At 36.2% G+C, this 72,089-nt stretch overlaps 4 protein-coding genes across 7 annotated transcripts; all 4 read left to right on the top strand.

Moving 5' to 3' along the window:
• The first annotated feature begins 12,053 nt into the window (after nucleotides 1–12,053).
• On the top strand, nucleotides 12,054–39,315 carry LOC101893610 (uncharacterized). Of its 2 annotated transcripts, none has more exons than XM_005190168.3 (3): nucleotides 12,054–12,302; nucleotides 28,349–28,973; nucleotides 37,768–39,315. In XM_005190168.3, the coding sequence occupies exons 1-3, from the start codon at nucleotides 12,191–12,193 to the stop codon at nucleotides 39,110–39,112; spliced, it is 2,082 nt and encodes a 693-aa protein (XP_005190225.2). In that variant the 5' UTR covers nucleotides 12,054–12,190; the 3' UTR covers nucleotides 39,113–39,315. The 2 variants fall into 2 exon arrangements, with proteins under 2 accessions (XP_005190225.2, XP_058988251.1); XM_059132268.1 differs by lacking the exon at nucleotides 12,054–12,302 and adding an exon at nucleotides 12,538–12,630.
• A 2,102-nt stretch (nucleotides 39,316–41,417) lies between these two features.
• LOC105262297 (uncharacterized) lies at nucleotides 41,418–46,082 on the top strand. The gene is made up of 2 exons (XM_011296926.3): nucleotides 41,418–44,021; nucleotides 45,962–46,082. The coding sequence occupies exons 1-2, from the start codon at nucleotides 42,323–42,325 to the stop codon at nucleotides 46,063–46,065; spliced, it is 1,803 nt and encodes a 600-aa protein (XP_011295228.1). The 5' UTR covers nucleotides 41,418–42,322; the 3' UTR covers nucleotides 46,066–46,082.
• A 4,911-nt stretch (nucleotides 46,083–50,993) lies between these two features.
• On the top strand, nucleotides 50,994–56,140 carry LOC131807200 (uncharacterized). The gene is made up of 2 exons (XM_059132270.1): nucleotides 50,994–54,039; nucleotides 56,008–56,140. Exons 1-2 carry the CDS (start codon nucleotides 52,350–52,352, stop codon nucleotides 56,109–56,111), a joined length of 1,794 nt encoding a protein of 597 aa, XP_058988253.1. The 5' UTR covers nucleotides 50,994–52,349; the 3' UTR covers nucleotides 56,112–56,140.
• Nucleotides 56,141–58,539: 2,399 nt separating this feature from the next.
• LOC105262298 (uncharacterized) lies at nucleotides 58,540–70,447 on the top strand. Of its 3 annotated transcripts, none has more exons than XM_059132269.1 (2): nucleotides 58,540–60,331; nucleotides 70,097–70,447. In XM_059132269.1, exons 1-2 carry the CDS (start codon nucleotides 58,630–58,632, stop codon nucleotides 70,198–70,200), a joined length of 1,806 nt encoding a protein of 601 aa, XP_058988252.1. In that variant the 5' UTR covers nucleotides 58,540–58,629; the 3' UTR covers nucleotides 70,201–70,447. The 3 variants fall into 3 exon arrangements, with proteins under 3 accessions (XP_058988252.1, XP_011295229.1, XP_011295227.1); XM_011296927.3 differs by lacking the exon at nucleotides 70,097–70,447 and adding an exon at nucleotides 63,104–63,236; XM_011296925.3 differs by lacking the exon at nucleotides 58,540–60,331 and adding an exon at nucleotides 65,944–67,919.
• The last annotated feature ends 1,642 nt before the right edge of the window (nucleotides 70,448–72,089 follow it).

Raw genomic sequence — 72,089 nt, 5'->3', positions numbered from 1 at the left:
GGAATAGTGATTTTGTTTTGCCTTCTTATGCTAGCAGGCTAAAATTAATTAGATTGCCTTCACTTAAAAGCAGACGTATTATATTGAACTCCATGTTTGTACTAAAAATATTAAATGGTAATATACCTTCAGATTTCCTAATCTCATCTATTAGAATAAATGTTCCGTTTAGATCTAGTAGATAGTACCAATTATTATATACTGATTTTCACCGCACGAATTATTCAATGGGCGAACCTCTTAGTAAAATGTGTGTTGACTTTAATTCTGTGTATTGTAATGTAGATTTTTGTATGAGTTTAGAAGTTATTAAATCTCGATTAATTTTATTTTTAAACAATTAACATACATGTTTTATTATTTGACAAACTAGCTGATGAATTAGATTCTGTAGCTGGTTTTCAATTTCCTTCTGAATTCCCATTATGATGCGGATCATGATGTGTACGCGATCCCTCCGTAAAGGGAGGTCGCCCCCTCGGTCGGCAGGGGTGGGAATGTGAGGCGTGGGAACGTTCGATAAAAAAAAATATATATATTTGTGATAACTTTTTTATATAATTGCATATTTTAAAATGGCCATAACTCCTTAAATATTGAGTTTTCGGCGTTTTTAGCTATTATTTGCGATCACTTTTGTAGACACGAATTAATGCATATTTTACAATGGCCATAACTTCTTAAATATTGAATTTTCGGCGTTTTTAGCTATTATTGTGATTACTTTTTTGGTATTTGTTGGTCATAATTGGTTCCAGCTTCGGTGGCGAAACATTGCATGCATGGGTCCATGATTTGATATAGCACCCATATAAAGGTACCTCCCGATATTCGGTATTTTGATGGTTTTCGCCACATTTTTTCACTGATTTGTCTAAAAATTGGTATTTGTGGGCCATAATGGGTCCTAGTTCGTGTGGCGAAACATTGTAATTATAGGTCCACGTATTGGTGTAGCCCCCATATTACGGTACCTCCCCATAATCGGCATTTTAATGGTTTTTGCCACATTTCTTCTAATGTTTATTTTACCCTAAGGTGGAGGGTATTAAAAGTTTGGCCCGGCCGAACTTAATGGTTTTTTACTTGTTTGTGATCACTTTTTAGGCACGAATTAATGCATATTTTAAAATGACCATAACTTCTTAAATATTGAATTTTCGGCGTTTTAGCTATTATTTGTGATCACTTCTTTAGGCATGAATTAATGCATATTTTACAATGGCCATAACTTCTTAAATATTGCATTTTCGGCGTTTTTAGTTATTATTTGTGATCACGTGATCAGCATGAATAATTGCATATTTTAAAATGGCCATAACTCCTTAAATATTGAGTTTTCGGCGGTTTTAGCTATTATTTGCGATCACTTTTATAAGCATGAATAATTGCATATTTTAAAATGGCCATTACTCCTTAAATATTGAGTTTTCGGCGTTTTTAGCTATTATTTGTGATCACTTTTTTTAGGGATGAATAATTGCATGATTTAAAATGTCCATTACTACTTAAACATAGAGTTTTCGGCGTTTTTAACTATTATTTGTGATCACTTTTTTAGGCATGAATAATTGCATATTTTAAAATGGCCATAACTCCTTAAATATTGAGTTTTCGGCGTTTTTAGCTATTATTTGTGATCACTTTTTTAGGCATAAATAATTGCATATTTTAAAATGGTCATAACTCCATAAATATTGAGTTTTCGGCGTTATTAACTATTATTTGTGATCACTTTTTTAGACACGAATTAATGCATATTTTAAAATGGCCATAACTCCTTACATATTGATTTTCGGCGTTTTTAGCTATTATTTGTGATCACTTTTTTAGGCATGAATAATTGCATATTTTTAACTTTTTAAATATTGAGTTTCCGGCGTTTTTACCTATTATTTGTGATCACTTTTTTAGGCATGAATAAATGCATATTTTAAAATAGCCATAACTCCTTAAATATTGAGTTTTCGGCGTTTTTAGCTATTATTTGTGAATAATTTCATATTTAAAATGGCCATAACTTCTTAAATATTGAGGTTTCGGCGTTTTTAGCTATTACTTGTGATCACTTTTTTAGGCATGAATAATTGCATATTTTAAAATGGCCATAACTCGTTAAATATTGAGTTTAAGGCGTTTTAAGCTATTATTTGTAATCACTTTTTTAGGTATGATTTAATGCATATTTTAAAATGGCCATAACTCCTTAATTATTGAATTTTCAGCGTTTTTAGCTATTATTTGTGATCACTTTTTAGGCATGAATGATTGCATATTTTAAAATGGCCATTACTCCTTAAATATTGAGTTTTCGGCGTTTTTTAGCTATTATTTGTGATCACTTTTTTTAGGGATGAATAATTGCATGATTTAAAGTGTCCATTACTACTTAAACACTGAGTTTTCGGCGTTTTTAACTATTATTTGTGATCACTTTTTTAGGCATGAATAATTGCATATTTTAAAATGGCCATAACTCCTCAAATATTGAGTTTTCGGCGTTTTTAGCTATTATTTGTGATCACTTCTTTAGGCATGAATTAATGCATATTTTAAAATGGCCATAACTTCTTAAATATTGAGGTTTCGGCGTTTTTAGCTATTACTTGTGATCACTTTTTTAGGCATGAATAATTGCATATTTTAAAATGGCCATAACTCGTTAAATATTGAGTTTAAGGCGTTTTAAGCTATTATTTGTGATCACTTTTTTAGGCACGATTTAATGCATATTTTAAAATGGCCATAACTCCTTAAATATTGAGTTTTCAGCGTTTTTAGCTATTATTTGTTATCACTTCTTTAGGCATGAATTAATGCATATTTTACAATGGCCATAACTCCTTAAATATTGAGTTTTCGGCGTTTTTAGCTATTATTTGTGATCATTTTTTAGGCATGAATGATTGCATATTTTAAAATGGCCATAACTTCTTAAATATTGAGGTTTCGGCGTTTTTAGCTATTATTTGTGATCACTCTTTTTAGGGATGAATAATTGCATGTTTTAAAATGGCCATAACTTATTAAATATTGAGGTTTCGGCGTTTTTAAAAATAGCCATAACTCCTTAAATATTGAGTTTTCGGCGTTTTTAGCTATTATTTGTGAATAATTTCATATTTTAAATTTGCCATAACTTCTTAAATATTGAGGTTTCGGCGTTTTTAGCTATTACTTGTGATCACTTTTTTAGGCATGAATAATTGCATATTTTAAAATGGCCATAACTCGTTAAATATTGAGTTTAAGGCGTTTTAAGCTATTATTTGTGATCACTTTTTTAGGCAAGATTTAATGCATATTTTAAAATGGCCATAACTCCTTAAATATTGAGTTTTCAGCGTTTTTAGCTATTATTTGTGATCACTTCTTTAGGCATGAATTAATGCATATTTTACAATGGCCATAACTCCTTAAATATTGAGTTTTCGGCGTTTTTAGCTATTATTTGTGATCATTTTTTAGGCATGAATGATTGCATATTTTAAAATGGCCATAACTCCTTAAATATTGAGGTTTCGGCGTTTTTAGCTATTATTTGTGATCGCTCTTTTAGGCATGAATAATTGCATATTTTAAAATGGCCATAACTCCTTAAATATTGAGGTTTCGGCGTTTTTAGCTATTACTTGTGATTGCATATTTTAAAATGGTCATAACTCCATAAATATTGAGTTTTCGGCGTTTTAAGCTATTATTTCTGATCACTTTTTTAGGCACGAAAAATTGCATATTTTAAATTGGTCATAACTCCTAAAATATTGAGTTTACGGCATTTTTAGCTATTATTTGTGATCACTTTTTTAAACATGAATAATTGCATATTTTAAAATGACCATAACTCCTTAAATGTTGAGTTTTCGGCGTTTTTAGCTATTATTTGTGAGCACTTTTTTTTGGCATGAATAATTGCATACTTAAAAATGGCCATAACTTCTTAAATATTGAGTTTTCAACGTTTTTAGCTATTATTTGTGATCATTTTTTTAGGCATTTATATTTGTATATTTTAAAATGGCCATAACTCCTTAAATGTTGAGTTTTCGGCGTTTTTAGCTATTATTTGTGATCACATTTTTAGGCATTTATAATTGCATATTTTAAAATGGCCATAACTCCTTAAATGCTGAGTTTTCGGCGTTTTTAGCTATTATTTGTGATCACTTTTTTAGACATGAATTAATGCATATTTTAAAATGGCCGTAACTCCTTAAATGTTGAGTTTTCGTCGTTTTTAGCTATTATTTGTGATCACTTTTTTTGGCATAAATAATTGCATATTTTAAAGGGGCCATAACTCCTTAAATATTGAGTTTTCAGCGTTTTTAGCTATTATTTATGATCACGTTTTTAGGCATGAATAATTTACAAATGACGAATATCTGTCCAAAATATCTGTAAAGTTTGACTAAAAGAATGAGAAATGACACTGCACCGAACGCATTTCTTAATCTCGAATAGATCAACTCGATTTATCTTGGCTGAGCCAGTCTGGCCCATGGTACCAAAGAGGGCTAGAAGCTAACTCTGCAGGGATTACACCTCGACTTCACCACTTGAATACTACCGACCCTATTGGCAACAAATGTAAATGCACGAACACATTTTGAACTGGCACTTCAACTCGAATATACACTATTTTAGGCATCAGAAAACACTTGTAGTTCCGCCGAACATTGGGGTGTATATTGGATCCAACGAGGAATTTGTATTCGATTGACTTCATGGTATGATTCAACAAATTTACGCCATTCCGAATAAGTAGTTTCTTCGAGGGGGTCGTCCCAAGCGATTTGATCTAACCAGACCTTTTGGCTAATAATTTTTGCCGTGAAAATAACTGGCCCTAACCAGCCGACAGATCAAACAACTTCGCTATTGCCGAAAGAACTTCACTCTTTGTATAACTCAATTTTTTCTCCATAGGCTTGACATCAAAATAAAACGAAAAGGTTTAGAACTACTAACTTCCACAAATGACAACAATTGGGCATCTACCAAATGTTCTGGGGGGAAACAGTTCAAAATATTTTTGTCAGTTGCTGTTCAAACTTCGCCGAGGAAAGTGCCAAAATAAGTAGGTCCCTAGCAGTCACCGCAGTCTCAAGTTCATGAGCTTCTGCCAATACATCATCCACATAGCAGATCGTACGTAATTTTAACCTCTGGTTTTTTCAAAAGAAATGCTTCATTCCGAATGAACTGCTTAAGGACTACGGGGCTATACGAAGACCTGGACCTGCATAGACATTTTTCTGTCACAGACTGTAGTTCCCATTACGAACTCTAAATACGTAATTTGAAACAATTCCGGTGAATAATGGCGCTAAAATTATCAAAATACCGAATTTTGGGAGGCACCGTTATATGGGGGCTATACGAAGACGTGGACCTGCATAGACATTTTTCTGTCATAGGCTGTAGTATCTTTTTCGAACTTCCCATACCAAAGTTGAAACAATTCCGGTGAATAATGTCGCTAAAATCATCAAAATACCGAATATCGGGCGGTGCCGTTATATGGGGGCTACATGGTCCATTATGCCGTTATATGGGGGCTACATGGCCCATTTATGAACTTAACCTGCCTACTGGAAAAATAAACACGTGTGCAATTATTTTAGCCTTCTATCTCAATTCGTTCGAAAGATAGCGTGATAACAACAGACAGACGGACATGGCTAAATCGACTTAGAAATTTACGCTGATCAAGAATATATATACTTTTGTTGGGTCTGACATGAGTATTTCGAGGAGTTACAAACGGAATGACAAAGTTAATATACCCTCCATAGTATGGTGGAGGGTATAAAAATATATGGCCTATGCGACTTTCAGGAGATGTTGTAGTATACTTGGAAATTTTCAGAAAAATTTGTGCAGCGGCTTTCGATTTCATAAATTACAAACATACAAACATTTTCCGCTTTTATAGATATCGACAAGTTAATTTTCTTATTTTGGCCATAACAATTTTATTTAGAAGTTTTCGCATTGTTAAGGTGTTTTTGAATCTTCGTTTTCTATAGATGACTAGTTAATTTAGTTACTAAGTTCTTCGATCCTGTTTTGTTTGATATTCATGTAATATTCGAAGATATTATTTGGGGTATGCTGCTGGTTATTTGAAATATTCGTTTTTATTTCCGAGGCATTTTTTTATATTCGAAGCACTCACGTGCGATGTGCGACACAGACTATATTTTATTCTCCACTGTAGTCACATATCGGCGGCCATGAATTACAAGCGACACGCAGCACGACTCCATATAGTCTTGTGGTTTTGTGCTTGTGTTCGTGTTTGCGAAATCAGGCAATCGAATTATGGTCACTGACATTTCATTCATTTGTTCATACACACGAATAAATGGATTAACCCTCGCATGGATGTGTATATAATACATATTTACACATATACATGATGAGAATCTTTTTAACTCCATTTGAATTCGAAAATTCCTAATTAATACAAATTGGGTTTTTCTTACTAAATCAACAATTAACATTTTTATTTAATTACCATAATTCAAGGCTAATTTTCCGTTACATTTTTATTTATTTATTTAATTTTTTTTGATCTATTGAATCTTAGAATTTGCTGGCGAAAAGGATTCTCCTTTAATTTCATGACTTCATCAATTCTATGTCGTAGATTTAGCTAAAATGCAAATTTTATACTGAGAATATATTGTTGTTTGTGTTGGTATTTAATAATCGTTATTATAATATGACTAAAAGTTAATCCTGAAAACGAAAAAGTTTTGCATAGTTGTTGTTTTGCTAAGCTCGTGGTTAGCATGTCGGTAAACTTTAAATGCCAAGTGAACACCTTGCTGTTGCACACGAAACTATTTGAATGGGAATTTCATCAAAATATCCTCTCCACCCCACACTCATATCAGTACAGCGTTACATACAATTGGATATTGTGTGTAATGGTGTGTCTATCTCGTTGGTATATTTATTTGATATGCAATAATTACACACAACAAAATTGTGTGCAGTTGGCCAATATTCGTAAGTTAAAGCATATAAGAGATTTGATCAATGAAAATATGTGAAAATGAGAACCTTTATAGATTACAATCTGTCATCGAAAAAAAGCAAACGTGGGCCTATCTAGACAATTCTCTGCAATTGGGACTGGTATATCGAGTTCCAGATTATTCATTAAAAAGTCTTACTGAAATCACTAAAATATCGGAGGATGTCCCGTTATATCGTAAACATACAAAACCAGCAAAGAAAGGCCCAAAGACGGGCGGGCCGACTTTATAATACACTATGAAGTGTGACACTTTTAAAGGGGTAACCATGAAAATAATTGATAGCAATAAGATGAAGTTGCCAACCATTATTAGAAAGCAGCTGATCATTCCAATTACCTAAATGTCAACAAGGGGAAAATTTAAAAAGAAAATGGAAAAATTAAATCAAGAAAATGACAACCAGAATTTCCTGTCGAAAATTATCAGAAAAATCTTTCTTTTTACTTTATCAGTGAAGAAGATTGGACCGAGAAAAATGTACAGTTTTTGGTGATGTACTTGTAGGCTACCAGGCTTCAGTTAGCTCCTCGATTTAATGTGGTATCGACGTACCTTCTTTTGTTTGCCCTTATCTGAAATTCAAAATGAAAAAATTATTATTAATGTTCTGACCCTGGAATATAATTAACAAGTAAAAACAAGTAAGCAAAGGCTACAGTCGAGCGGGGCCGACCGTTGAATACCCTACAACACTATAATAAACCATACAGTTTATATAGGCGAGATATTCGAATGAATTCCACAAGATATTGTGACAAATAATAAAAGAAAACCATCAGGTTTCGTTCTCTAATTTTCGAATAATAGCAACTTAAACTAATTTGCTCATTTCCATCTTATTGGTAGATGTTGCACTTAAATGGTCTTCCTAGATCTGGAACCAATATTTCCCAAAGAGCTATAATCTCCCAGAAGTGGCAAAAGATTAACATTTATTATTGGTTTTTTACTAAAACGCATCTATATGAGATACAGACATTTGACTATATTCTTCAACGAAATCAGAAGTGCGTCTTTCCTGTATTTGTAAATTCTCCAAAAAGTCACTGGAATGGATATTTTCGTATTTTGTCTACAAAAGTTGGCAAACTATTTCACACATTGAATATTTTTGGATGGCCATCCAAAGCTATTTGGTTTTTGCAATGTCCGGTAACCTCCATTCAAATGCGCGTGAGGATCGGGTGATAATTACGACTTGCTGACAATTTTGCAGTTTTTTTGTCCATTTCAGCCCCTAATTATATGGCGATTATCTCCAAAAAGAGTAGGCTTCTATTCTGAACCTCATGTTATCCCTATGCAAAATTTCATAAGGATCGGGCCATAAATGCGATCTGTATATGATATCCTGGTATCCTAACTACTTAGTTTTGTCAGCTGTAGAAATATTACCAAATGTTTAATTCAAAATGAAAATATGCCAAAAATATAAAAAAATTTAAAAAATATGAGAAAATGTTACAAAATCAATATTTTCATCTTTAGAGAGATATTTTTATGCGATTTTTTTAGACGTTTTTTGTTTCCTAACAATAGGCCATTCTGAATTAATGAGAACTGTCGAAATCAGTTCAGCCGTTCTCGACATATAAGAGATCTTTCAAGCATATCTTCTTTGATAGACATATATATCGCACCTATTTTGCTATATATCCGATTTGTTGAATTAACATCAATGTAAAGGTCAGAAGTAATCTTGTCATGGCTTCGTGATTTCGCCGGGATTTAAAATATTCATTTAATTAATTCATTTAATGAAAAATGTTGAATTTTTTCAACACAAAATATATGGTCTATTTTACACGCTAAATATTATCCTATGACCACCCTAATTGGTAGGCTTATTCCCCGCCCTAAACTCTAGCTACATACGAAATTCCGCGTCGATTGGTCTATAATTGCGACCTGTATAGCTACTGCAAAATCCGATATTTTTTCAGTATTTGGTCCATTTCGACCCCTAAATATTACGCGATCATCTCCAAAAGAAATAGGGTTCTATTCTGACCCTAGCCCCACCTCCATTTTAAATTTCGTGAAGATCGGGCCATAATTGCGACCTGTAGAGTGATTACAAATTAACATGGACGGACGGACATACATAGATAGATCGACTCAGCTCGGCGAGCTAGGAAGATCCATATATACTTTCCTATATGGGAAACCAATATTTCGAGGTGTTAAATAAATTCTGGCCCAATCAAACTTATAATACCCCCAACACATAGTGTTGTAGGGTATAAACATTAAGTTCGGATGAACCGAAATTTTAATACCCTACACCTTAGGGTAAAATAAACATTTTTATATAAAAGTACCTGAATTCAAGCGTGTTTCACTTTAAACTTCATATTCCAGTAAGACCGTTTGGATAATGTATTATCAAACCAGTAAAGAAACTCCTAAAGTCGTGCGGGGCCGACTTTATGATACCCTACACCACTTTTTATGGGAGAATTTAATCATACACGCTATGATTATAATTAGTATTTAAATTTCAAAGTACGAAATATGCCGACGCATTTGTATCTTTTAAAGTCAGACTGGTATTGCCCGTTTGGTGCAAAATTAATTCGAAATCAGATAAAGATATATATGGGAGCTATATCCAAATCTGAAAAGATCTCGATAAAATTTGGCAAAGATATTTCTGAGCTGTATTTGATATATTTCTCTGAATATCGTTGTTAGGGAGTGCATATTACGGCTGTGGGTAACGAATACAACAAATCGTATGAACAATATATATAGGAGCTGTAGCTATATCTGAACTGATATTCACCATACCAGCTTCTAGACTATATTCGGTCGCATGTGCCAAATTCCATCCCATTTGGACAAATATTAGACGTTTGGTGTACAATAAAAGGTAAATCGGACGAAGATATATATGGGATCTATATCCAAATCTGAACCGATCTCGATAAAATTTAGCAAATGTATTTCTGATATATTCCCCCAAATATTGTCATTAGAGAGTGCATATTACGACGGACTGACATGCATAAATCAACTCAGAAAGTGATTTTATGGAGATCCACAAAAGTAACTATGGGTCTATCTCGCTTCCTTCGCCATGTTACAAACAAATGCACAAAGACATAATACCCTTACCACTATGTGGTGTAGGGTATAAAAATCATAAAGTGAGTCAGGCCGTTATTGTAAATGAGACTAGAATTATCAAAATACCGAATGTCGGTGGGTATCGTTATATGCGCGCTATAGGAAACGTTGAACTAAATATTCAATATTCTGCCAACGGGCTAGAACCCATTATGAACAACAAATACCAATTTTTAGAAAAATCCGTGAAAAATGTGAAAAAAACATCAAAGTATCGAATATCGGGAGGTACCGTTATACATATATACAATGTTACCCGACACGAGCTAGAACCCATTATGACCTCCAAATATCAATTTTTAGACAAATACGTGAAAAAATGTTTCGAAAATCCTCAAAATACCGAATATTGGGAAGTACCGTTATATGGGGGCTATTCCAAAACGTTAACCGATTTACAATACCAACCATCCTAGAAACAATACAAATCGTTCTGCCAAATTGAATATATATACTTTATGGGGTCTACGACGAATATTTAGGGATGTTACAAACGGAATGACAAATTTAATATACCCTCCTTTCGAAGGTGGAGGGTATAAAAAGCTAAAACACTAAATATACGTACATACTTACGTCTTGGGAATAATATATTTGGGAGCTTTATCCAAATCTGAACAGATCTTGATACAATTTGGCAAAAGTATTTCTCAGTTGCATTTTATTTATTTATCCGATTATCGTTTTTACGGAGTGTATATATGCTGCTAAGAATAACAAGTAAAAAAGCTGTAAGTTCGGCCGCGCCGAACTTTGAATACCCTCCACGATTTGTACCAAATTTGGCACCAAAATACCTAATGTAGCCATATATTAGGGTCTATACGACGACGTACAATATTAAAATGCGAAACTTGAAAAAAATCTGTTTATGATGAAGCTAAAATCATCAAAATACCGAATATAGGGAGGTACCAGGGGGGTTATAAAAAGTGGACCTGCACAGACAATTTTCTGGCATACGCTGTAGTATTCATTGCGAACTTCAAATTTGAAATAGTTCCGGTAAATAATGTCGCTAAAATCATAAAAATAGGCCACCAGTTAACGGTGCCCCCCGATATTCGGTATTTTAATTATTTTTTCCACATTTATCCACGGATTTGTCTACAAAATTGTTTTTGTAGTTTGTAATGGGTGACAGAACAATATATAACGGTGTTCACCGATATTCGAATTTTTTATAATCCCAGTCACATGTACCAACGGAATTGTTTCTTATTTGTTTTTTTGTTATATAAAATTATCTATATAGGTTCTCGTTTTGGCATGGCCCCACTTTCCCCACGTCTGTATTTTGCCAGTAAGCAGGTTCATATAATAATGTTATAGGGTATAAAAATTTCAAAACAATCAACACTTGAACTGCAATACATTTTCAGTGTACTGTAGTATAAATGTGTGTGTATGTGTGTGCGTGTATTTTGAATATGTCCTGTTTGGTTTCTATGTAACGTCCATTTGTGTTTGACTTTATTATAGTATCGAGCAAACAAATCGTCATGGGTCAGTTTTGTTTGGAAAACTATAGAACTACACACGAAGGGACTGGGCGAGCGAGCGAGCGTTGGCTTTGTTGGTTGGTTGGTTGTTCGGTCGGTCAGTCATTTGATTAGTTAAAATATGTGAATGTATGCTGATGTAGGAATAATGGTCGATGGATGGAAATTAGCCGTATGTATGTATGCATGCATGTAAGTGGTGACCGCTACAAATGGTCAAAGGTAGAATGAAACGCGTTTTGTGAATTTAGTTGTTAAGCAGCTGCGTACTTCAACACGTCTTACATAAAACGCTAATAAAAGAATTCGAGTAACAGGGAAAAAAAATAATTTTTCATATACAATACGGATACGGAATACAACAAAAATTTTTTACAAAAACAAGGAATATATCATAGAAATAAAAGTGTTTTTTTAAGTTTCGGTACCGCAATATTAGATCAAACTTAAAAATACAAAAAAAAAAAAGGAAATTAGTATTTTCTATTTATACATTAACAATCTACCATGGGCTGTGCCAGCAGTACGCCTATGGTACAGACAGCTGGCAGTGAAATACTTAAGGCAGCCACACATGTTGCAGAAGACGCCACAAAAACAGCCGAAGAGGCAGTGCAAGGTAAAGCGAAAGCAACTGCAATAAAATTGCATCTAGTATATCGCTATCAAGTGTGTATTGTTCGCATGTGTGTCGCAGTGTGCACATATGGAACCTGTGTGATTTCAACAGTGGGAAATTGGATTAAGACATTATCGTCGGTACATTATTAATAAATAATGAATAATTTGTAGGAATATTAACTAGGTTAGTTGGAATTTTCAAACCAACACATATTTGTGAAGTTTTGCCCGAAGTGGTTCAGATTGGTTTTTTCCTCGTCAAAATTCGAAAAACTTTAGAATAGTTAGAGATATTTTTATGAATTATTGGATAAGTGCACATACAGGTAAAACAATAAAAATTAAACCAAAACGGAAAAGTTAAAAGTCGGGGGTTGCCAACTACATGATACCCTACACCACAATACGTATCTAGTAGAGCTCCCGTAGTAAAAGAATTTATATTGGGAATTTATTTGAAGCAGATCTTACCACCTATTTATCTTTGGCTTTTGAGCAGTTATAATTAGGATTCAGAAGGAACTAATATATAGGAGGCACATCCAATTTTGAATCGATTTTCATCAAATTTGACGGAGACATTTGTATCATTCATACCAAATAAAATCGCTATAAAGTGCTTGACATCACAGGATAATATTAGAAAAATATTGTATATCGGTCCCGATTTCCACCAAATGGAAACGTACATCCCAAAATGCACCCATTTCGGTGCAAAAAAATGCACCCATTGGGATGTCACATAATTTCCATTATGTGCACAATAAACTTGAAATCGGATTAAGGATATACAGGTTGAGATGAAAAACTGCAACCAACTTCAGACTGCTGTCATTTCCAAGCTACACGTCCGACAGCTGTTAAAATTATTCCAGCTCATTATATTGCTTATAAGCGTACAAAAGCATTTGGTGAAAAATCACAAGTGGCTATCGTTAGAGCACTCCAGCATTTAAATGTGAATAAATCTTTTGTATCTCGTAACATCGCTCGTTACCGTGATGCTGGTCAAGGAAGTAGACGGAAGAAAACAGCAACATCAGTAGAAAGGTTCGAAAAGTAAAGAAGCGACTTGATCGAAACACGCGTCGTCGCGACCGAAAAATGGCTCGTGAGCTGAACATATTGCAATATTCCATTCGGCAAATATTGAAAAATTAGCTCGGGGTAAAGCCATTGAAATTCCAAAAAATGCAAGAACTTACACCGCAACAGAAAGAAAATAGACTCAAAAGAGCGAAAGATTTTCTTCGATTGACCAATAGTGGTGAAGTGCCGAATTTGGTTTTTTCTGATGAAAAAGCATTCGTTGTCCAGCAGTTTGTAAACAAACAAAATGATCGTATTTACTTGCCAAAGAGGTCAGCTGAAAATGTGCACCTTCGGTTGGCCACCAGAACTCAAGCGCCGGCCATGGTGATGGTGTGGGCCGCCATAACAGCCGATGGTCGCTCTCCGCTCGTATTAATTGACCGTGGCATCAGAATAAATGCCGAATATTATAGTGAAAATTTTCTCTAGGGTGTATTCAAGCCTTGGACACGCAAACTTTTTCCCCGCAGACCTTGGACATTCCCAAGAATGGTTACAAAATGAGGTTCCTCGCTTCATTTCCAGCGCATAATGACCACCAAAATCTCCGGATACCAATCCGTTGGACTATTGTGTCTGGAGTTTTTTGGAAAGCAAGGTTGGCACTAAAAAATACCAAAGTGACGATCACCGGAAGTTCGGAAGAAGTGTTTCAATATTGTCCATTTCGTATCTGACCTAAGCCTGATATATTCATATCGACTAATTTTTTCACATTTTATGAGATTTGTGTTGATTTTTGGAACTTTGTGAGGGAGGTACCAGAAGAGGTGGGCCGATATATAACATCTATTGGCCAAGATGCATATGTTCTAAAAACGTTATTTCGATGTAGTATTTTGAAACATATTTTTTTTATATTTTTATACCCTACACCACATAGTGATAAGGGTATTATGTCTTTGTGCATTTGTTTGTAACATGGAGAAGGAAGAGAGATAGACCCATAGCTACTTTTGAGGATGTCAATAGAATCACTTTCTGAGTTGATTTATGCTTATCAGTCCGTCTGTCCGTCCGTCCGCCCGTCCGTCTGTCCATGTATTCTTGTGAACAAAATGCAGGTCGCATTTATTATCCGATTGAGATGAAATTTTCCAAACAACATTTGTTTGGCCCAAGGAAGAACCCTATAATTGGAGATAATCGGTCAAAATTTAGATATAGCTCCCATATATATCTTCGTCGGATTTGCCTTGTATTGTGCACAAAACGTGTAATATCAGCCAGAACAGGATGGAATTTTGCACATACAACCAAATTAGGCCTGAAAATAAGTATGCCAAATTGGATCGAAATCGGTTCAGATATAGCTATAGCTTCCATATATATTGTTCATCCAATATTTTATTTTAGTCCTCCGCAGCCGTAATATTCACTCTGTAACAACAATATTTGGGGAAATCTATCAAATACAGCTCAGAAATAACTCTACTAAATTTTATCGAGATCGGTTCAGATTTGGATATAGCTCCCATATAAAACTTCGTCCGATTTACCCTTTATTGTGCCCCAACGTCTAATATTTGCCCAAATGGGATGGATTTGGCGCATACGACCGAATTGAGTCTAGAAGGTAGTATGCCAAATTTGGTGAAGATCGGTTCAGATATAGCTGTAGCTCCCATATATATTGTTCATCCGATTTGTTGTATTTGATACCCACAGCCGTAATATTCACTCTGTAACAACAATATTTGGGGAAATCTATCAAATGCAGCTCAGAAATAACTCTACTAAATTTTATCGAGATCGGTTCAGATTTGGATATAGCTCCCATATAAAACTTCGTCCGATTTACCCTTTATTGTGCCCCAACGTTTAATATTTGCCCAAATGGGATGGATTTGGCGCATACGACCGAATTGAGTCTAGAAGGTAGTATGCCAAATTTGGTGAAGATCGGTTCATATATAGCTGTAGCTCCCATATATATTGTTCATCCGATTTGTTGTATTTGATACCCACAGCCGTAATATGCACTCTGTAACAACGATTTTCAGGGAAATATATCAAATACAGCTCAGAAATATCTTTGCCAAATTTTATCGAGATCGGTTCCGTTTTGGATATAGCTCCCATATATATTTTTAACCGATTTCATATTAATTGTGCACCAAATGATCAATACAAGTCCGAATTTAAAATATAGAAATGCTTCGGCATATTTAGTCCTTTGAACTTTAAATTATAATTATAATCATAGCGTGTGTGATTGAATTCTCCAATACAAATTTTAATTGTTATGTGGAGCTCTACTAAATTAGCATAGTGGTGTAGGGTATCATAAAGTCGGCGCCGCCCGACTTTAGGACTTTCTTTACTGGTTTCATTTTGACTTATAATATTGAAGTGTATATTTTGTAATATTTCTTCACCTTACAACACAGGTTGGTATTATTATATACAGATTTCAATTATCGTCCGATCCTCAGGAAAATTTTCACAAGGGTAGGGTTAGGCTCAGAAGGGCTAGACCTATTTTTTTCAAAGATGTCCGCGATATATTTAGGGGTTGAAATGGACCAACAACTAAAAATTTGCCTGAAGTTATAGTGTAGGACGGCGGGTAGAATGAACCACAACTTTTGTGTAAAAAAATACCTGCATTATTTACAGGCGATATCCGAAATACACAAAAGGCGAACTTCTGGCTTTTTATGCTGATTTCATTGATGAATATAGCCAAATATCGTAGAGAAGCAAATCATATAGACGAGTCTCAAGATTGGAGATGGTCGCAAAATATTTAGGGGTTCAAATGAACCAAAAACAGAAAAAATTTCCTGATCACACAATTGAAGCCAATTGACACGCCTGGGAAGAGAGCTAGGGATAGGGAAGAATTCTAGCCTTTTGAATAACCATTCAATGGTTTTTAGCTTTAAAATGGACCACAACAACTAACAGCCCGACGAAGTGCGTAAATTATGGGCAGATATCCCTGGTCTAAATATCTGCACAATACTCCGCCAATCTTCCAATATAGATTTGGACATAAGAGGGCTTCTAACATATTATAGCGTTGTAGGGTAAAACATAGTCGGTCCCGCACGACTATAGTCTTTGCTTACTTGATTTATTTATTTTTGGTTCTCACATAATTCAAAATTTCACCCTCTTCTTTGTACAAACACCCACACCAAACGGTTTGACCTGTCTTATGAATGTACTTCATCATTGAAGAGAATGGTTGTCAGCTGTTTTGATATGTGACAGTTTGCAGCTGTCATCTTGTTCTCCTCACAGAGAGAAGTACACTTGTTGCGGAAGATGGGTGGCCAAAAGTGGGAAAATTTTGTTGTTGGTTTACCATTAGTAAAGCCACAGAAATTTCCATTCGAAAAAAAATAATTTTTGTTATTTAAAAATAAACTTTCATATATGGCATTTAAGTGTCTAGTCGCTTGTGTGCGTGTGTGTGTAGAGTTGAACTATAAAAGATGACAAACTTTTGGTTTTGTTTTTTACAAAACTTATTTTTGTTGACTGCCCTTAAATGTTGTTGTAAACCTTTGTTGGCTGGCATCTGTTGACAGGACCGGCCTGTGCTGTGCCACTGAAACCTATTGTGTGGCTTTGTGTGTCGGCCACAAAATAAAGTGGCCAATTTTCTTTATTGGTTAGTTAATGGGCAAGTTGCCTCGGAGGGGTGGGTAGGGACGCCCGATTATTGTTGTGGACAAAAAGCTTTTGGTTATTTATACCGGAAGTGTTGTAATTTCACCTATAGGCCATTACAATAATTGGCTTAAATTTGTTGCGGCTTTAAATGAAAATCAAAGTGAAATGTTAATGAATGCCTTTAAATGCTGGCTACCGATGGCGAAAGGGCAAATACAAAATAGTTATGGCCGGTGGGTAAGCGAAAAAAATAAGATGTGGTATTTTCGGTAGGCAAATTATAGGATGAGCAACATATAATGCTAAAGCTTAAACTAAATAAATAAAATCAACATTTGGACCAATGTTACATATTTCTGCGTTGTCGACGAATATTTAAATTATTTGGAAATTCGTGCTTTAGTACACATCAATGTTCATTGTTGTGGTAATTTTTCCGATGTTGATGTTGTTCTTTTCCCACGCGTAAGACACATCAATACTGCCACGCTGATTGTGTATTGGTCAGTAATAGCACAGAGCTCGCTTTGTGTTCTTGTTGTGTTCTTGGGATTGGTTGCACTAATTTCGTACATCCCACTTTTGGAATCCAGAACTTGAAAGAGTCAAAAATAAGAATGCCGAAGAATAGTATATAACTTTTTTATAAACAAAATTTTTTTTCGAAAATTTTAAGAACTCTGTAGATTATCAAAGTAATGCTAAACAAGTAAGCAAAGGATATAGCCGTGCGGGGCCGACTATGTGTTGTGACACTACAATATGTTAGAAGCCCCTCATGTCCAAATCCATTTTGGAAGATTTCGCTTTTGAAATTATGTCACGGAGCACTGACCAGATATTACCCTTAGCATTTTGACATTTTTCCAATATTTATGCACTCCGTCGTGCTGTTAGTTTTTGTGGTCCATTTTACGGCTAAATATAATCCAATGGTCATCCAAAATGCTAGAATTCTTCACTGTGCTTAACTATCTTCTAAGGCGTGTCGATTGGCTTCAATTGTGTGATCATGATTTGTTTCTTCTGTTTTTGGTTCATTTGAACCCATAAATATTTTGCGATCATCTCCAAAAGCAATTTGGCTATATTCGTCAACGAAATCAGCATAAAAAAGCCAGAAGTTCGCCTTTTTTGTAGTTCGGATATCGCCTGTAAGTAATGTTAGTATTTTTTCCACACAAAAGTAGTGGTCCATTCTAACCGCTGTCTTAAATTCTAACTTCATGCAAGATTTCATGTCCTTTGGTTTCTATGTGTGACCTTTATAACGGTTGCAAAATCAGGAACATTTTGAGTTGCTGGTCCATTTCAACCCCTAAATATATTGCGGACATCTTTGAAAACAATAGGCTTAGCTCTTCTGAGCCTAACCCTACCTTTGTCAAAAATTTCGTGAGGATCGAATGATAATTGCAATCTGTGTATAAATAATAACCCCGACCTGTGTTGTAAGGTGACAAAATATTACAAAATATTCACTTCAATATCATAAGTCAAAATGAAAAAATCGCATGCGATAAAAAATATGAAAAAATAAAAAAAATTCACAAAATACTACAAAATCTATATTAACATCATTATTGATATCTTTTTATGCGATTTTTTTAGATTTTATACTTATATGCCAAAAGGGCATTCTAAATTTACAATTTGTCAAAATCGCTCCAGCCATTCTGGAGTTATAAGCATTCTAGCTAACATCCCCTTCCTTTGTACATATACATTGTATATATTTCGCTATATATATCCGATATTTTTACTATCGGCATCTACGTAACGGTCAAAATTGACCTGTTCGTCTATTTGTGATTTCGCCGGCATTAAAAATATTCGCGGTTTAATGGAAAATTTTACTTTTATTTATCACAAATGTTATGGTCTATTTCAACCACTAAATATAAACAGCCCAAAGCTCTAGCCCCATGCTAGCTTTCGCTTCGATTGGTCTATAATTGTGACCTGTAGAGCAACTTCAAAATCAGGATTTTTTCAGTTTTTGGTTCATTTCCACCCCTTAATATTGTGCGATCATCTCCAAAAGAAATAGGGTTCTATTCTGACCATAACCCCACCTACATTTTCAATTTCGTGAAGATCGGGCCATAATTGCGACGGACGGACATACATAGCTAGATCGACTCAGCTCGGCGAGATAGGAAGATCCATATATACTTTCCTATGTGGGAAATCAATATTTCGTGGTGTTTTGGCCCAATCAAACTTATAAAACCCCAACACAAAGTGTTGTAGGGTATAAAAAGAAGACAGTATTTTGCCATTTCACATCGAAAATAACCAAATGGAGGGGACATTTTTGGATAAATATTCCTTTGAATATAAGTGTCGAAAGATTTAATCGTCAAGCGAGTCATCAAATTGGCTTTTTAAGTCCCTCGAAAAATTTTAACAACTTCATTCCACATTTCAAAATATTCCAAAAAAATATTTGTCCGAAAATTCAACTATAGGTTCAAGAATTCATCAAAACTCCAAATCTTACCTAAACGCCAAGTACAAGGTGGCACAAAAGTAAAGTTCCGATGTTTTTTGGCTGTAAAGAAAAAAACTTTGATTCTTCTTGTGTATTATTTTTATTTGGTCTTTTAGTTTTTTACACCATGTTGAGAATATGATGTCAAATTGTCATTTGAGGTCTTTTTATCACATTTTCTATCATCTGATATTGTCTTTATAAGCTGAAAGAGTCTCTGGCTTGTTGACATAAGCCCGCGACTTCAAAAAGCCCCACAAAAGAAGTCTGGAGCAGGCGATCTTGCTGGCCAGTGCAAATTGCCAAAACAGGAGTTTAGGCGTCCGGGAAATGCATCCTTCAGCATATCGATTATGGCACGTGCAGTGTGTGCCGTGTGTGTTTTCCAATCCCAACTCATTAAGTTGCGGCAAAAAGAAGCCGTTGACCATGCTTTATAGCGCTCAACATTCACAGTAACCATTTGGCCCGTGACATCTTTGAAGAAAAAAGTCCAATGACTCCTCCAGCGATTTTGCCTCTTTGTGCGTAAATTATTTACGTACCCGCAAAGATAGGAATGTGTCTCATCACCAAAATTCGCTGTAAAAAACGTCTACTGATACCGATTTGCGTGGCACGTCGTCTGGTCGATGTCGACTGCGCATCCATGAAATATCCGGCTGCAGCGGCAATATTCTCTGGAGAGTGGATACTCCGGTGCCTACCACGCCTGGCAGCAACTCTTCGAGGTGAGCGGCTAAACGTCGCTGTGTTTCACCAGAAGGCGTTGGACGGCAACAGGATGTCAAGCATAGGCTTTAATTGCTCAAATAAATGGTCAACAATGTTCCGCGTTCTGGAGCAGTGTAACGTAACATTGTTTATTAACTTGTATTTCGCAGGTGTTTAATACAAAAATGTAAAAACAGAACTGACATTATTAGGATTATTTTTGCGCCACCTTGTTTATATTTACCCCAGTAGATTGGGAATTTTTTTTTCAGATAAATACTCTTTGGGTAACGAAGGGGGTAAGGCTGGGAATACCTTGGTTTTGGAAAGAGCCACCAATCTCCATCAGTTCCCTTGTTCTTTGTCTGGGATATTATCCCCAGAAGTTATTTTAAAACAAGTAAGCAAAGGTTATAGACGTGCGTGGCCGACCATGTGATACTCTACAACACTACAACATGTTAGAAGCCCTCTTATGTCCAAATCCATTTTGGAAGATATCGCTTTTGAAATTATGTCACGGTGCACTGTCCAGATATTACCCTTAGCATTTTGACCAGGGACATGTCCCCAATATTTACGCACACCGTCGTGCTGTTAGTTGTTGTGGTCAATTTTAGAGCTAAATAAAATCCAATGGTCATCCAAAATACTAGTATTCTTCCCTGTCCTTAACGCTCTTCTCAGGCGTGTCGAATGGCTTCAATTGTGTGATCAGGAAATTTTTTTCTGTTTTTGGTTAATTTGAACCGCTAATATTTTGCGATCATCTCCAAAAGCAAGAGGCCACTCTGTATCTCCAAATTTAGACTCATATATATGATTTTCTTGTCATGGATATCGCCTGTAAGTAATGTTGGTATTTTTCAGACAGAAATAGTGGTTCATTCTATTTAAGACCTTTATAACGTCTGCAAAATCAGGAACATTTTTAGTTGTTTGTCCATTTCAATCCCTAAATATATTGAGGGTATCTTTGAAAACAATAGACCTAGCCCTTATAAGTCAAATTGAAACAAGTAAGCAAAGGCTATAGACGTGCTGGGCCGACCTACAACACTACAATATGTTGGAAGCCCCCTTATATCCAAATCCATTTTGGAAGATTTTGCTTTTGAAATTATGACACGGAGCACTGCCCAGATATTACCCTTAGCATTTTGACCAGGGACATTTGCCCTATATTTACACACTCCGTCGTATTTTGCGATCATCTCAAAAAGCAAGAGGCGCCTCTGTATCTCCAAATTTAGACTCTTCTATACGATCTTCTTGTCTACGATATTTGGCTATATTCGTCAACGAAATCAGCAAAAAGAGGCAGAAGTTCGCATTTTGTGTATTTCGGCTATCGCCTGTAAGTGATGTTGTAGTGGTTCATTCTACCCGCTGTCCTAAACTCTAACTTCAAGCGAAATTTCGTGTCCATTAGTTTCTAATTGTGGCCTTTATAACGGCTGCAAAATCAGGAACATTTTTAGTTGTTAGTCCATTTCAAGCCCTAAATATATTGCGGACATCTTTGAAAACAATAGGTCTAGACCTTCTGAGCCTAACCCTACCCTCATGAACATTTTCGTGAGGATCGGACGATAATTGCAATTTGCATATACTATCCCCCACCTGTGCTGTAAGGTGCAAAAATATTACAAAATATACACTTCAATATTATAAGTCAAATTGAAAAAATCGCATGCGATAAAAAATATGAAAATATAAAAATATGTCACAAAATACTAAAAAATCTATGTCAACATCATCATAGGCGTATTTTTATGCAATTTTCTTTAGTTTTTATACTTTTATGCCAAGAGGGCATTCTGCATTGACAACATTTGTCAAAATTGGTCCAGACATTCTTGAGATATAAGCATTCTAGCTAACATCCCCTCCTTTTGTATATACACATTGTATATATTTCGCTATATACATCCGATATATTTACTATTGGTAACTACGTAACGGTCAGAATTGACCTTTTCGTCTATTAGTGATTTCGCCAAGATTGAAAGTGTTCGCGGTTTAATGAAAAATTTGACTTTTATTTAACACAAATGTAATGTTCTATTTTACCCACTAAATATTATCCGATGACCATCAAAATTGGAAGGCTTCTGCCCAGACCCAAGCCCTAGCGCCGTGCTAACTCCCGTTTCGATTGGTCTATAATTGCGACCTGTAGAGCACCTGCAAAATCAGGAAAATTTTCATTTCAATTTTCATTTTGGTCCATTTTAACCCCTAAATATTATGCGATCATCTCCAAAAACAATAGGGTTCTATTCTGGCCCTAACCCCACCTACATTTTCAATTTTGTGAGGATTGGGCCATAATTGCGACCTGTAGAGTGATTACAAATTAACATGTACAGACGGACGGACGGACATACATAGCTAGATCGACTCAGCTCGGCGAGATAGGAAGATCCATACATACTTTCCTATGTGGGAAACCAATATTTCGAGGTGTTACATAATTTTTGGCTCTATCAAACTTATAGTGTGTTGTAGGGTATAAAAATCCATTTTAGGGTTTATACAAAACTCCCCCACGTTAAAGACAAACATATTCTTTTTAGACCCTACAAAGTATATATATTCGAGATAAGCGTAAACTTCTTATACAATTTATCGATATCTGTCTGTCTGTCTATTGTAATCACGCTTGCTTTCGAACGAATTGAGATAGAAGGCTACAATTTTGCACACGTGTGTATTTTGCCAGCAAGCAGGTTCAGTATCTAAGTATAGCCCATTTAACGATACCTACCGATATTCGCTATTATCCTGCTTTTAGCGACATTATTCACAGAAATTGTTTGAAAGTCTAAGTTTGTAATGGGTACTACAGCCCTTGGCAAAAAATTACTTATGCAGGTCCACATCTTGATATATCCCCCATATAAGGGCTTTCATTTAAACGGGCTTTTTTCGGAATTTTTTGAAAATGTTTAAGTTGCCTTCAAATGGTGGAGGGTATTAAAAGATTGGTCCGGTCGATCTTAGCTGCTTGTTTTGTGTTCAAAATGCACAATTTTTTTCAGTTTGAAGGATTTATATAATCAAAACTTCATATATCGTACAAAATTTGCAGACTTTCAAGGTTTTATATATTATTCGAATTTTTCTTTTTTTGCAAAGAATGATAGGAAAAAAAAAGAAAATAAACATGTTTACCTTATACACCAAAAATTCTTCAAAATCTTTTATTTTGAAGTTTATCGAGGAAGATACTTTTTGTCCAAAACTATTTTAACGTCTGCATATGTAATCCGTGGTAACCACAGAGATCTCAACATCAAATTTCAGAATTTTAGCTCCACTCGTATCCCTTCACCCAATACCAAATTGTGTGGCATTTACTTCTTTTCGTCTCAACCACACGAACCAACAGTGACCTTAATATAAAATTTCATGATTTCAACTCTTAAATTTTCTTCCTTTACCAACTTTAGTACAATTAAAGTACGCATATCCAAAACCAGCTTCTCCTGTCAACCACAGTCACCAACAGTGACATCCATATCAATTTTTACGATTTTATTTCTATCCCTTCACCCAATGCCAAATATAGTACCATTAAGTACTTTTTGAACAATTGTAGTACACATTTCCGAAACCACCTCCATATATCCAGGCTACAAATGAACAGCGACTCCAAAACCAAATTTCAGATTTCAAGCACAGTCTGTTCACCCAATGCCAAATTGTAGTACACATTTCCGAGTCGTTATCACAAACCTACCACCAACAGGGACCCCAATACAAAATTTCAAAAGTTTCAAAAAGGGTAGAAATTTTGAAATTGATTCTGCTAGTTATTTCTCTACTGTCCCCTATATAGAGCTCCGCAACCACCTGAGTTTGCTGGGATATGACTACACCATTTTTCTATATATCATATTTGTTTTTTGCTACTATTTGTTGATATTGGTGTAAGTAGATTAGTTTTACCTTTTCCGAGACTACAAATGAATCTGGAAGAGAAACACAACCTTGTGAATTCAATGCCATAATAAAAATTGTGGCACTGACCTTAAAGCAACAAATGCGCAATGGAGCTAAACTCCATTAAAGTTTTACACGAGGTTCATATATTTAAGGGAGCACCATCCCATTCGTAATATTGGAAGGTTTTTTTATTACTGTGTGTGTGTGTTTGTGAATGTTTCACTGGTCCCGTTCTAAGGTTGCTGAATGGGTTTATTTAAAAAGAAATAGGAATTCCTCTTGGTCATAGCGTCTAATATAACCCTTATTTTAGCTTTCATGTGTTTACATTTGACACGCAACTTTGTGATTAAATGGGTTACTTATTCCGGGCAAATGTGATTTCTGACATCCAACTACTAGTTGAGGGTAGTTTTGCGTTGATAGGCAAACATTGGAAGTGCGACTTTTTATTTATGGATACCTTGAAGAAAAAATGTAATTTCATTTTTTGCTCCTGCAGATTTCCCCAACAAACATGAGTGTAAAGGAGGACCGAAAGGGAGTTTCTCTTTAGACGAGTAAGAGAACGTCTCACTATAGACGAGTGAGGGAAAGTATCAATATAAACGAGTGAGAGGAAGTCAATATAGACGATCCAAAGGAAGTCTCTACAGACGAGGGAAAGGGAGTCTCTACAGACGAGCGGAAGGGAGTCTCTGTATACGTCTATAAAGTCTATAAAAAGGGAGTGAAGAGGAGACTCTATGGATGAGTGAGCTGTAGTCTCTAAATACGAGTGAAGGGAAGTTCCTATAGACAGGCAAGTGAGAATCTTTACAGACTAGCAATATAGGAGCATAAATCGTGCGAAACATTATCTTTCTCTCATCTTGTTTTTATACCCTACTATCTGAACCCGGTGCGCTTCGCTACCCCTCTTGATTTTATATGCATTCAAAATTTTATTTACGAATATATGTTGGATAAAGAAAAACAAATTTAAAAATTAAAAAAAAAAAAAAAAATATTGCACTAATTTAATGCGTTAATAAACAAAATCATTACAAAAGCAGTAACATGACATGCATACACGAAGGGTTTGTCCTTTGGATTTATTTATTTCGTAGCAAATACCAAGCGTGTAGGAAACTGCAATTTTTTGAAGTTGAGTGGCATTTCTATTGCAATTAGTGAATTCGAGGTAGCAACATACTTCCCCATAATAAGCGTATTTCAAATTAATTATTGTGTTGTTTTTTAGTGTTAGCCTAAGGCGTTGTGGGTCAATGGTTCTTATTAAAATCATATCCCAATCTGATCCGATTTAAATATAATTTTAAAGAAATTACTTTTACACCAAACTCCGCCACACCTTTCATATTTAATTGAAATTGGTGCGTCAAATATGTGAAATCGGCCGAGAATATATATATGGGAGCTATATCCAAATCTTAACTAATTTCCAATTAATTTATCACATTAATTATTATAACCAAATTCCGCCACACATTCTGAATTTCATTGGAATCGGTCATATATATCGTGTTTGGTGCATAATATGTATGAAATCGGCCGAAATATATATGTTAGCTATATCCAAACCTCAACTGATTTCAATATAATTTGGCAATTTTTGCTGGTGCCAGATTTTGTCTCTCTCGCTTTGGGTGCATCAAATATGTGAAATCGGCTGAGTATATGTATGGGAGCTATAATCACATCTGAGCGTATTTGAATACAATTTGTCAAATTTATTTTTGTACCAAATTTAGCCACTCATGCCGAATTTCGTTGGAATCGGAAATACGTATCGTGTTTTGTGCATCAAATATGTGAAATCGGCGGAAAATATATGCAAATCTGAACCGATTTTAATATAATTTGACTAATTTATTTTCTAATCAAAATCCCGTTACATATTCCAAATTTCTTTGGAATCGAACATACATATCGTGTATGGTGCATAAAATACATGAAATCGGTCGAAGATATATATGAGAGCTATATCCAAATCTGAACCGATTTTAATATAATTTGACAAATGTATATTTGTTTTAATTTCCGCTACACATTCCAAATTTCATTGAAATTAGAGATACATAGCGTGTTTGGTGCATCAAATACATGAAATCGGTCGAAAATATATATGGGAGCTATATCCAAATCTAAAACGATTTCAATTTAATTTGACAAATTCATTTTGGCTCCCAATTCCGTTACTTATTTTAAATTTCATTACAATTGGAAATACATGTCGTGTTTGGTAGACCAAATACATGAAATCGGCCGAAAATGTATATGGGAGCTATATCCAAATCTGAACCGATTTCAATATAATTTGGGAAATTAATTTTTTAGATAAAATCTATCACACGTTTCAAATTTCATTAAAATTGGGGATACATAGCGTGTTTGGTGCATCAAATGCTTGAAATCGGCCGAAAATATATATGGGAGCTATATCCAAATCTGAACCGATTTCAATATAATTTGACAAATTTATTTTCGGATTAAATCCCGTCACACATTCCAAATTTCATTGGAATCGAACATTCATATTGTGTTTGAGGCATAAAATGAACGAAATCGGTTGAAAATATATATGGGAGCTATATCCAAATCTGAACCGATTACAATATAATTTGACAAAGTTATTTTTGTTCCAAATTCCGTTACGTATTCCAAATTTGGAGACTGTATCTTCAACCAATCAATAGATATGTGCATATAAAATCTAAATTTTTGGGAGGTACCTCCGATTCTGATGCTATATCTCCAGTTCCAAGTAGAAATTCAAAAATGTATATAGCCTATGTTACTTTCAGGCGATGTTGCAGTATATATGGAAATTTTCAGGAAAATCTATTCAGCGGTTTTCGAGTCCATAAATTACAAACAAACAAACAAACATACAAACATTTTCCTCTTTTATAGATATAGATAGAAGACACCACAAGGTGGTCAGGGTATTATGTCTTTGTGCATTTGTTTGTAACAGGCAAAAGGAAACGAGATAGACCCATAGTTCCTTTTGATGATATGCATAGAATCACATTATGAGCCCGTCCGTCTGTCCATGTATTTTTGTAAACAAAGTACAGCTCGCATTTATTGTCCTATCCAGATGAAATTTTACACAAATCATTTGTTTGGCCCAAGGACGATCCCTATTGAAATTGGAGATAATCGGTCAAAATTTAGATATAGCTCCCATATATATCTTCGTCCGATTTGCCTTTGTTGTGCACCAAACGTGTAATATTAGCCCGAATAGTGTGGAATTATGCACATACAACTAAATTAGGCCTGAAAATAAGTATGCCAAATTTTATCGAAATCGGTTCAGATATAGCTATAGCTCTAATATATATTTTTCATCCGATTTGTTATTTTTGTCCTACGCAGCCGTAATATGCAATCCGTAACAACAATATTTTGGAAAATATATCAAATACAGCTCAAAAATACATTTGCTAAATTTTATCGAGATCGGTTCAGATTTGGATATAGCTCCCATATATAACTTCATCCGATTTATTTTTATTGTGCACCAAACCTCTAATATTTGTCCGAATGGTATGGAATTTGGCACTTACGACCGAATTGAGTCTAGAAGCTAGTATGCCAAATTTGGTGAAGATCGGTTCAGATATAGCTATAGCTTCCATATATACTGTTCATCCGATTTGTCATATTTGTTACCCACATTGGTAGTATGCACCCCGTAACAACGATATTCAGGGAAATATATCAAATACAGCTCAGAAATATATTTGCCAAATTTATATATATTTTTATCCGATTTCAAATTAATTGTGCACCAAATGAGTAGTACAAGTCCAAATTTAAAAGATACAAATGCTTCGGCATATTCAGTACTTTGAACTTTAAATTATAATCATAGCGTATATGAACTTTTAATTGTTATGCGGAGCTCTACTAAATTAGCAAAGTGGTGTAGGGTATCATAAAGTCGGCCCCGCACGACTTTAAGACTTTCCTTACTGGTTTAACTCTCCTTTTCTGTCGTCTATAGAAGTTGGATAAAGAAAATATTGTTTTTGAAAAACACAATAATAACCATACCACTACATTTTTATACCCCACAACACTATGTGTTGGGGGTATTATAAGTTTTTTCTTCTATAACTCTGCTAATAAAAACAACATTTCTATTCTTCCCACAGGTGTCAAACAGACCGTCGGCAAGACCTTGGAAACAGCCAAAGAAACAGTGTCCACAAAAGTGGAAGAGGTTAAACATGAAGTGGAAACAACACTCAAGGAGAAAGTTCATGATTTAGATGATGCCAAGAACTCATTATTGGGAAAATTAAATTTAAATCCAAATGCAGCAGCTAAACCCCACGATGACATTGAAGCCACAGCGGAGGCAACAAAACAGGAGGCACTCAAAACAACGGAAAAAGAATTGAAAAAACTCAGCGACACAGAGGCGATTGCGAAGACGACGGATATGACAGGAATGAAACGAACTGATACTGAAACGGACAGCTTGAGAACCTCGACACCGGAATCGGAAATCGAAAGAGCATTGGCGAATACGAAAGCCCAAAATGGCGAAGATGACGAAGACAATCCACCGACACCGAAACCCACAATATCTGAGTTGGAGAACCTCAGCCATGAAGTGATGCAGAAAAAACCATCGGTCAACGACATCGTTCACTCGGCCAATGACCCACCGAATGTGACGCCAGCAGACACATTATCCTCTGCCCTACAGACCTCCAACACGATAACCTCCCTACCGAGCAATACGACTGACATCAACAATTCCAGTGCCATGCAGTGAGTAGGTTGATTAGAACTCTCCCCCTGATTGTCTGTTTGTGTCGCATTCACCCACCATTGGCGCTCGGTGTTTAAATGTGTAATGTTTATGTGTATTTGTGTGTGTGTTTGTGAGCGAACTTTTCATTAAATTTAGTCCTTTATTGAAAGGTTTGCTCACTTTTTGTTTTTATTTCGATATTGACGTTCTATAATTTTTTTCTTTTTCCTTTCTTTGACATCATCAAAGTAATAACATTTTTTTTAGAAATATGTTTGAGTAGTTTACTACCATCGACATGCACTTATATGTGCATACATTCATACATACATAGATTAGTAAAAAATATATATTTATTTTAGTTTAGCTTAAATGTTTATACGAGAACAGCAAAGTTTGCTGAGCAAAATATATTAGATTATAGATGTAATCTTTTTTAAAATATTATTATTGCCCTAGCACTATTTTATCGTTTGGAATACCTTGAACCACTACGAGATGAGTCGTCAACTCACCAGAAACTTCAAAATATCGAGTAGCAAATAACACTTCAAAGAGTGTCACATCTCAAAAAAACTCAATTTTGGAAAAAAACGCAGTTATCGATCAAAAATCAACTTGCTGAATAAAAACTGCATAGAAAATTATTTGCAAAGACGTCACCAGATATCAGTGCCAGATCTCTGCGCAAGATTCATCATGATTTCAAGTATTTAAGTGCTTCGTAAACTTAAAATACTGTTCTATTAATTTGTGTCAAATTGCAACTAAACCACTAAAGAAAGGACAGATGACGGGCGGATACTTTATGATACCCTACATTACTATACATATTAAGTAATAAACAATTAAAATATCATCGGATACCGCTGAGAAAACTTAAAGTAAAATCAATTGTCACAATATTTGACGTTTTTATACCCTACACCACATATTGGTAAGGGTATTATGTCTTTGTGCTGTTGTTTGTAACATGGAGAAGGAAGCGAGATAGACCCATAGTTACTTTTGAGGATCTGCATAGAATCACTTTCTGAGTTGATTTATGCATGTCAGTCCGTCCGTCCGTCCGTCTGTCCATGTATTCTTGTGAACAAAATGCAGGTCGCATTTATTATCCGATTTAGATGAAATTTTGCAAAAATCAATTGTTTGGCCCAAGAACGAACCCTATTGAAATTGGAGATAATCGGTAAAAATTTAGATATAGCTCCCATATATATCTTCGTCCGATTTGCTATTTATTGTGCACCAAACGTGTAATATCAGCCCGAATAGTATGGAATTTTGCACATACAACTTAATTTGGCCTGAAAATAAGTATGCCAAATTTGATCGAAATCGGTTCAGATATAGCCATAGCTCCCATATATATTGTTCATCCGATTTGTTATTTTTGTCCTCCGCAGCCGTAATATGGACTCTGTAACAACAATATTTGGGGAAATATATCAAATACAGCTCAGAAATAACTTTGCTAAATTTTATCGAGATCGGTTCAGATTTGGATATAGCTCCCATATATAACTTCATCCGATTTACTTTTTATTGTGCACCAAACGTCTAATATTTGATCAAATGGGATGACATTTGGCATTTACGACCGAATTGAGTCCAGAAGCTAGTACGTCAAATTTGGTAAAGATCGGTTCAGATATAGCTATAGCTCCCATAAATACTGTTCATCCGATTTATTATATTTGTTACCCATAGCCGTAATATGCACTCCGTAACAACGATATTCAGGAAGATATATCAAATACAGCTCAGAAATATATTTGCCAAATTTTATCGAGATCGGTTCAGATTTGAATATTTATCTGATTTCAAATTAATTTTGCATCAAATGGGCAATACAAGTCCGAATTTATAAGATACAAATGCTTCGGCATATTTAGTCCTTTGAACTTTAAATTATAATTATAATCATAGCGTGTATGATTGAATTCTCCTACAAAAACTTTTAATTGTTACGTGGAGCTTTACTAAATTAGCAAAGTGGTGTAGGGTATCAAAAAGTCGGCCCGCCCGACTTAAGGACTTTCTTTACTGGTTAATTCTAGACTAAATTCGGTCGGTGTGCCAAAATCCATCTCATTTGGCTGATACAACACTTTGGAGCACAATAAACATGAAATCGGCGGGAAATATATGTGGGAGTTATATCCAAATCTGAGCCGATATCGATCGAGGTATTTCTGAGCTGTATCTGATAGCTGGTACCAAATATCATTGTTGAGGAGTAAATATTACGTAAGGGATTTAAACACCAAATCGGATGAAATTTGGAACAATTCCGGTGAATATTGTCTTTCAGGGGGTAAAGTGCTCACAAAGAACTACTTGGGTAGAATTCTGGACAATTTCATTGCAAAATGTGGCTAAAATTATCAAAATACCAAATATTCAGAGGAACCGTTGTATGGAGGCTATACAATATAGTGGACATATATAGAAAATTATCTTTAAGGGGAAAAAACTGAGAAGGAGCTCTTTGTAAGGACAATTCCATTGAAAATTTTGGCTAAAATCTTCAAAATACCGAATATAGGGAAGTACCGTTATATGGGGGATATACGATGTGGTGGACCTATATAGACGGCTCCCTTTCAGGGGGTGGAGTACTCTGAAGGAATTTCTTGTGTAGAATTTCAGATAATTGCATTGAAATCATCAAAATGGCGAATATTGTAGGTTGAGGGAGGTGGAGTATCGTTGTATGGGGTCTGTACGATATCGTGGACCGATATATTTTCGAAATTCATCAGCATGCAGACAAAAGACTGATCTCTGCAAAATGTTAGCTTCCTATCTTAATTCGTTTTGATTCTAGCGTGACGTACGTAAATCGTCTTGGAATTTTACGCTGATCAAAAATATTAATACTTTGTTACGTCTAAAGTTATTACTTCGATGGGTTACAAACGGAATAACGAATTTAATATACCCTCCATACTAAGTATGGCGGAAGGTATAAATATAGACGTTTATTTAAATTATATTTAAATATAACGGTACCCCCGATATTCGGTATTTTGATCCTTTTAGCGACATTATTTACCGGAATTATTTCAATTTTGGTATTTGAAGTTCATAATGGATACCACATCCTGGGACAGAAAATGAGCCATGTAGGTCCACGTCTTCGTATAGCCCCCATATAACGGTACCCCCCGATATTCGATATTTTGATGACTTTAGCGACATTATTTACCGGAATTGTTTCAAATTTGGTATTTGAAGTTCGTAATGGAAACAACAGCATAAAACAGAAAATGGCCCATGTAGGTCCACCTCTTCACCACCATGTAACGGTACAATTGTCTATAAAATAAAGTGGTAGCAACAGGTACACATGGCTCTTTGCTCGCAGCAGTGTATTGTTTTATTTCAAACACACATACAATTACAAAGTAATTTTGAATTTATCTGCCTAGCCCTTCTTTACAATGATAGCAATTATCAAAAATCCCTATCATGTTCTGTTTTTATTTCCATTTTCAAATTTCACATGTACATGGAAGTTCTTATTGCCTGATTTAATTATAAATTCATAACAAATGTTTTTTTTTTTTGTTCAGTCGAAAAAAGTGGATGGTATCTCGAGTTTACCTGCGGATGCAAACCATATATATTACAAACATTTGTGGTTAAACTAATAATGAAATTAGTTACAGCAAAATATTAGCAAATTAGTTTTTCAAATACGTTTTTACAAGCATTTTTGTGTGTATTCATTACTACCATTTTTTTAAATGAAATATTACATTTGATAATTATTTCATTGTCGTTGAAATAAGAATATGTCAAGTACACAAAATCGCCATCGCCAACATATACAATTTCTACAAAACATATCAACATATCAAAAAAAAGGAATATTCGTTAATTGATTGCACTGCGACACAAAATAATTGCAGCTTGTGTAGCTTCTTTTGAGATGCATGTCTTCACCCAAATAGAATGAGAATTTTTTCTTGAATATTTTATAAATAATCGACTTAAAGGAGCAAAATATGTTTAAAAAGAAAGAAAGAAAATTTAAGAAGTCATCTCAAAAATAAGCTTCACAAACTACAAATTGATATAAGCCATTGTTCACGATGTACTTCAGGTTCATGAGTAAAAAATTCATCACGCTATAATTCTGGAGTTCAGTGGGCGGAAATCATTTTTGCATAAAACTCCATCAGTTCCAAGTTGAGGCATAAACCACATATACCTCTCGGTATTAGACAGTCTGATGATTTAAGCAACATGTTTCATTTCAAAGATGGTATTTGAAGTTAGTAGTGGGTGCCACTCTCCATCGCAGAAATGTGTATATGCATATTCCAGTTTTTGAACAGCCCCCATATAATTGTTCCTTCCGATATTTGGTATTTTACAGATGTAAGCCACAATTTTAAAGATAATAATGCAACAACAAAATACTATGGTATCCCGAACAAACAAACCAACACTGTTCTATTAATAGACAAGGCACGATCGACGAAGGGGTTTTTGTTGTCACAGACAAAAGCATAAGAAGTGGAGAAAGCATAAGAAGTGGAGAAAGATGAAAATGTTTATAAGTGCGGTTATAAGATTTAGAAGATTTTTCCAAAAGAATTTTTGTTTTATTTAATTCTTTGGTTCCCCTTCTATTGAGCTTGCGATCTCGCCACTTGGATAAGGAGGGTATATTAACTTGGTCATTCCGTTTGTAACATCCTTAAATATTCGTCGTAGACCCCATAAAGTATATACATTCATAATCAGCATAAAATTCTAAGTCGATTTAACAATGTCCATCTGTCTGTCTGATGAAATTGCAATACAGCCCACACTATTTGACGTAGAGCGCCAAAATTTAGAAGAGCAACTTGTATTGTGTCTAGTATGAGATATATCGGTCCACGTTCTGGTATAGTCCCCGTATAACGGTTCCTCCCGATATTCGGTATTTTGATGATTTATGCCACATTTTTTCACGGATTTGTATGAAAATTGGTATTTGTGCGTGTGGCAAAACATTACATGTATAGGTCCATGTTTTGGTATAGCCCCCATATAAAGGTACCTCCTGATATTCGGTTATTTAATTTTTTTTGATACATTTTTTCACGGATTTGTCTAAAAATTGGTATTTGTTGGTCGTAATGGGTTCCAGCTTCGGTGGTGAAACATTGCATGTATGAGTCCATGATTTGGTATAGCGCCCATATAACGGTACCTCCCCATATTCAATAATTTGATGATTTTTGCCACATTTTTTCACTGATTTGTCTAAAAATTGATATTTGTGTGACATAATGGGTCCTAGTTCGTATGGCGAAACATTGTATGTATAGGTCCACGTTTTGATATAGTCCCCATATAACGGTACCTCCCGATATTCAATAATTTGATGATTTTTGCCACATTTTTTCACGGATTTGTCTGAAAATTGGTATTTGTAGGTCATAATGGGTTCTAGCTCCTTTGGAGAAACATTGCATGTATAGGTCCACGATTTGGTATAGCCCCCATATAAAGGTACCTCCCGATATTTGACATTTTAATGGTTTTTACCACATTTCTTCTAATGTTTCCTTTACGCTAAGGTGGAGGGTATTAAAAGTTTGGTCCGGCCGAACTTAATGTTTTTTTGCTTGTTTTTTATACCCTACACCACAAGGTGGTCATGGTATTATGTCTTTGTGCATTTGTTTGTAACAGGCAAAAGGAAACGAGATAGACCCATAGTTCCTTTTGATGATCTGCATAGAATCACTTTCTGAGTTGATTTATGCATGTCAGTCCGTCAGTCCGTCTATCCGTCCGTCCGTCTGTCCATGTATTCTTGTGAACAAAATGCAGATCGCATTTATTATCCGATTGAGATGAAATTTTCCAAACAACATTTGTTTGGCCCAAGGACGAACCCTATTGAAATTGGAGATAATCGGTAAAAATTTAGATATAGCTCTCACATATATCTTCGTCCGATTTGCTATTTATTGTGCACCAAACGTGTAATATCAGCCCGAATAGTATGGAATTTTGCACATACAACCAAATTAGGCCTGAAAATGAGTGTGCCAAATTTAATCGAAATCGGTTCAGATATAGCTATAGCTCCCATATGTATTGTTCATCCGATTTGTTGTATTTGTTATCCACAGCTGTAATATGCACTCCGTAACAACGATATTCAGGGAAATAAATCAAATACAGCTCAGAAATATCTTCACTAAATTTTATCGAGATCGGTTCAGAATTCTCCCATAAAGAGCTTTTAATTGTTATGCGCATCTCTACTAAATTAGTAAAGTGGTGTAGGGTATCATAAAATCGGCCCCGCCCGACTTTAGGACTTTCTTTACTGGTTTTTTTTTCATAGAAGTTATTTTTAAAAAAACTTCTGGGGAGAATTTCCCAGACAAAAAACAAGGGGACTGATGAGGATTGGTTGATCTTTCCGAAACCAAGGTATTCCCTGCCTTATCCCCTGGTAAATATTACCACCGTTCTCCACTAATAAACAAATGTTGTTTTTATAAAAAACAACAATAAAGGGATTAAACCTGATCATTTTGCAATAACAAAATACTATGGTATCCCGAACAAACAAGCCAACACTGTTCTAATATATATATAACCTTGAAAGTCTGAAAATTTTGTACTACTTTTAATTAAACTCAACTTTTAATTAAACTCAACTTTTAATTAAAAAGTTCCGTTAAGCTGAATCTGATGATCGGTATCAAATATCATTGTTGAGGAGTGCATATTACGAAAGTGGGGGATTTAACCATCAACTCGAATGAAACATCTATATGGAAGTTATAGCCATATCTGAACCGATTTTCACCAAATTTGATTTATTTGCTTTTAGACTAAATTCGGTCGGTAGTGCCAAAATTCTTTCCATTTGGACTAATACTCGTCATTTGGTACACAATAAACTTGAAATCGGATTAATATGTATATATATATATATATATATATATATATATATATATATATATATATATATATATATATATATATAGGAGCTATAACCAAATCTGAACCGATCTTGATAAAATTTGACAGAGGTATTTCTGGACTGTATCTGATATCTGGTACCAAATATCATGCTTGTGGAGTACATATTACGAATGTGAGAGACTTAAAACCCAAATTGGATGAAGCATGAACATTGGAGCTATAGCTATATACTTCAACCGATTTTCACAAAATTTAATGAGTTGCTTCTAGACTGAATTCGGTTGGATGTCCTAAAATTCAGGTCATTTGCACTGATATTAGCCATTTTATGCCCAATTAACCCGAAATCGTTTGAAGATATATATATCTAAATTTGAACCGGTTCTCACCAATTTCAGTAGGGTTCGTCCTCGAATATAATAAGGTTTGGAAATTTTCATTTCAATGGGTGATAAAAGCGACCTGCAGTTTGTTACAAAAATACATGGGCAGGCGAACGGGCGGACTGGCATGCACAAACCAACTCCGAAAGTGTTTCTATGAAGATCCTGAAAAGTAGTTATGGGTCTATCTCGATCCTTCTCTATGTGACAAGCAAATGCACAAAGACATAATACACTTACCACTACGTGGTGTAAGGTATATATAGGGTTTCCATTGTGGATTTGGATGCAACAATGCTATTGTTTATCCATTAGTTATTTATACCCTATACCACAAGGTGATCAGGGAGTTATGTCCTTGTGCATTTATTTGTAACAGGCACCAGATAGACCCATATTTGTTTTTGATGATCTGCATAGAATCACATTCTGAGTCGATTTATGCATGTCCGACCGTCCGTCTGTCCATGTATTTTTGTAAACAAGTACAGGTCGCATTTATTGCCCGATCCAGATGAAATTTTACGGAAATATTTTTTTGACCCAAGGACGAACCCTATTGAAATTGGAGATAATCGGACAAAATTTAGATATATCTCCCATATATATCTTCGTCCGATTTGCCTTTTTTGTGCACCAAACGTGTAATATCAGCCCAAATTGTATGGAATTTCGCACATACGACCAAATTAGGCCTGAAAATAAGTATCCTTTTTCATTTTGCCTCCAATTTTTATGGGAATGGTGTTAAAGTAAAAATTATAAAAATAGTGCAATATAGAAATATATTGCAGGCTCTGCAATCTCTCTCTCTCTCTTTCCATTATAATAGTTTACTGTCCATGGCATCGTTTTGGCACTCGAACACACTTATTTGCTATTTGTGGTGGTTGAGGGTATCACATTGTCGGACACGTCGACTATAGCTATTCTCGTCCTGTTAATGAACTTTATTGAAATACTTACAGCAGTAAATTATATAATAAATTTGCAATATGTTGCGTAGTGTGTGATCTGCTTAAAGTTGATTATTTTTTTAATTACACTAAAATTATATATTCTTAGTTTTTAAGTGAATACCATGTACATATTCTAATCAACTTTTTAAAATTAATTAAATAAATTTTTTATTACAAATTACCATTATTGTAAATACGTTTTTAATTAACCACACAATGTATAGGATCAACACAACCTTGCCATATCTTTGTACGGGAAGACATACGACAAACGATACGGAGATGATCCCCCACGCGGCACCAAATTAACCTGTACCAGCTCTAAGTAGCAACAATGTGTAGTTGTTGACGAATACCACTCAGTTAATTGTAAATACATACATATGTAGAAGTCACACCCGAATTCACACCCCTTGATTTAGAAGCGTAACAATTTGCTGAAGTTTTCTAGTAACAAATTAGTTCTTTTCAACACCAATAAACACCCCTCCCCCTTTCCGAACTGTTATAATTAGCCTAACACCACTGCCGATCGCTTCGGCCACATCAATAGCTACAGCAATAGCTGCCAGTACTGCCTCGGCTTTGCAATTGAATCAAACCGATGGTGGGACAATTCCTGAACACAGCCAAGGGACAGCCAAGGAGGCAACGATTGATCAGGCCGCCCTGGCACAAAAGGCCAAATTGGCCAAACGCAATGAAAGAATTGCCGCCGAAAAGGCTCGCCAACAGAAACTGGTACGAAAGCTACTCGAAGAAAAACGTCCCGGTACCACCGAGTGGGAAAAATATGCCGATATGCTGGCCAAGTTTAGAAAATTCAATCCCCAAGATGCGCTTCGGCGTGGCGGTACTTTAACGAAATTCAATGGTTATGGCGGACATGTTGGCGCGGCACCAATTCGGGAGAAACCTCTGCATGGTCGTCATGATGATGACAGCAGTGATACTAATTCGGGCTGGGGTAGAAAGAGTCCCACTCGTCGATCCAGTGCTCGCCACGGCCGTAGTGTAATCCGTCAAACCCACCATCGACCCACATCAGCCAGTCAGCGTAACGTTAACGGCAGTTCAACTCGACGTGGCAGCGGACGCAAGTTTGACTATAATCCTCAAAGGTCGCGAGTCCATGAGCGTGGCACCAGCAGTGTAAGTTCTTATCACAACCTAGCCTATAATCCAAGTAAAGTCCACGCCAATGCTTATCGTCTATCGCCCTCCTCTGGCACTCAAACGCCCACACATGCACATGCGAGTGTTAAATCTCACTCAGAAATGAGATCAAAGCACTCGTCGGTAGGTTCGAATAATTTCCAGCTGGTATTGGAACCACTGTGGCAGCTGCAGTACGAACAGCCATATGAAATGAAATCCAAACAGCCTCAAACGCAATCTATGCAATTGCTGGCAGGTGGCAGTAGTATGCCATCGGACGCCATGCACTATTCGCCACCACCACCAACACCAAGTCTAGACAATTCTTCATTAACCCGTGAATCTTCCACTACTTCTTTATCCAGTCTAGCCAAGTATCCCGGACAAATACGTTCGTATAGATCATCATTGGAACTGAGAATGCCCCAGCAGGCCGATCATCTGGGTTCTCACCAGCCACAACCACACCCACCGGTACGAAACACCTCTTCATTTCTCTCAACACCCCGTTCATCCCCATTTGGCATAACCAAGTCATATACAGATCTATATTTTGCTAGTAATTTGAAAAAAGAGAGTGAAACATTCGGACAGAGGGACATGAGATTGATTGCCCGGCAACGTTCGGCCAGGGATAAGAGTCCTTCAAAAGTACGAGAACATTGTGAATTTTGTTCGAGAATATATTGTGTAAAAACTTGAAATTATGTGTATGTCATAAATTGTTGTGGTAGGGCAAGAGTGCGTTGGGCGCAATGAGGGTAGATAATGTGGTAAGTATGGGTAAGTATGGCACCTTTATAAACGAGGTTGGGAAGCAATACTAAAAAGAAACTCATTTTTTATGCAAGGCAATGTTTTATGGCAAAGCTTGTTTATCATATAGTTACAGAGAGTATTATCATTGAATACAAATAAAACGACATTTTAGATCTTCTTCTCTTTGGACCGAATCTGTTTCAGGACATTTCGAGTCAATCCGTTTGTCTGGTAGGTGAGCACAATAACTATCGAAGGAAGTATCCGAATTGATTCAAACTTGTTACATCGTCCACTTCATCTGGTACCACCCACACAAAAGATAATTTATCTCATAGAAAATAATTTATCTTATAGACCAAGGTAGGATCATTTAATTTTGTGCAAACTTTGCAAATCCAAATATTTTTTCTCAGTGCTGTCAGGTGCGAAAATGAACAAGATTTATATTAAATCTCAATAATTTTATAATTATAAATCTCATAAAATGCGAAATTCTATTCAAATTTCACACATCTCATCGCAAATATTTACGAACTTCGTAGTGTTGTTAAGTATTCAAAACAATTGCACACGAAAGTTGTGGTCCATTTTACAGCTAAATATAATCCAATGGTCATCTAAAATGCTAGACTTCTTCCCTGTCCTCAACTCTCTTCTGATGCGAAATTCCGTGTCGAATAAAAAAATTACATTTTTTTAGTCCATTTGAACTTCTAAATGTACATCCTAAGAACAATAGGCTTCAATTCCGACCCTACCTCCATTCAAAATTTCATGAGGATTGGACGATAATTGCGACATGCATATCATACCCTCAAAACATAGTGTTGGGGGTTTAAAAATTTAGAAAATTTACAATTCAAAATTGTAAGTCAAATTGAAAAAATCGCATGCGATAAAAAAAATTGACATAAATTGAAAAAATTCGACAAAAGATATTCACGTTTTTATTGGTATGTTTTCCCGCGATTTTCTTAGATTTTATTCTTTTCTGGCAAAAGACCATTCCGAATTGATGGGAACTGTGAAATTCGGTCCAGCGTTTCTTGATTTATAAGCAGAGAAAATATGATCAATTTTATTACATATATATTGTACCTATTTTGCTATATATCCGATTTCTTGGCTATTAGCATCACTTTAATGGTCAGAAGTGATCTTTTAATGTATTTGTGATTTGGCTGGGATTAAAAATATTCGCGGTTTAGTGGAAATTTTCCTATTTTCTTACATAAAAGTTAGGGTCTATTTTACCCGCTAATTATTGTCCGATGGCCGCCCAAATTGGTAGGTTTCTGTCCAGTCACAAACTCTAACTCCATGTAAATTTTCGTGGGTTGGTTCTGTTGGTCCATTTTAACCCCTAAATATTTTGCGATCATCTCCAAAAATAATAGGGTTCTATTCTGACCCTAACCCCACCTCTATTTTCAATTTCGTGAGGATCGGTTCATAATTGCGACCTGTAGCTTGATTACAATTTAAGATGGACACACGGACAGACGGAAATATATAGCTAGATTGACTCAGCTCGGCGAGATAGGATGATCCATATATACTTTCCTATATGGGAAACCAATATTCCGAGGTGTTACTTAATTTATGGCCCAATCAAACTTATAATACCCCCAACACATAGTTTTGTAGGGTATAATGACAGATATCGATTCACTTATGAAGCCCATAAAACGAAAATTAGCATCCAATTATTTTCATACTCGGCGCATCTCAATATTTCTAGCAATACAAGATCAGGTGTGAAAATGGAGATTATCGGACCACATCTTCTCGTACCTCCCCCAAAACAGTTCAAAGTTTTGAGTAGTTATATCTCTCATCAAATTCGAAATAAGCATCAGATTATCTTCAAATGTGAAACATCCCAATATTTTTATTTACATAAAATCTGACGTGAAGATAATAGATATCGGCCTTCCCCTTCTGGTACCTCCCCTACAAAGAGTCAAAATTTAAAATACTTATATCTCTCATGACTTGCGTAACAGCGATTCTATTCAAAGATGGAATATCTTAACGAATGGATCGATATATCAAATTTTCAAAATCGATATTTTGTCAATTGAAATATTGACAAAATATTGTTTAATTTGAAGAGAATCGGAATCTTATTTCACATTTTATAGGAGTAGTAGCATTGAAGATCTCTACCATCTTTATAACTGATCTTTTGTTGATAGAAGTATTGAGATGTGGCAAGTCTAAATGGAATCGGATGTCAATTTCGCGTTTTTTAAGTTTTATTGATATTCAAAATTTTGACTCTTTTGTGAGGGAGGTACCAGAAGAAGTGGACCGATCTCTACCATCTTCACAACGGACCTTGGATGTGTATAATTTGCGATGTGTATAATTTGAAGACAATCGCGCTGATGATAAAGTCCCTCACATGCGTAATATGCACTCTACAACAATGATATTTGACACAGGACGTCAGATACTGCGCATACGCACGGTGGTGTAGGACATCATGCACCCGCCCGACTTTTGAACTTTCCTAACTGTTTCTTTTTTATTCTTTTCTGGCATGAAGCCATTCCGAATTTGTAAGAATTGTCAAAATCAGTCAGTATGTTTTACCCGCTAAATATTGTTCAATTACCAATCTAAGTGGTAGGATTCTGCCCAACCCTAAATTCTAGCCATAAGCTGTTAGATCTGGAAAATTGTCTGTTTTTGGTTCAGATCTTTTGGTTTGGATCTTGAAAAACAGTAGGCATATATTTTAACCATCACCCCACCACCGTGCTAGATTTTGGACCACAATTGCGACCTGTAAAGTGATTTACATAGCTAGATATACTCAGCTCGGTGAGATAGGAAGATCCATAAATAGTTTCCTATTTCTTGGACCAATATTTTGGGTTGTTAAATTATTTTTGTTGTAGGGTATAAAGACATAATTCCTACAGTGTCGTGGTCGATATATTTGCAGCATAACTAAATGGGCTTTTGCGGTTTGGTATAAAACATAAATACTTTTTGAAATCGTTTTGCGGTTCTCTGAGGTTTGAATTTAAATACAAACAGTCACAGTTGTTGCGTTCTCTTCAAACGGACAGCTAGAATCGCATTTAACGGAAAGTTTTAACGAAGCAAAAAAGCAAGAAAAAACTGGCAGCAGCTTTTAGAATGGATAGCAGAAAGAAACTGTTGCAGAACTCTGTCATTGTGGAGCGTATACTCCAATACCTCACTTTGGGGGAACAAATCCAATGTTCCGCGTTGTGCAAAAATTTTCATGAGATTATTACGAAACGGTTGTGGGTAAAACAATATCGACATTTATCAATCCACAAATCACCGAACATTGCCATTATCTGCAATTCTCCAAAACCCGATGAAGTTTCAGACAAGATGGTGGAAGCCAAGGAGGAAGAGTTGCAGAATCTGTTGGAATTTAAAATACCATTGTCGTACGATAAGTTGAAGGACTTTCTCAAAAAAATCGCAACCTACGTTGAACACCTGAATCTCTGTTCGGAGTACTTTACATTTCAGAAGAACTTGGGTGTGGCATTTTGTAATGTTCACATGTTCACCAATCTCTGCTCGCTGACCTTCAATAATATTGTGGTGACCAATGACCAGTTGGCTCTGCTGGCCACGAATTGTCGGAATTTACGCAAACTGAAGTTCATTGAATGCCAGTGCGATGAATTGGAGTCGCTGGTGCCTGGCTATAATTTGGACATTAGACAATTGTCTCAAATGGTCCAACTTCGAGAGCTGGTGGTACAAAGTGATACACCACCATCGGGACGGCCAGAATTGGAGGAGGATGTTCTACATGAGATGATCAATAAACTAAATCTAAGTGCTTTAATTTTGAGAAACATTCGAATTGTGAGCAAATGCAGTGGCTTGGTGCCGCTGAACAATGGCTGCTGCATGGCGCATCTCAATGTTGGAAACATTTCGCATGAGTATTGGCCAAACTTCAAACATCAACTGGGAGGTTATGGCAACCTAGTCTCTCTCACCATCAACACTGTGGACACAAATATTCGATTGAATTCGGTAGTGTTCCAAGTCTTGTCCTTCAACTGTTACAAATTACAAACACTGGTCCTGGAGCACTGCCACTTGCATGTGGACGATTGTAGTGTCATTAAAACATTGGAACATTTATCTCTGTTTTCATGCAATGGCTTCAATGCCACCAATCTTCAGCAGATTCTAGGTCACAGACCTTTGAAGTCACTGCATTTGATCCAAACTCCAATTGTGGGAGTAATTGAAGATTTGAACATCGCTTCATCGTCGTTGGAAGACATAACCATCGATGCAGCCTACATTGGTAATATCGAGAAAGTGTTTTGTGACTCCATTCAGTGCATGAACAAAGTGCACACTATAAAGTGGCTGAACAAGGACCTCGAGAATGATTGGATTTTAAGTAAATGTCCGAGTCTACGCAGACTTCATATTTGTAATCCCTTTACCATCCGCCGTTTTATTTTGAAAATGGATGCACTGCAACATTTGACATTCACCCGCTGGCATGGCTTGACATGGCCATTCTTTTTGATTCTCCTGAAGAATTTGCCGTTGCAATCGCTGAATATATTCACAGAGGAGGAGATTGAACTCGATAACGAGGAAATGACATGTGCCTCAACGACACTCCGAAGGATTCTCATACCGTATAGAATATTTAGAGCGAAACAACACTTTTGGTTGGATTTGGTCACCTACAATCCGCAGTTAAGGCTTGCCGTCTACGGCGAAGAGAGCGAAATAATGCACGTTTCATTTTTGAAAAATTTACTAAAGTGGCCGCATATCACGGATAATATAAATCACATGAAAATATGCGGAATGCGAATGGGTAAGTAGATATATTAATAACATTGATTTTAATTTACAAGATTTTGAAATAACAAAGGGTAGAGTAGGAAACATTGTTTCTGAAAGAGCCACCAATCCTCATCAATTCTTTTGGTTTTTGTCTGGTGATATTCTCCCCAGGAGTTTTTTTTTTAATAACTCCTATGACACATTTTTTACCCAAGTGGCGAGATCGTAAGCTCAATAGAATATGGACCAAAGAATTAAATTTAACTAAAATTCTTTTGACATTTCTTCTAAATTTTACAACTACATGCAAAGAGTCATGTCAATATCAAACTTCGGGATTCCAGCTCCATCCCTTCACCCAATACCCAATATAGTATCACGTAATACTTTTCAAACAACTCAAGTGTACATTTCCAAAAGCACCTCCAAATCTTTACCGCAGACACCAACAGTTATATCTTTATCAAATTTCAAGATTTCAACTCTTTCTCTTCACTCAGTACCCAATTTAGTACCATTTAGTACTTTTCGAACAATTATAGTACACAATTAGATAACCACCTCCATATCTTAACTGCAGACACCAACGGTGACCTTAACATAACATTTTGGAATTCCAAATCCAAATTGTACCAACTGTAGTACACATAAGTACGAATTTCCAAAGTTACCTCAAAACCCAATCCTATACTCCAAATTTCCGAAACTACTTTCGTACCTCAATCATACAATTCTGTAGAAATCGCATTACCCAATTTCAGAATTCCAGCTCTATAGGTTCACCAAATCCAAATTTTGTACCATTTAGTACACTTAAGTACAAATTTTCACTTACTACCTATATCATACAGCCCAAACGGAAGTCTTATTTTTCAATTTCAGGATTCCAACAATTTACATTTTGGATGAACCGGTAGAATCCAAAATGTAAATTGTACCAAATTTACTACCATTTATCTTACATAAGTATAAATTTTAAAAAATACCTACATACCTCAGTCATACAATGCAATAGTAATGTTATTTCCAAATTTCAGAATTCCTAATCTGTTGGTTCACCCAAATCGAAATTGTACCATTTAGTAATTTTAGTGCACATAAGTACAAATTTCGAAAACTTCCTCCTAATCCCAATTTTGCACTCCGCCAGTTTTTTCAGAATTTCAACTCCATCCGTTCCTCCAAATTAAAATTGTACTAAATTTAGTACCGTTTCGTACAGTTCGTACTACCACTTGTTTGATAGGTATTTTCATTGGCTTTAAAATGATACCTATATTGCCCATATCTGTAGGTCCGGGTCTAATCCGGGTCTTGGGCCAGGACTTTTGGGTCAAATATCCGGCTATCCGGATCCGCCCCTCAAGAAAAAATACTTCCCCGGGATCATGGTAAATATACCTTCCTCTGAAAAACATTTCCAAAAAATCCGGGAATTTTAGTAAAATAGATTTGTTCTATTTTTTACCGATTACCCAATAAGTGATCTTAAGTTCATGCCTTATTTCAGTTCTGCACACCAAGAGTGATCGTCATGAAATATTTCAAAATCAGATTTGGATTGGAATTAGAGTTAGGATTATTTAAAATCGTTAGCCAAAAAAGTGGATTCATGTTATCAATTTTTGCACATGTAGCTTAGAAACTTCCGCTTTTAATAAAGTCTGCAATTCTTGGCAAACAATATCTTTTTGTGGAAGTCTTAGGGCTTGTATCGATATTGTCAATCTTGGAAGTCTATTTTCGTTTAATGTTAGTATTGGTATATTTAATGTTTGGAGCAAATGCCTTTTTTGGAATTATTGTGCGCACACAATCGTAACGGCCAAGGGTCATTACGGCCTTAAGGCTGTGGGCTAAAAATCCATAAATTTCTTAGTAGATCATTTAAATTTCATAAAATAAAAACATTTATACTTTCAATTATTATATTTTCGAAATAATCTATTCTGCTCTTATTTATATTTTCAGATATCAACAGCTTGCTTACAAAGTTCACAGACACATTTCAATTTCTCCAACACATAACAAGTCATTACAGGGCAAGGCATTCATTATTCACTTTCGAAATATAGAAATACACATATTAAAATTATATATATATATATATATACCCAATTATATAAAATAAATCAATTCAAAATAAGTAGAAGAAAGGTAAAGAATCGAGATTCAGTGTTCTATTTACAATTACTGTATTTGTCAAATACATTTTGACCAAGAGCCAATTATAGCTTAAATCAGTAAAATTAAAACAGTAAGGAGAGGTCAAAAGATGGGCGGGCCGACTTTATGAAACCCTACGCCACTATGGGTATTTAGTAGAGCTCCCGTACGAAAAAAAATTTATACTATTACAACTATGAACCAAATAACATTGCATGATATGACTTCGATAAGGATTATATTAAAAACTATTTATTGAAGCAATAGATATACCGAACCGAGTTCCACCAAATGGTAAAATTCGATTGAATATAAAAAATCTATTCAATTTGGGCTGATATCACATATAGGGTGAGTAATAACCGTGAAATCGGATGGAGATGTTTATCGAAGTTATATAAAATTCTGAACCTATATCGATAAAATTTTGGCAGAGGTATTTTCGAGTCGTATCTGATGCCCGGTATCAAATATCATTGTTTAGGAGTGCATATTACGGATGAAATCGGATGAAACATATATATGGGAGCTATAGCTATATCTGACCCGCTTTTCACCTAAATCTGAAGCGCTTGCTTTGAGGCTGAATTCGGTCGGAAATGGTATCTGATGGCCATTTAGTGATATTGGCCGAACTCGTTTAAAGATATTTGTGTGAGCTATAGAACAGTGTTGGCTTGTTTGTTAGGGATACCATAGTATTTTGTTGTTGCAAATTTATCAGGCTTAATCCCTTTATTGTTGTTTGTTTTTTATAAAAACAAACTTTGTTTATTAGTGGAGAACAATGGTAATGTTTTCTAGGGGGTAAGGCAGGGAATACCTAGGTTTCGGAAAGAGCCACCAATCCTCATATGAGCTATATCTAAATTTGAACTGATTCTCACCAAGTTCAAAAGGGTTCGTCTTTGTTTGTAATATTTCATCTCAATCGGATAATAAAAGCGACCTCCCTTTTGTTCACAAAAATACATGGAATAAATCGACATGCATAAATCGATTTAGAAAGTGATTCTATGAAGATACTCAAAAATAACTATGGGTCTATCTCGCTTCCTTCTCCATGTTAAAAACAAATGCACAAAGACATAATACCCTTACCACTGTGTGGTGTAGGGTATAAAAAGGTCATTGATAGAAGACGGTAGATCTCCCCGCAACAAATAAACGTTTATATTGGATTTTTTTATGTGAGGTAATCGTCTATATTTATAAACGAGTAAACTAATGTGTTAATGATTCGTCAACGCCCAGACGAAACGGTTGATGCTGGAATCTTGAAATTTTGGGTTAGGGTCACTCTGGTCCGAAGGGGTCAAATAAGGTACGGAAAGTAATAAAAGTTACTAAATATGAAACACTTTGAACATGATGACATATAAAAACTGCAACAAAGTCAATCACCATAATTTTTACATTTTTTTTAAATGTTATTGAATGGAAGCAAAAAATGTTGGAAATATCATCAAATTTTAGAATAAGTTTAGCTTTCTTCGAATTGGTCACCTTTGACACGAATTATGGCCTTCAAGACGCTGCTCAAATGTTGCTCTGCGGTATTTTGGCCCATTACCGGCGAAGCGCTTGTTTGAGGTGATCGACACTTTGGTATTTTTAGTGCCAACCTTGTTTTCCAAAATACTCCAGACACAATAGTCCAACGATATTGGTATCCGGACATTTTGGTGGCCAGTGTGCGCTGGAAATGAAGCGAGGTACCTCATTTTGTAACTATTCTTGGGTGGCGCGTGCTGAGTTCAATGATGAGTCCCGTTGCCATGTCCAAGGTCTGCGGCCAAAACGATTGCGTGCCCAAGGCTTTAATACAGAATATTTTCGCAATAATATTCGGCATTTATTCTGATGCCGCGGTCGATTAATACGAGCGGAGAGCGACCATTGGCTGTTATGGCGGCCCACACCATTACCATGGCCGGCACTTGAGTTCTGGTGGCCAACCAAAAGTGCACATTTTCCGCTGACCTCTTTGGCACACGATCATTTTGTTTGTTTACAAACTGCTGGACAACGAATGTTTTCTCATCGGAGAAAACAAAATTCATCAGTTTTCCGCTTTCGGCCAAGCGAAACAACTCTTAAGCTTATTTGAGTCTATTTTCTTTCTGATGCGGTGTAAGTTCTTGCATTTTTTGGAATTTCAATGGCTTTTCCTCGAGCTCATTTTTCAATATTTGCCGAATGGAATATTGCGATATGTTCAGCTCACGAGGAATTTTTGGCCACTGCGACGCGGATTTCGATCAAGTCGCTTCTTTACTTTTCGAACCAGTTCTGCTGATGTTGCTGTTTTCTTCCGTCCACTTCCTTGACGTCGGGCTACGCTACCAGTATCACGGTAACGAGCGATGGTACGGGACACAAAATATTTATTCACATTTAAATGTTGGAGTGCTCTAACGATAGCCACTTGTGGTTTTCCAGCCAAATATAAAGAAATCACGCTTGAACTCCATCACGAATAACATTTTTTCTGAAAAATTCTCACCAATATGCTTTTGTACGCTTGCCTTTTATACAATGAGCTGTCACTGGAATAATTTTAACAGCTGTCGGACGAGTGGCCTAGAAATGACAGCAGTCTGCAGTTGGTTGCAGTTTTTTCATCTCACCCTGTGTATTAAGTTTGTCTTTCCGTTTGTAAATCATCGAAGTAATCGTTTTAGAACCACGTAAAATTCTAAGTCCACCGAGCCATGTCCTCATACCTCATACCTCCCGATATTTGGTATTTTGATGATTGCAGCCAAACTTTTCAATGGAATTGTCTTAAAACCCACAAAAGGAGTTTCTTCTGAAAACTTTACCCCTTGGAAGAGATTTTTCTACATAGGTCCTTAGGTACAATACAACGATTTTAGGCACATCATTACCAGGAATTGTTTCAATTTTCTATTTGAAATTCGGAATCGGTACTTCCGCCTATGACAAAAGATTGCTTATGCTGGACCTCGTCTTTGTACCGCCCTCATATAACGGTTTTCATTTGAGCTGTATTTTCCAATGATTTTTTATACCCTACACCACAAGGTGGTCAGGGTATTATGTCTTTGTGCATTTGTTTGTAACAGGCAAAAGGAAACGAGATAGACCCTTAGTTCCTTTTGATGATCTGCATAGAATCACTTTCTAAGTTGATTTATGCATGTCAGTCCGTCTGTCCGTCCGTCCGTCTGTCCATGTATTCTTGTGAACAAAATGCAGTTCGCATTTATTATCCGATTGAGATGAAATTTTCCAAACAACATTTGTTTGGCCCAAGGACGAACCCTATTGAAATTGGAGATAATCGGTAAAAATTTAGATATAGCTCCCATATATATCTTCGTCCGATTTGTCATTTATTGTGCACCAAACGTGTAATATCAGCCCGAATAGTATGGAATTTTGCACATACAACCAAATTAGGCCTGAAAATAAGTATGCCAAATTTGATCGAAATCGGTTCAGATATAGCTATAGCTCCCATATATATTGTTCATCCGATTTGTTATTTTTGTCCTCCGCAGCCGTAATATCCACTCTGTAACAACAATATTTGGGGAAATATATCAAATGCAGCTCAGAAATATCTTTGCTAAATTTTATCGAGATCGGTTCAGATTTGGATATAGCTGTCATATATAACTTCGTCCGATTTACCTTTTATTGTGCATCAAACGTCTAATATTTGCCCAAATGGGATGGAATTTGGCACATACGACTTAATTGAGTCTAGAAGCTAGTATGCCAAATTTGGTGAAGATCGGTTCAGATATAGCTATAGCTATATATATTGTTCATCCGATTTGTAGTATTTGTTACCCACAGCCATAATATGACTCCGCAGCAACGATATTCAGGGAAATATGTCAAATACAGCTCAGAAATATATTTGCCAATTTTTTTTACTTATTTGGTTAATTTTATCGAGATCGGTTCAGATTTGGATAAAGCTCCCACATGTATATTTATCTGATTTTAAATTAATTTTGCACCAAATGGGCAATACAAGTCCGAATTTAAAAGAAACAAATGCTTCGGCATATTTAGTCCTTTGAATTTTAAATTATAATTATAATCATAGGGTGTATGATTGAATTCTCCCATAAAAAAACTTTTAGTTGTTATGTGGAGCTCAACTAAATTAGCAAAGTGGTGTAGGGTGTCATAAAATCGGTCCCGCCCGACTTTAGGACTTTCTTTACTGGTTTTAAATTGTTCAAGTTCTTTCCAAATGGTGGAGGGTATAAAAAGTTCGACCCTGCCGAACTTATGTGCTCTTTTACTTGTAAATACTTACATCTCTCACGATTTGCGAAATAAATCAAGGATTCTTGTAAATCTTGCTAACAGAGATCTGATGTGAATATAGTATTCAACGGTACATTCCTGGTGGTACATTTTGCATCAGACTTAGATCTGATACGAAATGCACATTGGCCCACCCCTTTGTCGTCAAAACCGGCAGACGCTTTTCAACTTTTTTTAACACTTTTATGTACCATTTTTATACCTTCCACGATACTATGGATGGTATATTAACTTTGTCATTCCGTTTGTAACTCCTCGAAATACTCATGTCAGACCCAACAAAGTATAAATATTCTTGATCAGCAAAATTCTAAGTCGATTTTGCCATGTCCGTCTGTCTGATGTAATTACGCTATCTTTCGAACGAATTGAGATAGAAAGATAGCGTAATTACATCAGACAGACGGACAGACAGACGGACATGGCAAAATCGACTTAGAATTTTTGCTGATCAGGAATATTTATACTTTGTTGGGTCTGACATGAGTATTTCGAGGAGTTACAGTAGGCAGGTTAAGTTCGTAAATGAGCCATGTAGGTCCATGTTTTCATATAGCCTCCATATAACGGTACCTCCCGATATTCACACAACTGTGGTATTTGAAGTTCGATATGGATACTACAACCTATGACAGAAAATTATCTGTGCAGGGCCACGTCTTCGTATAGCCCCCATATAAAGGTACCTCCCGATATTCACCGAAATTGTTTCAAATTTGGTATTTGAAGTTCGAAATGGATACTATAGCCTAAGACAGAAATTTGTCTGTGCAGGTCCACGTCTTCGTATAGCCCCCATATAACGGTAACTACCGATATTCGGTATTTTGATGATTTTAGCGTCATTATTCACCGGAAATGGGAACTACAGTCAGTGACGGAAAATTGACTATGCAGGTCCAGGTTTTTGTATAGGCCCCATATATCAGTACCCCCTACCCATAGAAATTGTTTGAGATGTCGTATTTGACTTTCGTAATGTGACAGAAAATTGTCTATGCTAGTCCAGGTCTTCACACAGCTCCGATATAACGGCATCCCCTATATACAATATTTTGATGATTTTAGCTACAATATTCACCGTTTATTTCAAGTTTCGAATTTGAATATGATAATGGCTTATGACAAACAAAGACCCCAATATAACGGCTGTATTCGGTATTTTTAAAATTTTAACAGAATTTTTTAAGGATTTTTTTTTTTTTTTTTTTTTTTGAAAATTTCCAAATTCGTTCCAACTGGTGGAGGGTATTCAAAGATCGACCCAACCGAACTTTCTGCTTTTTAACTTGTTTTACTTGTGTTCGAAAGGGGTCCAATTAAAATATTCTCATCGATATATTCTCAACGATATTTTCATCGAAATACGGAACCAGAAACTTACACAATGGGGCGACAACAGGTATCCAGGTCCCTAGGTGCCAGAAAAATGATAATTTTTTGTATGGAAAATTTTTTAGATCGACATTTCTGCTTATGTCCCTATACGGAACCACCAGATTTTCGGTATTTCAAGGGGTTTAAAAGATATGTAATAAAAGTATTGCAACTGTTTTGAACACTTTTGAAATTGGGAAATACTTCGCAATGCTTTCATTTCCTTATGGTGATGGGTATTAAAATTTCTAACCTGCCGAATGTAACGCCTTCTATAATGGTTACTTGTTTATAACATTTTTGTCTCTTCCTCCTTAAACCTCTTTCTTGTACCAAATATATATTTTCTCCTAACCACAATTCTTACGAACTACTTAAGTATGTGCGTATGTATAAATATTTGTATATACATAATGTCGTTGAAATATAGCTGAGTAACCACAGCGTACGATTTAATATTGGCCGTCCAGTACACGGGTATCGCTGCTACAATTTATAGCAAAAAATGAGCTCATTTCACAAACTGCTAAAGCACAAAGATATTGTGGAGCATATTTTCCAATATCTGAAGTTGGAAGATCAAATAAAATGTATATATGTGGGTAGATCGTGGCGCCAAGCTGTAACGAAATTCTTGTGGAAGAATAAATTTCGTTATCTAAATGTCTATAAAACTCCCTATGTGAGCATTATAACGAACACAAGATCCGATCGCGCCGATTTGCTAAATATCAATAAGAAATTGCAAAAGCTGTTGGACCACAAAACAGCTGTGAAAACGGATCTTTGCAATACGTTTCTGGAAGAGGTGGCGGCAAATGTACGAAATTTGCGCTTGTATTCCGAATATATAAGCTATCAGCAAAAACTGGGCGTGTCCTTTCAGAATGTTCAGTTGTTTCATAATTTACGTTATTTAAGCTATAATCGCCTGGTTGTGTCGAATAGTCAATTGAGGCTTTTGGCTCTCGCCTGTTACCATTTGCAGAAATTGGAATTTATTGAGTGCACGTGTGAGCAATTGGCGGTGCTGGTACCAGGTGAAAATCTGGACATTAGACACTTATACAAATTGCAATACCTGCGTGAACTGGTGGTACAGTGCGAGGAGATGATACCCCAACCGGAAATTGAATGTCGTATCCTGCATGAAATGTTATCACAGCTGCGATTGAGAAGTTTGGTCTTGAACAATTTCAAAATCGTGGACAGTGGAGCTGATACGGTGCGCATCGCCCACGGGGACTGTGTGATGGTCTTGAATGTTGGTGTCATTTCTCTGGAATTTTGGCCTGACTTCAAACATCATCTGAAAGATTTCTCCAATCTCATTGATCTAACCATCAATGTCTTGAATTGCGAAACCCTAATCAATTCAACGGTACTGGAACTGGTGGCCTACCGTTGTAAGAAATTGCAGCGCTTGTCATTGGAGAATTGTGACTTTTTCATTGAGGACTTCGGTGTAATTAAGAGTCTGCGCCATCTGGCCCTTGTCAACTGCGGCGGTTTCACAGCCGATAACCTGCAACAGGTGCTGGGTGAATTGCCGCTGATATCGTTCGCCCTACACCACACTCGTGTTCTGGGCACAATTATCGATATTCGAATTACACCCACACTACAAGAGCTACAAATCAATACGATTTATTTCAATGAAATCTCCGATATTCTTCAAATGTCGGTGGGGCGTATGGAAAATTTGCTAATTTTGAAATGGCAAAATGGCGATGTCAACGATGATTGGATCATGGATAAATGTCCACATTTACAAGTGCTGCACATACCAAATCCCCAGTTGATACGTCATAAAATTCTCCAAATGACCACTCTCAGAGAGTTGGCACTCACATCCTGTAAGGGGTTGTCGTGGCGTTTCTTTGTGTTGCTAATTAGAAATCTCTCGTTGAAACGTTTCTCGATGAAGACATTCGACAACATGGATGGTGGTTCCGATATACCGCAGCATGCCTATAATATTTGTACTTCGCTGGAAAGTATCCTTATACCGCATCACATCTTCAAAGTGGCTCAAGATTTCTGGATGGATTTGCTGTCCATGAACAGGCACATGAGAATTATTTTCTATGGTCAGTATCGGGACATGTTTAGTCCCATGTTCTTGCGCAGTCTACTGAAGCATCCGCTAATGGAGCAGACATTGAAACAATTGAGAATATGTGGATTTCTTATAGGTAAGCGTGAGAGGAAAGTCAATCGTTCTTAAAAATGTTATACTATGGAATATTGTTGTAAAACTGCGGAATAGTCTTCTTGGCAACATAAATGTATAGATAGATGGAATTGTAATTATATTCACTCATCAGATCTCGAAAAAATTGGACAAAGGTATATCTGAGTTCTATGACATATCATTGTTGTAGAATGCATATTAATAATGTGAGGGTTTTAAATACCAAATCGGATGAAGTATATACATTGGAGATATAGCTATATCTGAATCGATATTCATCAAATTTGAAGTACATGCTTCTAAGCCAAATGTGGTCGGAAGTACCAAAATTCACTCCATTCAAATTGTTATAAACCATCAGGTGCACAATAAACATGAAATCATTCGGAGATGTGTGTGTGGAAGCTATATCTAAATTTGGAGCTATAATCTTCAATTTCCATGGGGTTTGTCCTTGGGCCAAACAAATGATGTGTGGAAAATTTCTTCTCAATCGGACAATAAATGCGTCCTGTACTTTTTTTTACAAAAATACATGGACAGAGGAATCGATCCAAAATGTGATTCTATGAATATCATCAAAAGGAACTATGGGTCTATCTCGATTTCTTCTGCATGTTTCAACCAAATGCACAAAGTCAAAATACCCTGTACCGCAGTGTGTTATCGGCTATAAAAATCCGTTAAAAAAATGTTGCTCAAATCATCATAATACCAAATAGGGAGTTATGCAATTTTCGTCATAGGCCAATAAGATATTCAAATACGAAATATCGAATAGAGGGAAGGCAGCGTTTTATGGGGGCTATACAAAGACCTGGACCTGCATATGTAATTTTCTGTCATAGACTCTATTACCCATTAGAAACTTCAAATACAAAATTTGAAACATTTTCGGTGAAAAATATCTAAATACCGAATATAGTGAGGTACAGTTATAGGGGGACTATACAGAAACGAGGACCTGTAAATGCAATTTTGGTCATAGGCCAATAGGTTATTCATATACGAAACTTAAAACCATTCCGGTAAATTATATCGCAAAAATTATCATAATACCGAATATCGGAAGGTACCGTTATATGGGGACTGTATGACGTGAACCTCTATGTGTAATTTTCTGTCAGAAATTTCAAATTACAAATTTGAAACAATTCCAGTGAAATACATATAAATACCGAATCATCAAAATACAGAATATAGGGAGGTACTCTCCGAAATACTCATCTTAGACCCTACAAAGTATATATGTATATTCTTCATCAGCGTAAAATTCTAAGTCGATTTAGCGAGTCCGTCTGTCTGTCTGTTGTAATCGTGCCTCCTCACATTTGATGATTTTGGCACATTTCTCAACGGAATTGTTTCAAATTCGGCATTTAGAGTTCGTAATGGGTTCTATCTCCCAGATCATTGTATATATAGGTAACTCCCGATATTGGCGAAATTATTTATAACTCGGTATGTAGAGTTTGTAATGGGTTCTGCGTTCTGTGATAGCAGACTGCTTGAATTGGCCATAATTTCTGATACATCCCATATTGAGATACGTCCGAATATTTGATATTTTGGTGATTTTAGTCATATTTTTAAGAGAAATTGGAAATTTAATGTTCCCGATAAGTAACAACTACTGCAGCAGTCAATCCCTACGGAATTCTTAATCTCTGAAGACTTTTTACCAATCCATTTCACTGGCAAAAATGAATGTGGACTCATGGTAGGTATTAAAAGTTCGGCCCTGCCGAACGTAAATGAAACGAATGCCATCACTAAAAATTGAGTTAGATTCGGTTTTTTTAAACTCTTAGATTCATTTTGAATGGATTTACGTACCATACCATAATGACGTGTATTTTTGGAGACCTGTTAATAACTTAGCCAATCTAATATATAGTTCTCAACTTTCTTAAAATATTTTGTTCAAATAAAAAAACAAATTAAATATTTCTTTTCTATTTCATTTTAGATATTGAAGATCTTAAAACTTCATGGGATGACACTATGCAAAACCTCAATATGAAAATAAGCCACTATCGATCAAGAAATTTTAAAATTACAATTGAATTGTAATCAATAAAATATATTTTTTTAAGGACCTGAATATGTCTTACTATCCAACACAATTATATTAACTTACATAAGAATTGTTATTACTGCCTTAAATAATCTACAAGAAATACGCAACTGCGACCATTACGTAGCCAAAAAAAAATACAAAGCATGTTGCAAAAAATGGTGATTTTGGTACAAAACCACCTCCATATGTTAACCACAGACACCAACAGCGGTATATATATGAAACTTCCGGATTTCAACTCTATTCTTTCACTCAATACCAAATTTCGCAACATTTAGTATATTTCGTACAAATATGGGGTGGATTTTAAAACCATCGCTAAATTTCAAACATGGATACCATCTAATCAAATAAAATTTCAGAATTACAGATCCAACCTATTTACCCAGTACCACATTTAGTACGCATATCAAAAACAAACTACATCTCACTCTCAAACAAAGACCTCAATATCTAGCTCTATTCTTTTAACCTATATAATTTAGGAGCACATAGTATTTTTCGTACAATTACGATACACACTTCCAAAACCACTCAATATATACATACCAGATAGAAACAGAAAGTTCAATATCTAATTTCGGGATTCCAGCTCTATTCCTTCGCTCAATACCCAATTTAGTACCTTTTAGTACCTTTTAATACAATTATAGTACAGTTATATCCAGTCCACAAATGAACAGCTATCGTAATACTAAACTCCAGATTTAAAGAACTCTCTTTCGTCCAATACCAGACAGTAGAAAATATAATACTTTTTAGTACTGTTCGTGTACATGTGGTACACATTTCCAAAATCACTTAAATATCACAAACCTACCACCAACACGAACCCCAATACTAATATTTCAAATAACCAGCCTCTTCAGTTCACTCAAAATCAAATACCGAATTTAGTACCATTTAGCACTACCCTTCACCTAGTTCCAAATGCTACCAAATTAGGTGCATTTAACTACTTTCGCATTTCAAAAAAAAAAAAAAAATTATTTGTCTATCCTACACAATATCCAAATTTCAGATTTCTTGCTCTATTCCTTCCCCAAACACCAAAGTTAATACTATTTGGTACGTATGGTACATATGAGTACATATTTCCAAATCCCTCGCCGTGTATCAACCAAACCACACAAAAGGTGGTCCTAATGTCAAATTTTCAACTTGCAACTCAATTCCTTAACCAAATACCAAATATAGTACCATTTAGTACTTTTTTGTACGAATTTCCGAAACCACCCCCAAATTTTAATCCTAAGAACTAACAGTGATCCTAATGCCAAATTTCAGATTTCTGGCAGTACCCGTTCACGCAATATCAAATTTAGTACCATTTCGAGCCATTCCTACGCTTGCTAATCGCATTTCCAAACCCAACTCTTTATCTTAACCATATCACCCAGCAGGGACCACAATACCAACATTATAAATTTTCCGATCAATCCATTCAAACAAATTAAAATTGAACCGAATTTAGTACTATTTAGTACACATTTCCTAAAATTGTAACTGTATCCGTTCACAAAATACTAAAAGGTACGAGATTTAGTGCTTTCAGTACACTTCTAGTCCGAATTTCCACAAAAGTCGACTTATCTCACCCCTACCCCCCAACATTGACCGTTTCGCCTGGGCGTTGATGAAACAGTTAGTCAATCATTATACCCGTGTCTTATCGAACTAACGATTTTGGACCCTTGGTTTTTGGACTCATTGGATCGGTCCACTTTTTCTTGTATCTCCCCATAAAGTGTCAAAATTTCCACAGAAAATAATTTACCTCATAGAACAAGGCAGGATCATCCGATTTTGTTCAATGTTTAAAATCCTAATATTTGTATTTTTTCTGGGTCAGGTGCGAAAATGGACAATATAGACCCACTCCTTGTTGTACCTGTCGAGGTGTGAATATATTATATGTCGGACCACTCCTTCTGGTATCTCCCACACAACGGGTCCAAATGTTGAATATACATATCTCTCATAAGACTCGAAATAAGCATCCGATTCTCTACAATTTTCACACATTAAAATATTTTTAATAACACAAGATCTGGTGATCAAGATCGGTCCACTCTTTCTGGTAGATTGTACATAATTTGCTATATATCCTATATCTATTGGCTATCAACAATTTTGCAGGGTTAAAAATAGTAGCCGCTTAATGGAAATTTTTGCCAACTTAAACTTCAACCTCATGCAAAATTCCGTTTATTGTGACCTGTGAGCAACTGCAAAATCAGGAATTTTTTTCGTGGATCTAAAACCAATATATCGAAATATTACAAACTCTTTGGCCCAATCAAAATTATAACACGCACCGAACACATAGTGATGTAGGGTATAATGTAAATAAATAAAAAAATCCCAAGTATATTTAGAATTGTTGTGGTTTCTGCTATCCATTTAAAATCGAGTGGCATTTTTCACAATTGTTGTGACTAACAAAGGAATTGCATCGCAAGCACTTTTAGTCAGAGTAAGCCGCCTCAGTCCACAGGAATACAGTAGACAATGGAACACCAAAACATGGATATATGGAAGGAAATTCTTGCTAATGGAACAGTACTAGAGAAAATCTTTGGTCATCTATGTCTCGACGATCAAATCAAATGCATAGGAATCTGTGAAGCATTTCATCGAATCATAACAAACAGAGTGTGGAAGAAGAAGTTTAGGGAGTTGAATATTTATAAAACACCCTACATTAGTGTTATTAGCAATGTAGGTCGAACAGAACGAGAATCGGAAGACTGCGAGTGGTTGCAAGAAACATTGACAGCGAAAATGGCCGTTCGCTATGAGCAGTGTAACATTTTCCTGCAGCAAGTTGCCAGGCATGTGGCCAAGTTGCGTGTGTACTCGGAATATTTTGTGCTTCGTGAATCGATGGGAGTGGCTTTTCGCAGGATACAATTGTTTGGGAATTTGCGGGAACTGCAGTATTACCAAATGGTGGTGACCGATGATCATTTGATAATAGTGGCCAAATTTTGTTCAAAATTACGAAAATTGGCCCTCAATGAATGCCACTGCAGTGAATGGCATTGTCTTATTCCGGGCTACAATTTGAACATCGATATCCTTGTCAGCATGGCGCAACTCAGGGAGTTAGCGGTAAAATGTGAGCAGAGAAGTCCCCTGCCAGAAATGCAATACAATGTTGTGGCCCAACTTCTAAGCAAGATGCAACTGAAGGCATTTATTCTGCAAAATATTAGAATCTTGTACGATGACGGAGATACACTGCAATCGGGAAACGGCAACTTGTTGGAAGTTTTGAATATTGGCCACATCTCAATGGAATCATGGCCAAATCTCAAACATAATATTAAAGATTTTCACAACCTCCAGTGTTTGAATATTCGGGTTATGGATTGCAATACTCTGGTGACTACAGCAGATTTTGAACTATTGGCCATCAACTGTCGAAAACTGGTGAGTTTGTCACTGGAAAATTGTGATCTTCACATTGAGGATTTTACCCTACTGAAGACACTGCAGCATTTGAAACTTTGCTGCTGTGGTGGCCTCACCTCCGCCAATTTCCTTCAGATATTGGGCAGTCTAAAATTATGTAGCTTTACACTGATTCATACCCGAGTATTGGGTAATATTGCCGCCCTTCAGATTTCACCAACTCTGGAAGTGATTACAATCGATACAATTCACTTCTCCGCGATTTCGGAAGCTTTTCAAAACTCCCAAAATCAAATGCTCCAATTGCATACCATTAAATGGCTCAATGGCTATATCAATGCCAATTGGATAACCAACAAATGTCCCCATCTGCGAGTCCTGCACATACCGAATCCCCGCTTAATATCTGCAAACATTTTCCAAATGACATCGATGCGCGAATTGCATTTTACCTCGCTTCAAGGATTCTCATGGCGTTTCTTAGTGCTGCTAATAAAGAATCTGTCTTTGTACCATTTGAACGTACAAACAACGGAAACCATCGATGACGGCAAACAGAAACCTCAGGATGCCACAGATATTCGAACGACACTGAACACTATTCTAATTCCATTTGAAACCTATTCCACGGCCCAGCATTTTTGGATGGATTTGCTAAATAATAATCGTTCCCTCAGTTTGATATTCTATGGCGAACACGAAAATTTATTGAATATGAATTTTTTGTCAGACTTATTGGAATTCCCCTATGTTCGGAATAATTTGAAGTGTCTGAATGTTTGTGGATTTGCAGTTGGTGAGTAAGAGTCGTATTAACCATACCTCCGCAATGCGCGGTCGAATTTGGTCTCTTGTGAGTAAAAAAACTTAAGTTCGGCCTGGCTAAGTTTATAATACCCTTCACCACTAACTACTGAAAACATTTTCATAAAAAAAAGATTTTATTGTTGCAACAAATCGTCAAAATGCCGAATATCCGAAGGAATAGGTGCGCTATAGGAAAACGTGGACCTACATACTCAATGTTCCGTCAACGAAGCTATATTAAGATTTTTATACACATCTGTTGAAAAATGTGGCTTAAACCACCAAAATACGGAATATCGGGAGGTACCATTATAGGGGGGCTATACTAAAATATGAACCGTCATATTTTCAATAACAACCATTTCAAAGCATCCTGTTTTTATTCATATGCGCTATTTCCGGAATTAGTTTCTTGCAATACCAAATAAAATAGTAGGTAAGTTCGGTCAGACCGTAATTTTAGTACCCTCCACAGTTTAGAAGGAACTTGATAAATGTGAATAACTCCGTTTCAAAATGCCTCTTTAATTTTAACAAGGGAATAAAGCCTAAGTTCGGTGTGGCCGAACTTTAATACCCTCCACCACTTGGAAGAAACTTAATTCAAAACCAGTAAAGAAAGTCCTAAAGACGGGCGGGGCCGATTTTATGATACCCTACACCACTTTGCTAATTTAGTTGAGCTCCACATAACAACTAAAAGTTTTTTTATGGGAGAATTCAATCATACACCCTATGATTATAATTATAATTTAAAATTCAAAGGACTAAATATGCCGAAGCATTTGTATCTTTTGAATTCGGACTTGTATTGCCCATTTGGTGCGAAATTAATTTGAAATCGGATAAAAATATATATGGGAACTATATCCCAATCTGAACCAATCTCGATAAAATTTGGCAAAGATATTTCTGAGCTGTATTTCATATATTTCCCTGAATATCGGTTGTGGGTAACAAATACAATAAATCGGATGAACAATATATATGGGAGCTATAACTATATCTGAACCGATCTTCACCAAATTTGGCATACTACCTTCTAGACTAAAATCGGTCGTATGTGCCAAATTCCATCCCATTTGGAAATATTGGTGCACAATAAATGGTAAATCGGACGAAGTTATATATGGGAACTATATCCAAATCTGAACCGATCTCGATAAAATTTAGCAAAGGTATTTCTGAGCTGCATTTGATATATTTCCCCAAATATTGTTGTTACAGAGTGCATATTACGGCTGCGGAGGACAAAAATAACAAATCGGATGAACAATATATATGGGAGCTATAGCTATATCTGAACCGATTTCGATCAAATTTGGCATACTTACTTTCAGGCCTAATTCAGTATGTACAAAATTTCGTACTATTCGGGCTGATATTACACGTTTGGTGCACAATAAAAAGCACAAAAGCGGACGAAGATATACATGGGAGCTCTATCTAAATTTTTACCGATTATCTCCAATTTCAATAGGGTTTGTCCTTGGGCCAAACAAATGTTGTTTGCAAAATTTCATCTCAATCGGATAATAAATGCGACCTGCATTTTGTTCACAAGAATACATAGACAGACGGACGGACAGACGGACTGACATGCATAAATCAACTCAGAAAGTGATTCTATGCAGATCATCAAAAGGAATTATGGGTCTATCTCGTTTCCTTTTGCCTGTTACAAAGAAATGCACAAAGACATAATACCCTGACCACCTTGTGGTGTAGGGTATAAAAATCCTAAAAAGACCGTTTAAATGAAAACCAAGAAGTCCTGCATAAATAATTTTTTGTCATAGGCTGTAGTAACAATTGAAATATGACATTTGAAAAGATTCCGGTAAATATTGCCATTGTTGTGGAGTGCATATTGAGCATGTGAGGGTCTTAAAACCCCAAATGGGATGAAACACATATATGGGAGCTATAGCGATGTTCACCAAAGTTTGCTACATTCGGTCAGATGTGTCAAAATTCAGATCATTTGGACTGATATTGGCATTTGGTGCACAAAAAACCTGATATCGGATAATGATATATATAGGAGCTCTATACAAATCTGTTTCGATCTCGATAAAACATGACAGAGGTATTTCTGGGATGTATCTGATATCTGGTATCAAATGTCTTTCTAGTGGAGTGCATATTACGACTGTGAGAGAGTTAAACACCAAATTGCATGAAACATATATATGGGAGCTGTAGTTATATCTGAACCGATTTTATGTACTTGCTTCTGGACTGAATTCAAATTCAGGGCATTTGGACTGATATTGGCCATTTGGTGCACAATTAACCTCAAATCGGTTGAAGATACATATGGGAGCATTTTTTGAACTAATTCTCACAAATTTCAATAGGCGTCGTCCTGAGGCCTGGTAAATTTGTAGAAAATTTCCTCCCAATCGGATAATAAATGCGAGCTGCATTTGCTCACAAAAATACATGGACACGAAAACACAGGACCGACAGGCAGACGGACGGACGGACAGACGGTCTGACATGTATAAATCGGCTCAGAAAGTGATTCTATGAAGATCCTCAAAAGTAACTTTGGGCCTGTCTCGTTTCCTTCTCAATGTTGCAAACAAATACACAGATACATAATACCCTTACCATTACCTGGCGTAGAGTATAAATACCAAAAAAGGAAAAAAAACAAAGACCTATTTTGAAACTTTTCTGCCAGTGGTATGTGTTCGGCCCCGTCGAACTTAAAACCTTATTTTACTTGTTAATTATTCGTATTTGCTTTTTTTAGAAATTGCGGATCTCCAGACAAATAAAACGAGAGCACTACTTCAACTGAATAAAATGACAAGCCATTACCGGTCACGAAACAATAAATTTACAATAAAAATATAAAATTTAATTAATTTTATTTATACATGAAATGTTTTGTTTTATTTTTGGCAGTGCACTTTGAAAAAAGGCAGGACACTTGAGTGCATGAATTAATTGCACTTGGTGGCAATTGGAGCTTCGAGTGACTGAATGTTCAATTTAGGAATGAAAGAAATTTGTGAATCTATTAAAAGGACAAAAAGAAACATGTTAAAAAGCTATAAGTTCGGCCGGGCCGAACTTTGAATAACCTCCACCATTTGAAACGAATATGGAAAATTTCAAAAAATAAAATCAAAAAAAAAAAAAAAAAATTCTATTAAAATATTAAAAATACCGAATATAGCCGTTATACTGGGGTCTATATGATGAGGACCAATATAGGCATTGTTTGTCATAAGCCATTACCATATTTAAATTCGAAATTTGAAATAAACGGTTAAGCTACGATTACGAACTTCAAATACGACATCTCAAACAATTTCGGTGGGTATTGTACCTAAACTCGTCAAAATACCGAATATAGAGGGATACTGATATATGGGGCCTAAAATCATCAAAATACTGAATATTGGTAGGTACCGTTATATGAGGGCTATACGAAGACGTGTACCTGCACATACAATTTTCTGTCTTAGGATGTAATATCCATTTCGAACTTCAAATAGATTACAACAGACAGACAGACAGACGGACGGAAATCGCTAAATCGACTTAGAATTTTACGCTGACAAAGAAAATATATACTTTGTTGGGTCTGACATGTGTATTTCGAGGAGTTACAAACGGAGTGACAAAGTTAATATACCCTCCATAGTATGATGGAGGGTATAAAAAGGGAAAAAAATGAGTTGTATGTCCAATTTCCACCACTTAATGCATGCAGAAATGAGGAGTCAGTTTGTAGATATTTTTTTTCCTTTTATGGCATATTTATTATTTTCAGTAAACAATACCGCGAATAATGCCGAATTAGAAGGTACCGTTATATGGGGGCTATACAAATACGTGGACCTGCAAACAAAATATTCTGTCATAGGCTGAAGTACCCATTACTAACTTCAAATACGAAATTTTGAGTAATTTCAGAGAATGATGTTAGTAAAATCTTTAAAATACCGAATATCGTGAGGTACCATTATACGCGAAGACTTGGTCCTGGGTACACAATTCTCAGGTCATATAAAGTATATATAAAAAGTATAAAGATTCCGGTGAATTGTGTTGCTAATGTCATTAAATACGAATGTCGGGGGTTACCGTTATATGGGGGATATACATAATCGTGGACCTATATAAACAATGCTCTTCCAGGGGGTAAAGTACTCAGAAGGAACTCCTTGTGTGGATTTTCAGACGATTGTGTGAGAAATTTGGCTAAAAAAATAGGGATATAAAGTTATATGGGGGACGAAGACGTGGGTCTGCATTGGCAATTTTTTGTCATAGGCTGTAGTACCCATTAGGAACACTAAGTATGAAATTTGAAACAAAGCCGCTAAATAATGTCCCTAAAATCATCAAAATACCCAATATCGGGGGGTACCGTTGTAAGGGGGCTATACGATATCATGAACCGAGTATAGTATTTAGAAAGAACTTATTTTATGTTTTTTTAGACAAATTCATTGAACAATTTGGCTACAATCATCAAAGTACAGAATATCGGAAATACCGTCATATGGGGGCTATATGATCTCGTGGACCGATGTAGCCCATCTTCCAACTTGAATAAATGTGAATAAATCTTTTGTGTCTCGTACCATCGCTCGTTACCGTGACACTGGTAGCGTAGCCCGACGTCAAGGAAGTGGACGGAAGAAAACAGCAACATCAACAGAAATTCTTAGAAAAGTAAAGAAGCGACTTGATCGAAACCCGCGTCGCAGTGGCCAAACAATGACTCGTGGGCTGAACGTATTGCAATATTCCATTCGGCAAATATTGTAAAATGAGCTTGAGGTAAAGCCATTGAAATTCCAAAAAGTGCCAGAACTTACACCGCAACAGAAAGAAAATAGACTCCGAAGAACTAAAGAGTTGCTTCGCTTGAGCGAAAGTGGTGAACTGACGAAGTTGGTTTTCTCCGAGGAGAAAACATTCGTTGTCCAGCTGTTTGTAAACAAACAATATTATCGTGATTACTTGCCAAAGAGGTCAGCTGAAAATGTGCACCTTCGATTGGTCACCATTGTGATGGTATGGGCCCCCATAACAGCCGATGGTCGCTCTCCGCTCGTACTGGCATCAGAATAAATGCCAAATATTATCGCGAAAATATTCTGGATCGTGTATTAAAGCCTTGGGCACGCAAACATTTTGGCCGCAGACCTTTGACATTCCAACAGGAGTCAGCACCATCGCACTCAGCACGGCCATCCATGAATGGTAACAAAATGAGGTTCCTCGCTTCATTTCCAGCGTACAACGGCCACCAAGATCTCCGTATACCAATCCGTTGGACCATTTTGTCTGGAGTATTTCGGAAAGCAATGTTGGTACTAAAAAATACCAAAGTGTCGATCATTCAAAGCAAGCGCTTCGCCGGGAATGGGCCATAATACCGAAGAGCAACATTCGGGCAGCGTGAGACGGTTTTATTGGCCGTTTGAAGGCCATAATTCGTGGCAAAGGTGACCGATTCGAACAAATCTAAACTTATTCTAAAATTTGATGCTATTCCCGACATTATTTGCTTTCAATCAATAAAATTTAAATTTAATTTGTTGCATTTTTTATCTCACTCTGTATATAAACTTTGTTGGGTCTGACATAAGCAAGTCGATTGTACATCTCGTCACACATATGCGGATATGTCTTGTAATACTGACGCTATTTGTAGCATCATATGCGGTTAAGAACTGACTAAGTAGAAGAACGTTTATTTCTGGATTTTATTTCAACGCCCAATTCAATCATCTCACAGAAAAGATAAGACAATCATTTCTTGTATCACAGTCGTCCCTGAAACGACAGATTTTTTTCTAAAAGAATGTCGACAACTCGGCGAGATGTAATATTGAAAAAAATCCTCTCAAATTTTAATATTTTAAAAAACATATTTGAGTATTTGTGCGTTAATGATCAGTTTATGATTCTGCATGTTTGTGAACCATTTCGTTATGTTATCGTGGAGCTGATATGGAAAGTCAAACTTCGTAGTGTACATATTTATCAAACGCCCTATGTGGGCGTTCTGGTGGAGAATTGTCGAATTGCTGCCTACGATGCACTGGCTGGCCCGTCTCATGAAGCCGTCAGAGGTTTAGAGGCAATTAAGAAACGAAAAGTAGTCCTGAAAACCCAGTATTGTAGGCAGCTGTTTAAGATCAATTCAAAAAATGTTCGCATACTGAAAATATGCTCGGAGTATTGTGATTTCGGTGCCAGTTTTAACAACTCAGATTTTTTCCCCGTCCACTTTTGTGAAAATCTTGTACATCTGTGCTATCATAAAATTATTGTGGGAGGGAACCAGTTGCAACTGTTGGCAAAACATTGCCGGAAACTGCAAAGAATAGAATTGTTGGAGTGCGTTTGTGAGGATTTGAAACCCCTGCGGCCCGGATATAATCTCTGTCTTGAGCTTTTAGCGCAAATACTACGCCTAGAAGCGTTGGTTGTTCAAAGTGATCCATCGAACGGAGATGGCGAAAATGATCTGCCTTGTCACTTCCTGCTAGAGTTGCTACAAAAGCTGAACTTGAAATGTTTACAACTAAGAAATTTGAAAATTATTGGTAACGCCAACAAAAACAAAAAGAAGGGTTTACATTTGAAGGATTTGAAAATTCTTGACGTAGGATGCATTTCAGACGAATTTTGGCCTTTGTTTAAGATACTATTGAAAAAAACTTCGAGTCTGGATGAACTCTCAATAAATGTAAGCAACTGCAATACCAAATTCAGTGTGGAAATAATGAACATCTTGACCAATACCTCGCCTGGTTTGAAACGTTTATGCATCGAGAATTGTGATCTTCAAATAGAGAATTTTTGTGCCTTGGAGAAACTTCAAGAGATTTCGCTGTCCAACTGTGGCGGCTTTACCTTTGCTAACCTACAAGAGATTATGGGTGGCCTACCTCTGCTACGGCGTTTTAATTTGATAAATACTCGAATGCTGGGTGAGATCAGCCATATCTATGTTTCGCCATCGTTACAGCACATCACCATCGACACAATTCTATTTACCACCATTTCTGAGGCCTTCCAAAAGTCGCTGAACAAATTTGAAAACCTACATCAGCTTCAATGGCTGAACGGTGACATTAATAACAATTGGATTATTGAGAAGTGTCCCAATCTGAGGATGCTAAACATCCCGAATCCCTATTTGCTGAGACGTGTTGCCTTCACCATGAAATCTCTTCAAGAGTTCACCTTTACGTCGTGCGACGGTCTATCGTGGTGTATCATTTGGATACTTATCAAAAACTTGACTTTGCGCCGTTTGAATGTACACACCCAAGACGTCATCAGCGAGATTCAAGGATTTCCCAAAAGTGGAAAAAATACGAAAACCTCTTTAAGGTCGATTGTTATGCCGTTTGGTATTTTTACTGCTGCCCAAGAATGTTGGTTGGATCTGATGGCCAATAATGAACAACTTCATATTCTCTTCTACGGCCATCATGACGAGCTGATGCAAGTGAATTTTGTCCAAGGTCTGTTGAGGCACGAACATGTGTCGGAGCGTGTCAAAAGTATACGTATATGTGGTTTAACTGTTGGTAAGTATATTTTGTAGGACAAATTTTAATCATTTGAGCTATTTTCGAACAAAGGCGATGCACCCTAGTAATTTGGCATTTCTGGTTTACAGAGGGACCCATACTGTTTCAATTTGTATACTCTACGTTATGTGAAATCGGCCGAAAATATATATGGGAGCTATATCCAAATCTGAACCGACTTCAATATAATTCATCAAATTTCTTTTTGCTCCAAATTCCGTTACGCGTTCCAAATTTGCAGACTGTATCTGTAATCGATCAATAGATATGTGCATATAAAATCTAAATTTTTCGGATTCTGCTGCTATATTTCCAGTTCCAAGTTGCAGTATACATACTTAGAACTTGAAAATGGAACTCTGTTCAGGAATTTTCGGGTCGATAAATTTCAAACAAACATACGAAAATGTTCCTCTTTTATAGATGTAGATGCGGTTATAGATGTAGATACCTTTGGCACGAATTATGGCCTTCAAACGCCCAGTGTGTGACGCTTCCCGAACGAGATTTTGGTGGCCATTGTGCGCTGGAAAGAGAGCTAGGAATCTCATTGTGTAAACATTCTTGGGTGCCGCGTGCTGAGTCCTGTTGGAATGTCCAAGGTCTGCGGCCAAAAAATTTGCGTGGCCAAGGCTTTAATACACCATCCAGAATATTTTCGCGATATTATTCGGCATTTATTCTGATGCCACGGTCGGTTAATACGAGCGGAGAGCGACCAAATTCGGCAATTCAACACTTTCGGCCAAGCGAAGCAACTCTTTACCTCTTTGGGTCTATTTGCTTTCTGTTGTGGTGTAAGTTCTTGCACTTTTTGGAATTTCAATGGCTTTACACCAAGCTCATTTTTCAATATTTGCGAATAAACATTGCGTTCAGCTCACAAGCCATTTTTCGGTCACTGCGACGTGGGTTTCGATCAAGTCGATTTTTATACCCTCCACCTTGGAAAGGAGGGTATATTAACTTTGTCATTCCGTTTGTAACATCACTAAATATTCGTTTTAGACCCCATAAAGTATATATATTCATAATCAGCATAAAATTCTAAGTCGATTTAACGATGTCCGTCTGTCTGTCCGTCTCTCTGTCTGTCTGTTGAAATCACGATACAGCCCACATTATTTGACGTAGAGCTCCAAAATTTAGCAGAGCTATTTGCATTGTGTCTAGGATGGTTGGTATTGAAAATGAGATATATCGGTCCACGTTCTGGTATAGTCCCCATATAACGGTACCTCCCGATATTCGGTATTTTGATGATTTATGCCACATTTTTTCACGGATTTGTCTTAAAATTGGTATTTGTAAGTCATAGCGGGTCCCTGAGCGTGTGGCAAAACATTGCATGTATAGGTCCACGTTGTGGTATAGCCCCCATATAAAGGTACCTCCCGATATTTAGTATTTTAGTTTTTTTTTACCACATTTTTTCACGGATTTATCTGAAAATCGGTATTTGTTGGTCATAATGGGTTCCAGCTCCGGTGGCGAAACATTGTAATTATAGGTCCACGTTTTGGTATAGCCCCCATATAACGGTACCTCCCGATATTCGGTAATTTGATGATTTTTGCCACATTTTTTCAGGGATTTGTTCGAAAATTGGTATTTGTTGGTCATAATTGGTTCCAGCTTCGGTGGCGAAACATTGCATGCATGGGTCCATGATTTGATATAGCCCCCATATAACGGTACCTCCCGATATTCGGTATTTTGATGGTTTTTGCCACATTTTTTCACTGATTTGTCTAAAAATTGGTATTGTGGGTCATAATGGGTTCCAGCTCCGGTGGCGAAACATTGTAATTATAGGTCCACCTTTTGGTATAGCCCCCCTATAACGGTACCTCCCCATAATCGGCATTTTAATGGTTTTTGCCACATTTCCTCTAATGTTTCTTTTACCCTAAGGTGGAGGGTATTAAAAGTTTGGCCCGGCCGAACTTAATGTTTTTTTACTTGTTTACTTTTCGGACCATTTCTACTGATGTTGCTGTTTTTTTTCTGGCCACTTCCTTGACGTTAGTCTACGCTACAGTTTGAGATAGTATGTTTTTGAACAATACTTGTTCTGGACCTATGAGAATTTTTTTGTAAAGTGGCCCCACCCGGCCACTTTGCTTACTTGTTTGAAGTAAATTATTAAAAATTTTGTCTTCCCTTTCTTTCAGATTGTCAACACCTGCGCCTCGAATTTATGAAAATCATGCAACTACTGAATCTAGCAACATGCCATTATCGTTCTCGCAACGTACCTTTTACAATCGAGTTGTAATGTAATGAGGTCCAAACCTAAATGCACAACTGAAGTTCGGAAGCAGTCTGATTGATTCCGTCAATAATCTTGATATGTTACATAATGTACGTATATAATTCTTAAAACTGGTAAATTTTTCCTATATAAAAGGACCATGGCTAATATTTGTTATACACCTTCGTCGTTTATACCACAAACGTTAAACTTATGTTTCTGAAATACATCGAGCGTACTGAATTTCATAGTTGAATAAATTTGACCTTGACAAAACGTAGTTTTTTCCTGCTGAATATAAAAATTACCAACAAGGTGAGTACTTTTATACAATTGTCGAATTTTTGCTAAGGGTCTAAAGCAGGCCTAGCAGAGAGCCTCAATTTTTTTTGTGATTGTATGTGTTTTGAAATAGCAAAATATTTAAAATGTTTTTTGTCTCCTTTACACAGTGAGAAATCTCTCTCTCTTCTTTTCTCCCCCTTCCTCTCTCTCTTCTTTTCTCCCCCTTCCTCTCTCTCCCCCTTCTCTTGATAGAGGAAGAGGGAGAGAGAAAAGACCCCAGGTCAAGAGAGTGAGGAAGGAAGGGAGAGAGAGGAGAGGGAGATAAAGAAAAGGAGGAGGAAGAGCGCAAGGAGAGGATGATCGAGGGAGAGAGAGAGAAAAAGGGACAAAGAAAGAGGCAGAGCGAGGGAGGAAGATGGAGAGTGAAGAGAGAGAGAGAGGGAGGAAGAGAGAGAGAGCGGGGAAGAGAGAGAGAGAGGAAGAGAGAGAGAAAGGTCAATGAGGTCATTGACCCAAGGTCAAGAGAGACAGAGAGGAAGAGAGAGAGGAAGACGGAGATAGAGGAAGAGAATGGAAGAGAGAGAGAGAGGAAGAGAATGGAAGAGAGCGAGAGAGGAAGGAGAGAGGAAGAGAGAGAGAGAGGAAGAGGGAGAGAGGAAGGGAGAGAAAAAAGGTCAATAACCACAGGTCAAGAGGTCATTGACCTTTTCCCTCTCTTCTTCCTCTCTCTCTTCCTCTCTATCTCTTCCTCTCTCTCTCCATCTCTTTCTCTTCCCCCTCTCTTCCTCTCTTTCTCTTCCCCTCTCTTCCTCTCTCTCCCTCTCCCAATGACCTCTTGACCTGGAGTCATCGACCTCTTCTCTCTTCTTCTCTCTCTCCCCTTCCTCTCCTCTTCCTCTCTCGCTCTGCCTCTTTCTCTCCACTTTTTCTCTCTCCCTCTTCCTCTATCACCATCTCCTTTCGCTCTATCCCTCTTCCTCTCTCTCCCTCCCTCCCTTTCTTTATTTCCCTCTCCTCTCTCTCTCTCTCTCCCTTCCTTCGTCACTCTCTAGACCTGGAGTCTTTTCTCTCGCTCTCTCTCTCCCTCTATCACCCTCTCCTTCCCCACATTAAAAATTTTATTTTAAAAGAGCTACAATTTTCAAAACGGATGCCTTATGTATGCCATAAAGACTTCGTCTGTCTGTTATGTCTGTTGAAATCACGATACAGCTAATATTATTTGACGTAGAGCTTAGAAATTTGGCATAACAATTTGTATTATGGTTTTGAAATGGTTTTGAAAATGATATACATCGGTCCACGTTTTGGAATAGCCCCCATTTAACGATACCTTCCGATATTTGGTATTTTGGTGATTTTCGACATACTTTTTCACGGCTTCTTTTAAAAATTGGTATGTGAATATTTTTTTAATTTTATATACGAATATTTGTTGGTTAAAAAAAAAAAAAATAAAAAAAAATTAAAAAATATAATTATGGTAATACTTTAAGGTGTAAACGAACAAAGATTTCGGAGGAAGAACCCATTATGAACTACAAATACCAACTTTTAGACAATTCCGTGAAAAAATATGGCGAAAATCATCAAAATACCGAATATCGGGATTTATCGTTATATGGGGG

This window comes from Musca domestica, unplaced genomic scaffold (genome assembly GCF_030504385.1).
Source record: "Musca domestica strain aabys unplaced genomic scaffold, Musca_domestica.polishedcontigs.V.1.1 118, whole genome shotgun sequence".
In the NCBI taxonomy this organism is placed as follows: Eukaryota; Metazoa; Arthropoda; class Insecta; order Diptera; family Muscidae; genus Musca; species Musca domestica.
Note: the sequence above shows the minus strand (reverse complement) of the source record. Positions and strands in the feature narration are given on the sequence as shown.

What these genes read in the sequence shown, in the direction of transcription:
- LOC101893610 (XM_005190168.3), top strand. Translation starts at nt 12,191, where the DNA reads ATGGGCTGTGCCAGCAGTACGCCTATGGTACAGACAGCTGGCAGTGAA. An exon ending in AGCCGAAGAGGCAGTGCAAG is followed by an intron (nt 12,303 to 28,348) that starts GTAAAGCGAAAG and finishes TTCTTCCCACAG; the next exon opens with GTGTCAAACAGACCGTCGGC. An exon ending in AACAATTCCAGTGCCATGCA is followed by an intron (nt 28,974 to 37,767) that starts GTGAGTAGGTTG and finishes TGTTATAATTAG; the next exon opens with CCTAACACCACTGCCGATCG.
- LOC105262297 (XM_011296926.3), top strand. Translation starts at nt 42,323, where the DNA reads ATGGATAGCAGAAAGAAACTGTTGCAGAACTCTGTCATTGTGGAGCGT. An exon ending in AATATGCGGAATGCGAATGG is followed by an intron (nt 44,022 to 45,961) that starts GTAAGTAGATAT and finishes TTATATTTTCAG; the next exon opens with ATATCAACAGCTTGCTTACA.
- LOC131807200 (XM_059132270.1), top strand. Translation starts at nt 52,350, where the DNA reads ATGAGCTCATTTCACAAACTGCTAAAGCACAAAGATATTGTGGAGCAT. An exon ending in AATATGTGGATTTCTTATAG is followed by an intron (nt 54,040 to 56,007) that starts GTAAGCGTGAGA and finishes ATTTCATTTTAG; the next exon opens with ATATTGAAGATCTTAAAACT.
- LOC105262298 (XM_011296925.3), top strand. Translation starts at nt 66,179, where the DNA reads ATGTCGACAACTCGGCGAGATGTAATATTGAAAAAAATCCTCTCAAAT. An exon ending in TATATGTGGTTTAACTGTTG is followed by an intron (nt 67,920 to 70,096) that starts GTAAGTATATTT and finishes CCTTTCTTTCAG; the next exon opens with ATTGTCAACACCTGCGCCTC.